This window comes from Mirounga leonina, unplaced genomic scaffold (genome assembly GCF_011800145.1).
Source record: "Mirounga leonina isolate KUSES-001 unplaced genomic scaffold, KU_Mleo_1.0 Mir_154, whole genome shotgun sequence".
NCBI classification, from domain to species: Eukaryota; Metazoa; Chordata; class Mammalia; order Carnivora; family Phocidae; genus Mirounga; species Mirounga leonina.
Genome location: NW_023270389.1, coordinates 52,788,091 through 52,860,179, shown reverse-complemented (window position 1 = coordinate 52,860,179; position 72,089 = coordinate 52,788,091). Strand labels below are relative to the sequence as shown.

Sequence of the window (72,089 nt, the reverse complement as noted above, 5' to 3'; positions counted from 1 at the left end):
GGTTACATAATTTACATAAGATCAAACGTCTAGAAAAGGCCAAGGCATTTTAACACATATGGAAAAGGAGGATTTTGACAACCCTCTAGGCCATGCTCTGTGCCTCAGAATGCTGCCTCCCTAAAAAACTGAATCTCGGGGTGCCTGGGTGGCTCAGTCGGTTAAGCGTCTGCCTTCGGCTCAGGTCATGATCCCAGGGTCCTGGGATGAACCCCATGTCGGGCTCCCTGCTCAGTGAGGAGCCTGCTTCTCCCTCTCCCCTCTGTTCATGCTCTCTCTCGCTCGCTCGCTCGCTCTCTCTCTCAAATAAATAAATAAAATCTTTTTTAAAAAAGAATTTAAAAAAAAAACTGAATCTCCTGGAACAGTGGTAGTAAAAAGTAAGCTCTCATTTAATAGTAATAATTATCACTGATTACAAAGTGCTTCCGATACGATGAATTTAAAGTCTGATACCTAAGCATAGTTGAATTGTATTTCAAAGGTGAAGAATTTAGGGGCTCCTGGGTGGCTCGGTTGTTTAAGCGACTGCCTTCGGCTCAGGTCATGATCCTGGAGTCCCGGGATGGAGTCCCGCATCGGGCTCCCTGCTCAGCGGGGAGTCTGCCTCGCCCTCTGACTCTCCCCCTCTCATGCTCTCTCTCTATCACTCTCTCTCTCAATAAATAAATAAAAATCTAAAAAAAAAAAAAAAGAATTTAATTAAAATCTTAAGCTCAAGTGTACCCTTACCCCACTTAGCAAATTTTAGATCTTTACTTTCATATGCCCGATTTAAAAAGACACACTACATTTTCTCTTTTCAAAACACAGATGGCAAAATAATTAATATAGTCTCAGAAATTGTGTGCCTTTCAGATGCTTATTTTTAGTACTTCTAGTTTTCTGATCTAGTCTCGATAACAATTAGTGCAAACTCTTGTTTTGAAGGGCAGTATTGTATTTTGGTTTTCTTGGAAACCACCACTGTCAAGGCTGTGTACATAGGGTTATCACAATGACGCATCTTCAAGAGGAAGTGAACAAGTTTTATTAGGCCTTACCTCTCCTCTTCAAAGGTTTGGAAGTTTTGGAGATACTAGCAGTCAAAAATAAGACTAGCCACTAAGAAAGGAAATCTAAATGTCTTCCCTTTCAAAAGGGCAAACTGAAAGGTCATCAAATGAAATTAAGAAAGAGTCTGAAAAAGCAAAGTGGCTAATGATACCCCTTTGTCAAGACTTGTAATTCAATAAGGATTTTCATTCTTCAGCTCAAAACTGACATCTCCTTCAGGCTGGGGTCAATTCACTCTCTCCTTTAATCCTTCATCCCTAGTGGTCTTTTTACCGAGCCGTTGGAGATATATAAGAGAAAGAGCAGTAAGCTTAAAGTCAGAAGATGTGGGTTCTTTCTTTTCCTGCCACTTGATCACCTGTGTAAAAGAGATAAAGGAACAAGTTCCTTCCTGATTCACAGATGTGATCACATAGGTGACTCTCCTTTGTAAAAAAACAAAGCCCAGGATCAGTGGCTCTCAAATGCTTCTCTTCCCCAGGGTACATTTGCCAATATCTGGAGACATTTCTGATTGTCACAACTGGGGGTGCAGGTACTACCCAGCATCTAACAGATCGAGGCTAAGGACACTGCTAAACATCTTACAATATACAGGACAGCACCTCACATCAAAGAATTATTTATCTGCCTAAATACCAATGGTGCGGAAGTTAAGAAACCCTGCTCTAGGTAGGGGTTGGATGCAGGCAAATCTCCTAGGTGTGCCAGAATGACTGTGACCTGAAAGGGAACTTCTCAGATCCATCTCTTCTCACCCAGCAAGAATGAAAAAGCAAAGCAGTTCTTGCCTTTATGCCCTAGCCCAGAGCCCCAGGGTGAGGACTAGCACTGGGCTGAGGGAAGGGTGGAGATACCCTTGTCAGTCCCAAGTTTACTAACACTCACTCTCCCCAGCTGTTTTCCTGGAATCCAAGTTATCAGAAAACATGTTCTCCAACTGGGTTGAATGTGTAGCACTAAACTATTTCCTGAGTGTCCACCTATGTGCCACTAAGAAAGATACAGAAAATATAATAGATTTATATATCTCTTGTTTAATAAATAAAATCCTTGTCATCATCATCTAGAAATTTAGAATCTAGTGGATAAATTGACACAAATAGCCAGTGAAGACTCCCAGACAATTTTGCTCCTTCAAAATTACATGTGACATTATGGAGTGCATAGGATATGGATATTGATCAGAGGAATGGAAAAGTCTTCAGGGCATAAGAGGTAATGAAGAAAATGGCAAAAATATATGTGATGGGGCACCTGTGTGGCTCAGTTGGTTGGGGAACTGCCTTCGGCTCGGGTCATGATCCTGGAGTCCCGGGATCAAGTCCCACATTGGGCTCCCTGCTCTGCGGGGAGTCTGCTTCTCCCTCTGACCCTCCCCCCTCTCGTGCTCTCTCTCTCATTCTCTTTCTCTCAGATAAATAAATAAAATCTTTAAGAAAAAAAAAAAAAGATATATGTGATGGTTAATCTTATGTGTAACGGGTTGCCCAGACAGTTAGTCACACATTATTCTGGGTGTGTCTATGAGGGTGTTTTGGATGAAATTAACATTTGAATGGATGGACTAAGTAAAGCAGATTGCTCTCCCCAATGTGGGTGGGCTTCATTCAGTCAGTTGAAGGCCTGAATAGAACAAGAAGACTGATCCTCCCATGAGTAAGAGAGAATTCCTCCGGCTTGACTGCCTTCAAGCCGGGACATCTGATCTTTCCTTGCCCTCAGACTTGAACTGAAACAGGGACTCTTCTTGGACCTTGGGACTGCAGGCTTTTGGACTAGAACCGCACGGTTGCTTCTCCCGGTTCTCTGCCTTGCTAACTGCAGATCTTGGTACTTCACAGCCACCAGAATCATATGAGCCAATCCTTATAATAAATATGTATATCCTACTGGTTCTGTTTCTCTGCAGTACCCTACCTGATGGAACAGAGTACAGGAAGCAGTACTAAGGGTGCCCATTTGAGATGCTGAGTGTGATCCTTCAAAAAAAGCTTAAACAACTTAATGGAAAGGAAGTTTGTTTTCAGAAGCCTGTAGCCCTCAGCAACACACAGGAGAGATTGGGCCATAGCTCAAGAAAACTGTATTCTTGGGGTGCCTGGGTGCTTCAGTTGGTTAAGCATCTGACTCTTGATTTCAGATCAGGTAATGATCTCAGGGTCGTGAGATCGAGGTCCATGTACATTCCACACTGGGCATGGAGCTTGCTTAAGATTCTCTCTCACCCTCTGCCCCTCCCCTGCTGCTTGTGTGTGTGTGTGTGCGCGCGTGTGTGCGCGTGCACGTGCACGCATGCACGCTCTTGCTCTCTCTCAAATAATAAATAAATAAATAATAAAATCTTTTAAAAAATGAAAAAGAAAACTGTATTATTCATTTAACAAATGAGGACACAGACACAGGAGAAAGATTTGTTTCTCTGGAGCCCTCCCCCCACCCCCAGCCATGGCCTAAGAAAGGGTTTTTGAGTGGGGAGGGGGGAGAGAAAATAGACAAGTAGACTTACCTTTTCTTCTCTTTCACTTTTCCTCCATTCCCCAGCTTTGCTAGCAGAAGGATACCAAGTGTGTTAGTGCCTCACAGCCTGGAAAACAGGAGAAAGACCTTTCCCTCTTAGCTGCATAGAGCAAAGAGGGACCACAGCAGTGGAGAAGATCAACCGAGCCAATGCTCTCTGAAAGGAGGCAGAAAGAGACAGAGAATGATGTGCAGAATCCAGAAACTTCACAACAGGTAGTGGAGCTTTGCATTTATTCAGCAGCAGACATTTAACAAATGTGCACAGCACAGGCCCCTTGCTAGAATATGACTAAAGTCTTGTCACCACCACAGTCTCCTGCCCAGGTGGGAGAGAAATTTTGGTAAGGGCTCTCCAACATCCCCTTCCTCCACCTCCTAATATCTATACTGTGACTGTGAACAATAACCAGGAAATCCATAGCTCTGCAGAAGAATCCCATGTGTTAGTCAAAGGGAAAGCCCTGCTGAGAAATATGGAAGTGACCCTTTGGTGGTGGTGAAAGGCTCAAAACATCATCTGGGAGAGAGAGGGAAAGTTAGTCATTACCACCAACCAAAATGAAATGTTTCCTTCCCTTTAGCAAAGTCGGCACCTGGCAAGAGTCTAAGGAAGGGGATGCCACACTACTGAATCCTCAACTCTAGCAGTGCAATCAGGGATCTCAGAATGAATCAGGCAAAGTTAGAGATTTGGCATTTTCTTACAATTTCTTACAGCCTTGCATTTTGTATTTCCTGTTTTCCAACCTTCCATTTATTCATTTGACCCATACTTATTAAGATTTTCTGGCTCTCTGCTCCTGTGCATAGGACAGACAACCTCATCTTCTAGCGCAGTGCCAGCCACATTCCCAGGACAGATGGTGAAGGTTGGAGTAAATGGATTTGGCCATATCGGGCACCTAGTCACCAACATCAAATGGGGTGATGCCAGTACTGAGTATGTTGTGGAGTCCATTGGGGTCTTCACCACCATGGAGAAGGCTGGGGCTAACTTCAAGAGTGGGGCCAAGAGGGTCAGAATCTTTGCCCCTTCTGCTGATGCCCCCATGTTTGTGATGGGCATGAACCATGAGAAGTACAACAACTCCCTCAAGATTGTCAGCAATGTCTCCTGTACCAACAAATGCTTGGCCCCTCTGGCCAAGGTCATCCATGACTTCAGCATCATGGAGGGACTCATGACAACAGTCCATGCCATCACTGCCACCCAAAGATTGTGGATGGCCCCCCTGGGAAGCTGTGGTGTGATGGCCAAGGGGCTGCCCAAAATATCATCCCTGCTTCTACTGGCACTACCAAAACTATAGGCAAGGTCATCCCTGAGCTGAATGGGAAGCTCACTGGCATGGCCTTCCGTGTCCCCACTCCCAATGTGTCAGTCATGGATCTGACCTGCCACCTGGAGAAAGCTGCCAAATAAGATGACAACAAGAAGGAGGTGAAGCAGGCATCAGAGGGCCCCTTCAAGGGCATCCTGGGGTATACTGAGGACCAGGTTGTCTCCCATGATTTTAACAGTGACACCCACTCTTCCACCTTTGATGCTGGGGCTGGCATGGCTCTCAGTGACCACTTTGTCAAGTTCGTTTCCTGGTAAGACAGTGGTTTTGGCTATAGCAACCAGATGGTGGACTTTATGGTCCACATGGCCTCCAAGGAGTAAGAGCCCCCTGGACCACCAGCCCCAGCAACAACAAAAGAAAGAGAAAGGCCCTCAGCTGCTGGGGAGTCCTTGCCCCAACTCATCTCCCAACACAATGAGAATCTCCCAACCCCCACAGTTTCTGTCCCAGAGCCCCTGAAGAAGGGGAGGGGTTTGGGGGTCCCTACCTTGTCATATGCCATCAATAAAGTATACTGTTCCAGGCAAAAAAAAAAAAAAAAAGAGATTTTTCTGTGTGCCAGCACTCATCTAGGTAGTGAAGTCAGAATTGACTTTAAAAGTGTCAAAAATCCCTGTTCCCATGAAGCTTACATTTTTGGGGAATAAATGAAATAAACATAAATGCATGGTATGATTGAAAGTGATAGTTTCTAAGCAAAAAAGGGTGATGTAGGGATGCCTGTATGGCTCAGTTAATTAAGCATCTGATTCTTGCTCTCAGCTCAGTTCTTGATCTCAGGGTCCTGAGTTCAAGCCTCACATTGGGTTCCACACTGGGCGTGGAGCCTACTTTAAAAAAAGGCAAATGAGGGGATAGAGAGTTCTTGTGGGGAGGTGAGTGGATATAATTACAAATAAGATAATCAGAGAAGCCCTGTGTAATAGTGTGAGCAAGTCCTGCAGGAAATGAGGGAGTTAGTCATGCAGACATCTGTAAGACCATTGCACACAGAGGGAAGGGAAGAATGGGTACAAAGACTCCAAGACAGGAGGCAGACTGATGCATTCAAGAAACAACAAGGAGCCCAGTGTGGCTGATGCAGAGTGACTGAGGAGAAAATTGGGGAGAAAAGAGGTCAGAGGGCTACCAGGAGCCACACCACGGTAGACTGGGCAGCCACTGTGATTAGTTTGGCTTTTACTGGGGGTGAGAGGGAACATCATTGGATAATTCTGATAAGAGATATGGCAGGTAAACTACGTAATATGCCAGATATTGCAAACTGCTATGGGGGAAAATTGAAACAAGGGAAAAGAAATGGTGAGGCAGCAGGGGAGGGACCCTGTGGTTCTTATTTTGCCCTCCATCCCCTTCACCTTTCTAACTCAACTGATTCTTAAAGGCTCAGCTCAGACTGACACCTCCTCCAAGAAGCTTTCTCTGAATCTCTCTCCCTGAATTGGGTAAGAGCATCCCTTTTCTGTGTTCTCATAGCACCCTAAACAATTTTTCTTAAGTGTTTCTCATACTATATTGTGATAATCTGTTTATTGTATCTTTAGTAAGTATTCACAAAATGTTTGTTGAAGAAATGAAAGGATGGATGATGGATGGACAGAAGGATGGATGGATGGATGGATGGATGAGACAGAGTAAAAGAGAGAGTGAATGGAAGAAGATAGTCCTTGAGGCTAGCTAGAATAAAGGTGGTGGCATTGGGAATAAAAAGGAGGAGACAGGTGTTAGAGACACTATAAAAGTAAAATGACATATCTGATAATTTTACGAATGTTAAAGTAGCCAAGGAGAAAAAGTTCCTCAAATGATCTCTTAGGTTCTAATAACTAGAAGGCTTAAGAGAAATAGAAATTATTAAAAGAAGAGCTCCTTTGGAAAAGGTTTTAGGATGACCAGGTCTAATTCATTCATCCATTTTAATAGCTAGATATTCATGACATATCTATCTAGTATGAAAAAGCTAGATATGTCGTGATCCCAGCTCTCAAAGGCATATAAGCATGAAACCATAAAGAAGCAAGGCCATACATAGTACCTTTGTCCTGAAGTAACATTGTAGGGTACGACTGTGTTGCTGAACATGCAGGACTTTCAACTCCTCAGGTTGGCAGTATGGTATGTGGGACCATGCAAGGGCTTCCAAGTCAAATAATCTTGGGCTCTAGCTTTGCACCTAAATATCTGGGGCCCTGAGAAAACTACTTAAACTCCCTAAGCTTGACTCTCTGCATTTTCAAGAGAGAGAGAGGAAAAAACCTACTTGGCAAGGTTGTCAAGAAAAATGTAATAAGATAAAATATGGGAAAACTTGGGGTACCCGGGTGGCTCAGTTGCTTAAGCGACTGCCTTTGGCTCAGGTCATGATCCTGGAGTCCCGAGATCGAGTCCCACATCGGGCTCCCTGCTCAGCAGGGAGTCTGCTTCTTCCTCTGACCCTCTCCCTCTCATGTGCTCTCTTTCTCTCATATTCTCTCACTCAAATGAATAAATAAAATCTTTTTTAAAAATATGGGAAAACTTCTACAATGATCCCTTGAAATACTTGGTGCTTTAACAATATCATTGGGCTTCCTTTTCTTTCAGTCCCAAGTTCAGCATGTGGCAAGGTTGCATCAGAAGTCCCAGAGATTTAAATTTGCATCAGCCTCATTTTGAGACATGCTTGGGTATCTTCCATATGCTAACCCACACTTGAAACTTTCATTTTCCAGGAAAAAAAATGCCTCACTTCAACATCTGAAGACCAAATGTATTATGAGAAGACAGGAAGGAAGAGGGTGAATATCAAATTACTTTGTATTCAGCTTACTCACAAAAAATTAAAATAATCTTGAAAGTTTTGTATGAATTTTCAGCATTCACTTAGACAGGATTTATTGCAATCACTGATGTGTTTCCATCGAATCTTTGGCAAAGCCATATATAGAAATAAAGATACCTGTTGAAAAAGTTGGTGCAATCTCTCTCACTGGAACACTTCTCTCTCACTGGAACACTAATGCAAGTATATTTTCCAATACTGAACATTTACATGATAGATGAAATTTCAACCACATCTATTACAGGAGAAATTTGGGGGTCAGAGAGAGAGAGAGACACTATTTGAGTATGGAGCCTTTGATCCAAAAAGCTAAGCAGAAGCAGTCTCAGTTAATCAAGGCACACTTTGTAATGAAAATTAGGTGAGAAGAAAGTAAAATGTGCATATAGCATAACAAAACCAGGATCTGTTTTGTTTTGTTTTGTTTTTTCATGAGAAGTAGTGTCAGAGACTATGAAGAACACACATGCCTCACACAGAATAGACCAAAAAATTTTCTGGGAAAAATTAATTACTCCAATGGAGAAGTGTGTTTGTCATCAAGCTCTTCAGGAGAAAAGTTGGCTTCAGCATTGTCAACAGAGAGAGATAGACTGAAGTTAAAGCAGCTACCGTTCCCAGTGACCCTCACCACAGGGAAGTCACCAGGAGTCTGAGCAGAAGAAGCCCCCGGTGTTAACCAGCTGGTTCCTGAGGTGCCTCTGTTGTAAGGCCTAAGAAGGGTCTGTACATGCTGTTTCATTATGCTGAGTAAAGGGCAAGAGCAGGGACTTTGGGTGGGGAGGACCTAAGTAAGGGCAGAAGAGAAAAAAGGGGTAGGACTGGAGGAAAAAGAGAGTGAAAGGAATGAGGAAGCCTATTTGTGGTTCACCTTCTTGACGACATAAGATGAAGCCATATCCACCCATCATGTCCCCCATTCCATCCCACTCACCATGAGTAAGTTAGCTCAAAAGGCACATCTCATGACCCTTTCACCTCTACCTCAACTCTGTGCAGCTGTAGGACACTTACTCAAGCCCTTCAGCAAAGGAGTTGCTTAAACATCTTAAATAAATCAGATTAGGTGTTCTATCCAGGGAAGAGAGACAAGTCTTCAGAAATGAGCAGGTTGTAGGAGAAGTACCTCCACACCCCTCTGTGGATCGCTAAACCAAGCATACCAACAAATGATGACCACATCACCTAAAAAAATAAAAATCCCTCTGATTTCTGTCCCCACTCCCGCAAAGGAGCTATCTAAAACAAATCCACTAGAGGACTGAAAGGGAAGTCCATTTGTGTGTTAAATTTTTGTTCCTTAACTTGAAACTGAGTTTGCGCATGCTATACATAAATTAGGAAAGCTCTCTAGATGGTGTGGGAGAAAGGACCTGATGGAACATAGTCTTCCTCAAACTCAGAAGCACTGATATGCTTGAAACAGATACCAAGGGAGAGAGAAAGAAAAGTGAGGGGAAGGGTGCTGGTTTTGATCAGAAAAAAATGCAGTGGAGCATCTTTTAAATTACAAACCCACCTCCCTGGCCTACCCAGAGACTATGGGTGGGGAAACAATTCAAAACAAAATCTCCTCCTCAGAAAACCTATCCACAAAAGCAGAAGAGAAAGAAAACAGCCTTCTTACTGAATAATCATTAAACCAGAATGTGATGCACATCACAGATAAGCCACTAAAGAGATCACAAGTCAGAAAAGAAATCTCATCCTTTTATAGAGTCAAGCAGATGCAATCCATTTCATGCATGTTCTCAAGATAAACAATAAGTAGTCCTCAAGTAAGAGCATTTGACAGCACCATTGTCCACACACAGTTCATCCCAAATTCATCAGATAATTGAGGTAGCCACCATGTTTACTAATTGCCTTTATCCAAAGGTAACATAAATTTCTTATTTACTTATGACGAGAGGTAGATTAGTAACTTGGAGTCACACACCTACCAAAGCTGGGCTCCTACCTATTCCCAGAGACTGGGAAATAGAGGGGCTATCTTCCTTGATTACATTTCAAAATGACGGCTGCCAAGTCCTTGAAAAAGATTTGTAGGTTATAAAACTGGCTAGAGCTTTATTTAGCTTTTAAAAAGGTTTTAGACATCTCAAATGGGCAGAGAAAGAACTCAAAATTCCCATTTTCTTTAAGTAAATGCACTAAGGAAAGGGGGAGGAGGAGTCTCCCTTCTTGTACCAGGAAAAATTCAATATTTTCTTTATTATATTTTATTTCCCCTTATATGACATCTGCCTTATTTACCACTGTACTTTCAGTGCTGTGAACTGGAAATGACTCTTATTCCAATGCAACAATGCCTTCAATCATGCAACAAATATTAACTCATTCAACCATGCAACATTGTTCTAGATATTGGGAAAAGGACAGTAAACAAAATAGACAGAACCCTTCTATTCTAGTGGAGGAGTCAAGCAAAAAGAAATAAACATTGCATATATATGTTCATATATGATATTTATAATATTTACATCATATGATAACATGCATAATGTGCAATGAAGGAAAATACAATAGAGATTATAGAGCATGATTTAGAGCTACATGTATAGGGTGATTAGGGACAGCATTTGGGAATCCAAAAGAAGGAAAGAAACAAGTCATGTGGAGGATATTATGGGGGCGTGGGTACATGTATGGTTAAAAAATAGGTCTAAGTCCACAAGGTTTCTCAACCTCAGCACTACTGACAGATACTTCTTTGTGGTGAGGAGTTGTCCTGTATATTGTAGAATTTTTAGCAACAGCCCTAACCTCTACCCACTAGATGCTATAGCTCCCCCCCTCCAAGCTGTGACAACCAAAAATGTCCCCAGACACTGCCAAACATTCCTGAGGGTAGGGAGTGGGAGCAGTAGGATCACCAAGTTGAAAATCCTTGAGAGTGAATCTAAAGCAGTGATTCTTAAATTTAGGGGATGCAACTGAAGCAGTACTGAGATTAAAACAGCTTTAAATGCATAGCAAAGGAGAAAGACAAAAGATTCATGATCTATCTATTTCAAAAAGCTAGAAAAACAAAGGCATACCAAACCCATATCAAATAAAAGAAAAAAATAGTAAAGATTAAAAACAAAGATCAACAAATATGAATAAAGGTACAATAGAGAAAAGATAAATATACACTAGAAAAAAATCAACAAAGCCAAAACTAGTTCTTTGAAAACTTTAATAAAATTTATATAACCTTATCAAGAATAATAAAGAAACAAGGCACAAATTATTAGTATCAAGCATGAAAAATGAAAAGCACTACAAATCCTACAAACATTAACGTCATAAGAAGAGGGGTCCCGGGGTGGCTCAGTCGGTTAAGCACCTGCCTTTGGCTCAGGTCATGATTTCAGGGTCCTGGAATTGAGCTCCGCATCGGGGTCCCTACTCAGCAGAGAGCTTGCTTCTCCCTCTCCTTCTGCCATTCCCCCTGCTTGTGCTCTCTCTCTCTATCTCTGTCAAATAAATAAATAAAATCTTTTAAAAAATCATAAGATGTTAGGAACAACCTTATGCCAATGAATTTGAAAATTTGGATGATAAGGACAAGTCTTCCATGAAAATCCAGAAAACAAGGGGGTTGCGGGAATGGGCAAAATGGGTAAAGGGGAGTGGAAGACACAGGCTTCCAATATGGAGTAAGTCATGAGAATAAAAGACACAGCATAGGGAATGTAGTCAATGATATTGTAAAAGCACTGTATGATGGCAGATGGTAGCAGCATAGCATAAACTTGTCAAATCATTATGTGTACACCTGAAACTAATGTAACATTGTGTGTCAACTATACTCAAAAAATTGTTTTAACAAGAAAAGGACAAGTCTTAGAAAAATGCAAAACATCAAAACTGAAACAAAATAAAATAGAAAATCTGAATAGTAACATATATTTAAATAAATTGAATCTATAATTTAAAACCTCTCCACAGGGGGAGACGAACCATGAGAGACAAATTGAGGGTTTTAGAGGGGAGAGGGGTGGGAGGAGGGGTTAGCCCGGTGATGCGTATTAAGGAGGGCACGTTCTGTACGGAGCACTGGGTGTTATGCACAAACAATGAATCATGGAACACTACATCTAAAACTAATGATGTAACGTATGGTGACTAACATAACATAATAAAATTTTAAAAATTAAAAAAAAAAACCTCTCCACAAAGAAATTTCCAGGCCTACATATCTACTCCAATAAATTCTTCCAAACATATAAGGATGAAATAATACTAACATACTCAAACTCTTCCAGAGAATAGGAAAAAATAAAAACACTTCTCAACTGATTTTATAAAGCCAGCATAATCTTATTACCAAAAACATGGTAAGGATATCACAAGGGGGAGAGGAAGAAATTAGAATATTCTCATGAATATCAATTCAAAAACTCTAAACAAAATATGACCAAATTGAATCAAGAGGCATATAAAAAATAATGCATTATCAACAAGTTACATTTATTCCAGAATGCAATGTTTAATATTCAGAACTAGCGTGGTAATATCAATGAATCCATACAAAGTATGTGATGAAATTCAACACTCATTCATAATTTTTTTTTAATTTCTAAATACTGGGGCACCTGGATGGCTCAGTCAGTTAAACATCTGCCTTCAGCTCAAGTCATGGTCCCAGAGTCCTGGGATCAAGCCCCTCATCAGGCTCCTGCTCAGCAGAGAGTCTGCTTCTCCCTTTCCCTCTGCCTGCAGCTCCCCCGGCTTGTGTTCCCCAAACCCTCTCTGTCGAATAAATGAATAAAATCTTGAAAAAAAATTTTCTAAAAACCAAAGAGAAGAGAAATTCCTCAATGTAATTAAGACTACTCAATAAAAATCCTATAGCAAACATAACTCAGAGGGAAATATTGAAAACTTTGCCCCTGAGATTGGAAATGAGGCAAAGACATGCTTCCAGCATTTCAATGCAACATTGTACTGGAGGTACTAGCCAATGAAATAAACCAACAAAAAGGAATAAAAGGTATTTTTTAAAATAGCCATCAGTCACAAATTATGTTTGGAAAAATCCTAAAGTAACTAGATGTTCAATTAGAATTCCTAGTGAAGTTAAACCAACATACAAAAAAAATTGTATTTCTACAAACTAGCAAAAATTATAAAAATTGTTTTAAAGTACCACTGGGTTGGACTTGTAGCTATGACACCATGAAATAGTCAGTAAATCCTCTCTGAAAAAAAGGGTAAAACTGGACACATCACTGACTGACCGCTAACATATAGACACAAAGGCAACTCCTAGAAAGCCATACTAATAATAAATAAAAATCAATGGCTGCACACAGCAGAGGAGTCAGATTATGAAATCAAATCCAGGGTTTCTACAAGATATTATGAAAATGCCTAATTTTCCCATCAAATTTTATAAGACATAAGTACAAAAAAAAACATAAAAATATGACCCACACTCAAATAAATAGTTGATAGATGATAGATAGATAGATAGATAGATAGATAGATAGATAGATAGATAATAGGTGATAGATAGATATAGATAGATGATAGATGATAGATCAATCAAAAGGAACTGATTCTGAATGGGCACAGATTTTGCACTTACCAAATACAGATTTCAAATCAACTATAATAAATATGTTCTAAGTGAAATAACTCAGAGAAAGACAAACACTATATGATTTCACTCATTTGTGGAATTTAAGAAACAAAACAAACAAGCAAAGGGGAAAAAAGACAGAGAGAGAGACAAACCCATAACCAGACTCTTAACTCTAGAGAACACGCTGATGGTTACTGGAGGGGAGGTGGGCAGGCAGATGGGTGAAATAGGTGATGGGGATTAAGGGGTACACTTGTGATGAGCGCCTGGTGATTAAGATAACAGCTTTAAATAATAAATGTTCAAAATGTTAAAGGAAACTACATTCGAAAGAAATTATGATGACAATCATTCAGCAAATAGGGAATCTCCACAGAGAAAGTAAAACTGCTGTGTTAGGACACTGAGATGTTAAGTCGTTATTGTAGCGCTAGCTAGCCTACCTTGACTGATCAAGTCTTCTTCCCCAGTAGGGGTCCGAACAAAAGCAAGCAATGAAAACTCTTTCCAACTCTGCATTCTAAGCTGCCCTCGTTCATTTTTGTTTGGTTGTTTGGTGTTTCATAACAGAACTCTGTCTCACATTTAACTGAAAACTTGTTGGGCTCCTGGGTGGCTCAGTCAGTTAAGCCTCTGCCTTCAGCTCAGGTCATGGTCCCAGGGTCCTGGGATCAAACCCTGCTTTGGGGTCCCTACTCAGTGGGGAGCCTGCTTCTCCCTCTCCTTCTACCCCCTACCCTGCTCGTGCTCTCTCTCTCCCTCACTCACTCTCTCTTTCCATCTCAAATAAATAAATAAAATCTTAAAAAAAATTAATTGAAAACCTGCTGAAACCCTTAAACATATTCAACAGACTTTTTGAACTATATTATAAATATGCCACAAATTTCTTCTGCTGTGATGTGTCTAGAGCCCAGCTCTAGGGTAAGCCTTCAAATACACAGGCTGTAATATTGGCTCTGTCTCTAGCTGACAAAGTGGCCTTTACCAGGCTCCTCATTTCCCAATCTCCCTTTCCTCATGGTGTGAGGATACCCTAATTAAATTCACAAGATGTGATAGGTCACAATTATAAACCTTGGGAGTAAACAATCCACATCTGCTTAAAATCTTTTAAGTACTGGACTAGTTATTCCCTTCTCCATAAGTTAAAATAGAGTTCCAGGAGAAAATATTTGTATTCTAGATCCTTGAGGACATAAAAAACAATAAGAACAAACAAATGGGCAAAAGCTCTTTTTAAATAAAGTTAAAAATATAAGTATATGCATGCATGCAAGCATTTAAATATAATCTAACCTATTGGTATATTTGCTAAGAAAAAGCAAGACACCAAGATTTTCAAGAGCTCTCCACTTGTTCCTGGGATATTCATTCAACATCGAGTACAAAGTTTCTGTGTAAACTTCCTCTGGAATGTAATCTTCAACCTAGAAGCACATAAAACACTGTATGGTACATTTACTATACAAAATTTTTGTAGGAAATGCATGTTTACCTAAGTTGTAAGTGACCCATGTGAATCACACTCATCATCATGTAAATCATGTATCTCCTGTCTTAATTAGAAACACCTCCATCTCTGAATCAAGTTCCTCTCTTTTCAGGCTTCATAAAATAAAGGTGCTTCCATAAAGCTCAGTGTTATGGGCTGAATTGTGTCCCCCAAATTCATACGTTGAAGTCCTAACCCCCAGTACCTCAGAATGTGACTGTATTTGGAGATAGAGTCTTTAAAAAGTAAAGTGGGGCCCTTAGGATAGACCTTATTCCAGTATGACTGCTGTCTTTATGAAAGGAGATAAGGACACAGGCACACCAAGAGGGAAGACCATGTGAAGATACAGGGAGAGGACACCATAAACAAGCCAAGGACAGAGACCTCAGAGGGAACGAACACCTTCACCTAGGATTTCTAGCCTCCAGAACTATGAGAAAATTAATTTCTGTTGTGCAAACCACCCAGTCTGTGGTACTCTGTTATCACATCCCTGGCAAATTAATGCACCTGGTTTCTCTGACATTCTTAAGTACACTGTTATCTCAAAAGATGTCCCCGGATCCCCAAGGCAACAATGATCATTAATGTTTCCTTTCTTTTTTTGAACAACATATGCTATACACAAGGCAGACCAGGCCACATGCCCAGTTCTGGTAATCCTGGCACAGGAAAAACTAGTAGAATCAGTAGTTCCTATGATAACACATACTGATGAATTCCCTGGCTCTTCCTGAGCCTATATCAAAACAGGCTGGGTTGAGATCCAAAATTCTTTGTTTCAACAGTTCCCCAGGTTCACTCTGATGATCAAGGAGACACTATATTAAATGACTCAACCAGTCAGGGCAAACAAGGCTATGTATGCAATAACAACACCAAAACATCAAGGGCTTAACACAGTGAGTGCTTATTTCTAGCTCGAAGTTTGCGGCAGGTCCACAAGACTTTGGGGCAGTGCCCCCCTACAGGGGCCAACAGGCCAGATTCTTGATGCCTCTGCTATCCTTCACCTGCAACATCTGAACTTGCAGCCTCCCTGGGTGACATAACAGAGAAAAAGAATCCTAGAGGGTCTCACGCTGATGATTGAATGTGTCAATCTAGAAAGAACATGTTAATTTGGCTCACAGCTTGTTGGCCAGGAGTAATCAACTGGCCCCACCTACCTGCAAAGAGATAGGGAAGTGAAACATCCTCCTGTTCCTAGAAGAAGAGAAGAGAAGAGGGTATGGATAAGCTCGAAAAATGTCTGCCAGAATGATTCTCCATTACCTGGAGACTAGACAGAAAATCTAGTTCTGTCACCTAGCAACCCTTGGAAAAACTTCCTATGGTTTTGAAAAACAGAGTCCAAAATCTTTTTTTTAAGTTTTTAATTCCAATTAGTTAAGATACAGTGTTGTATTTATTTCAGGTGCACAATATAGTGATTCACCACTTCCATACATTACTTAATCCCCATCACCTATTTCCCCCACCCCCCACCCACTTCCCCTCTGGAAACCATCAGTGTGTTCTCCAGAGTTAAGAGTGTTTCTTGGTTTGTCTTTCTCTCTCTTTCTCTTTCTCTCTCTCTCTTTTTCCCTTTCGCTCATTTGTTTTCGGTCTTAAGTTCCACATATGAGTGAAATCATACAGTATTTGTCTTTCTCTGCAAAGTCCAAAATCTGAGTGGGAGCTTAATGTGCTCACCGAAGCCTTACACTATCTGAAACTACCTCCTTCCCCAGCCTCACCTCCTGCCTCTCTTCCCCACTTCCTGAGCATGCCAGTTTCACTGGATCTTCCTTCTCCCTGAATGTACCATGTTAACTCTGGCTGGAACCATTCTGTTCCCTCTGCCTGGAACACTCTTACCTGGTCTCTTATAGCTAATTATGACCCATTGTTCAGATCTCAACAAAAGTATCCCTTTCTAGTCACCCCAAACTAAGCTATGTATCTCTTTGTTTAATGGTCTTATACACCTCAAATTTCTCTGTTGTAGGATTTCTCGCCCTTCGTTGTTCGACTGTTGTTTATAAATATTTCTTTAATATTTTCTTATCCTGCTAAAATATACTTAATGACCATGTCTACCTTTTATTTTGGGAACAGAGCACAGTTCCTGACTCACAATAGATGCTCGATAAATATGGACTTACTCTGTTAGTTTCCTATATCAAATTACCACAAGCTTAGTGCCTGAGAACAGCACAAATTTATTATCTTTTAGTTCTGAAGTTCAGAAGTCTGACATGTGACTCATGGGGCTGAAAAACAGGTGCAGACAGGGCTGCATTCCCACTGAAGGCTCTAGGGGGAAATCTGTTTCTTGCCTTTTCCAGCTTTTATGGGCCATTCGCATCCCTCGCTTATGGCCCATTCCAGCAATGGCATCAGTGACCTCTGCTTTCACCATCATATAGCCTTCCCTGACTCTGACTATTCTGCCTCCCTCTTTCCTTTATAAGGATCCTTTTGATTAGATTGGGCCCACATGAATGGTTAATCTAGCATATTCTCCCCATCTCAAGGCCCATGTCAGGTGACATATTCACAGATTTGGGGCATTGGGATGTGGATATCTTTGGAGGTGGAGGAGCATTATTTTGCTCACCATGCTGACTGATTCTTCATGACTTCATCTTTCATGGAGAGGGGCCTTACAATATTGAGACTTGTAAAGCTTTCTTCCCCATCTAAGAAGGCAGCTCCATTCTCTGCAAAAGCCTGCCTACAAGGAAGTTCCTCATCGTCTGGTGAGTATTGATCAGGGGTCTTAAAAGAATCTTAACGGGGCCTCTGCTCATTTCCCTCCCATTTCCACGTATATTAAACTACTTGATCCTCCTATAGGTGAGAAAGTGAAAGCGTGAGAAGGGTAAGACGTCCCCCCACCTTTGTCCTACAAGTTAGAAGGAGCCAAAAATAAAGCCTCTCACTTTATATCCCAGTGAACACATACTTGTTGAATGTTTGCCATTATACATGCTGGAGTATATATAAGGTCCCCACTCCATGGAGTTATAGGTCCTGTAGGAGCCCTGCTATATGGAAGCCACAGTTCCCACACTCACTTGCCTTCTTGCACAAAGCAGAGAACTCAGATGTGTGAAGAACCAAGCGTGAGACAGGAAGGAGTGGTGATTATTATGTTGAGCTGGAGAGTTTCTGCCTAAAAACATTCAGATTCAAAACTGGTGTACATGACCCTCTGTGGGCCAAAGAAAATGAGCCTGCAGTGTAGATCAGCACCCCACTCATCACCCACAAGGGAACAACCCCAAAGGGAAACAAAAAGATAAAATAATTTTAGCTATCAATTTTGTGTGGAAAATAAAACAGGCTTATGTGAGGGCAAATACCCAATGTAAGAAGAAGGATGTGTTAGCTCTTCAGGGAAGATAGCCCATTACAGAGCATCTCTCTGTGTGTCTACCAAAAATCTCCAGTGAGGAACTCAGATATCAGGAGAGGCTTCTTCTCTGACCTGTGGTTATGAAATTAAGCAATCCAAAATTCCACTTTGATGAGGCGAGCTATTAGAATAAGCAGAAAGTTTATCTCTCCTTTGGAAAATCTTACCAAAAATAGTGCTGAAAGAGTTAGGTTTCAACAAGTCTAAGCTGATTCTGAAAAGGGACAATGATCTTAATAAAACATTGGCCTTTCACTTTTCATGCATTCCAGAAATCACATATTCTAGACAACTGGACCATTTGACTATTCTGGGGTTTGTCTAGCACCCAACTTTGTTCCTGGTGAGCAAGTCTCACCATGTTGTTGTTGTTGTTGGGTTTTGGGGTTTGTTTTTGGTGGGTTTTGGGGTTTGTTTGGTTTTTTTTTTTTTTTTGGTTTTTGTTTTTTTTATTTTTTCTACATTACACTCTTTCCAGTAGGAGGGAGTTCACATCCTGTCTCACAGCTTTTTTTCATGGTCCAAGCTCTATCTTTAATGTTTTGTACCTGCTCTCGGTGAGATGTCTCACATGTCTGGTCATGACTGGTTGCCAATTGTTTTTGAGAGAATTCTTTTTTGGCTTATGAATCTGGTAATAGACAGTAAAGCTTGCTACAGTGTTCTCTGCATATCAGCAAGAGGCAACCTCTCTCTGGAAATCAGAAGGTAAAAAAAAAGAAGGACATGAGCTTTAAGATATAAGTGTAAGTATAGGAGTATGTGTTGGTGTCCACATAGGTACAGGGGCAGGTGTAGGTGTTGGGGTGGAAGTAAGCACAGGTGTGGCTCTAAGGTGCAGGTGTAGGTGTAAGTACAAATTATCAGCAGAAGCACAGGCTGGTCATGCCTGCTGTGGTTGCAGGGCAGGGATTCTGTGTGGGCAACTCTCATTTATACCTAATTGACAAAACAGATAGAAGACCTTTCAGGTCTTCTATGTCTCATTTTGCTCCTAACTGCTTCCTTCGAAGGAAAAGCATGGAAATAGGGAACACTAACTTTAGACAAGTTAATAGGTCTAGAAAAAATTGGGAGGAGAAAATATATTGAAAAGAAAGGGAATCAATTGACTTTGGGTATTCAATGATCCATGATGAGGCTAATTGAGTTTTAGCTCTGTATGTGTTTTCATAGCTTAAGTCACAGGCCTTAGAGATGATCTTGTTCAGGGAGAGAAAATAAATTTCATCTCAATATCACTTCTAGCTACCTAGCAGTGGCTGTTTGAAAAACTAGGAACAAGCTCACAAGAGAAGAAGTCATCTCTGTTATAGGTGTAGGAGGAAGGGTTGACAGTATGCTCCTCACCAGGTATTCCTTCCCTGGTGTAGTCCAATAACCTCATTTTATAAATTAAAAAGCAAGACTAGGACATCTGGGTGGCTCAGTCTGATAAGCATCTGCCTTTGGCTCAGGTCATGATCCCGGGTCCTGGGATTGAGTCCCCCATTAGGGTCCTTGTTTAGCAGGGAGCTTGCTTCTCCCTCTGCCTGCCACTCCCCCTGCTTGTACTCTCTCTCTCTCTCTTTCTCTGACAAATAAATAAATAAAATCTTTAAAAAAAAAAAAAAAAAAAACAAGAGCCAAGAGAGTTTAAATGATTTGTCCAAGGCCTCACATCTACGTAGAAGCAGCTCTGGGACTCAGGTGTGCTAACTCTGAAATATTGTTCCTTCCATCACACTGTTCTGCCTAGCACCTGACACATGTAGATAAGAATAACTCATACAGTAGATAAGCTGGGGCTATAACATGAGTAGGCCAAATAAGGGCTTCCCAAAAGATGTGCATGTCCTGATCCCAGAAATCTGTGAATATGTTACTTTGCACTTGTGATTAAGTTAAGGGTCTTGAGATGGGGAGACTATCCTGCATTATCATAAGGGTCCTTAATAAGAGGGAGGTGGGAGGTAGGAGTGAGAGAAGGAGATATGATGATAGAAGCAAAGTTGGAGAGATGTATGTCTATGAGCCAAGGAATGCAAATAGCTTCTAGAAGCTAGAAAAGCCAAGGAAATGAATTCTTTCCTAGAGCCTCCAGAAGAAACATAGGCCTACTGGCACCTTGATTTTAGCCCAGTGTAATTGATTTCAGATTTCTGCCCTCCAAAACTGTAAGACAATAAAATTGCTTTGAGGCACTATGTTGTGGTAATTTGTTACAGCAGCAATAGGAAAGTAATACAATTACTTTCTTATATTGATTAAAGCAACAGTTCAATTCAATTCAATAAAGGCTTATTTGCAGCATATCAGACTCCAGACAAACCTGATGTCTATGGTATACAGAGAACTACCAGGAAGTGCTTATACTTAAAAGCTCATGTCCTTTCTTCTCACACATGGTTTCTAGGCACAGCTTTCCTCTTCCTGATATACAGTTTTTAGTTAATATTAGATTGGGCTACATATGACAGAGAGAGAGAGATTGCATGCACGTGTGTGCAAAAAACCCTGACTTAAACAAGATAGAAATTCATTCCTCTCTCATAGAAAAAGGAATCCAGAAGTAGGAAGTCTAGGGCTGGTATGGCTGCTTTATGAAATCAGGCATTCAGGTTCTTTTTGCCATCTTTAGCATGTGGCTTCCACCTAATGGTCCACAATGGCTGCTCAGTCTCCAGCCATCACATCCCCATTTAAGCCACTAGGAAAGAAAATAGAGAAAGAAGGGTATAATTTCTCCCTAAGGACAGTATCCAGCAGTGGCATACAATATTTACATTGACATTTCATGTGGCCAGAACTTAGTTGCAAGGAGATTGAGAAATATGGTCTTTAACTGGGCAGACTGACACCTCCTCCAAAAATAAAACTGGGGGTCCTATCACTAAGAATAATAGAAGGGATTACTCATGTGGCAGACAACTAGACGACACAGCCACATTACAAAGTAGTTCGGTAGATCCCAGAAGCCCTCTGGAGGTACTACGCTGGACATCCCCTCCTTACTTCACTAGGCGAAGACATCTAATAGGTGAGTACCTACTAGAGCATCACTTTTTTATCGTTATCAGTTGTTTTTACTTGTACTTATACACAAGCCATTAATGTCTCAGAGTCTCCCATTTGGGATGCCATTTGTTTATTCCTTTCAGAGCTGCAAGCCTATAAACTGTGCTTGACTCACCAGCTGATGGCAAATTGCCTTGCTATAAAGTCTGTTTCTACTACCAACTTTACTATAAATTTCTACTACAAATGATACTTTGGGGACATATTATTTGTGTATTTGACTTACCTGCAGTTTATGTAATTAAATGAGGTTCGCACCTGAAAACTCCCACTGGCCCCCCCTCTCCTGTGTACCCTTTCTGATCCTCCCCAGAAAACCCTCTACCACTCCATTTGCCTGATAACACACAATGCATCTTTCAAAAGTCTGCTAAACTACAATGTGACTGGCCACAGGAAGGCTGAAATAAAAAGACAAAGAATATCAAGTGTTGGCAAGGAATTGGAACAACCAAAACCCTCATCTACTGCCTGTGGTGGTATAAATTAGTACAACCACTTTGGAAAACTGTTTGGAAGTGTCTACTAAAGCTGAATATACCGTAAGAACCAGCAATTGCACTCTTTAGATATATACTCAACAGAAATGCATACATATTTTCACTAAAGCACATGTACTAGAATTTCATAACCACTATTTGTAACAAAGACTGAAAATGTCCATCAAACAACAGGAAAGATAAATGAATGAATGAATGATGAATAAATGAATATTCATATCATGGAACATTACACAACAATGAGACTGAATGATCCTCACCTATACCCAAAAACGTAGATGAATCTCACAGCCATAATGTTTGGTAAAGGAAACCAGGCACACAACAGAGCACATGTATGATTTCTGTTACTTACAGCACTGGCTGTAGGCACAAATACTTTATGCTGTTTGAAGTTAAATGGGTGTTAATTTCAGGAGGAGAATAGTAAACAGGAGGGAAAATGAGATGTTTCTGGGTTACTGGTTTATATGATGCATTCAATTTGCCAAAATTCATTAAGCTGTACATTACCATACATGTATACTATGTGGGTATCATATTTAAATGAACCTTTAAAAATAAACCTAGTTAAAGCCTCACCTCAGGTTACCTACCTACCTCCAGGATAAAATTGGCCATTCCCTTCCTTTTTTTTTTTTTTTTAAGCCTCTGTTATGCCATCTATAACAACGTCCATCTCCTCTTCCAAACTGTGAACCCCGTGAAGACTGTGGTATTTCTAATTCATCTGAATGCCCAAAACTCAGCACATAATAGTGACTCCAAAATGTCTATTGAGCAGAATGAATGAATTTCTTCTTTTACAATTAGTTTGTGCATGGTTATTCCAACGAACATTTATTCAACAGGCACTGCATTTGGTGTTTGGGATAAAAAGATTTCTTAAAAAGACAGAACCTATTCTCAAGAAGTTCATGGTCTAATGAAACAGATAAACAAATTCCATTCAGTCTCAAGAGTTATTTTTTTTTTTAAGATTTTATTTATTTATTTGAGAGAGAGAACACGTGAGAGGGGATAGGGTCAGAGGACGAAGCAGACTCCCTGCAGAGCAAGGAGCCCGATGCGGGACTCGATCCCAGGACTCCAGGATCATGACCTGAGCCGAAGGCAGTCGCTTAACCAACTGAGCCACCCAGGCACCCTCAAGAGTTATTTTTAAAAAGGAAAATTCAAGAACTTCCTTTTCCCCTCTTGTAAAACACAAATCACTGTATCTGCTTCCTTCCTTAATTGCGCTCTCTCCTCACTGTTATCCTTGTAATGTAATGAGCTATACTTATAACTCATTTCCTGCACATGAGTATCCATAGCACACCAGATGGGAAAGCTTGTCAATCTGAAAACACTGGTCAAACCATTTCACCACAGAGTCACCGTCATACTGTCCACTCCACTCCAGCTATGATGAGCATACGGACCAGTGGCCATATTACCAACGACCCACCTTGGCCTCTCCCCAGTCCTATTAGCTTGGCCAATACAGCTCTGATTCTGCCCTTCAAAAGAGATATGTGTCTATTTTCTTTGTTTAGAGCCTTAAAAAAAAAAAAAAGTACCTATTGGCAGGTGAAGACCCATATATAGCCATGAAATAAACGCCTTTGCTCTAAAGTCTTTCTCAATTTCCCATTTCAAAGCCTGCGCCTTATCGCATGAGGGCCGTCCAGCTCAAAGCCGCACCTCAGACGTTGTTTGCCTGACAAGTCATTGCTGACTCTGGCAGAAAAGTCTTTCAAGTACTTAAAACTTAAACATTTCCTCCCACCACACTGCAATAGCTAAGCAGGGTGATAAAATAAATATGGTAATTTTGAAGATCAAAGATCTTCAAAAAGGGCATGTGGTTAATTCCACTTACCATGCTTGATCTGTATTTACCAAAGAAAGTTGGAAATGCTGAGCCTGGCAATGAAGTCTGCTAGCTTGTTACTTTGGTTCTCACTGTTGGATGACAAAAGATGGATAGCTGGGGATAGTAGATCCAGCTGTGGTCCCACCAGGGACAGAAACAGGAAGATATCCAAAGAAATAAGGAAGTATTTAAACAAGGCGCTAGACTGAGACGCCACCTGTGGAAAAGAAACTTCAGAGCAGGACTCACTGGTGGGTCAGGAACTCAGCTGTGAGAAATTGGGGGGTGCAGGGACAATAACAATCCACAGAAATTATTAAAGTCATGTGAGCAAGAAGGTGGCTGCAAGGAAAGCTGTGAGGCAACACTTGACGCTGTGGCTCAAGCAGAGGGGGCTCTCCACACAGTTGCTGTGATGGGCAATGGGCAAGGGACAAAGAACTCCCTGCAGGACAGCAACCCTGGGACTACAAGGACATGAGAAAGTTAGGTGTATTAGAACCCATCTCAGAGAGCTTACTGAACGTAGTTACAAGGAATAATTTAATCACTTCTCGCAAAGGCGGAAATGGGAGGTGAAATCCCTTCAAAAGCACGCTTGAATAACATCAGATGTGCATCAAACAGCCTTTTAAGAAAGGTGAATCCAGTTAACTGCAGAGTTTTGATCTGTTGATTGGATCTGCCCGTTTGCACCAGAGCAGAATTGCTCAGGACAATGGCGAAGAAACAGAGCTCTGCTGCAGGGGCCCCACCTCTCTGCCCCTTCCCCCCACATCGTTGAACCTCCCCTCTTCCTCGAGAAGAGAACAAAAGTCTTACAGAATGCTGGGCACCACATTCTTAGCCTGTTGGGGACAACCACATATCAGTCTGGCCCTATTCAGAACAAGAGTTTGTAACTACTCTGAAAGGATGATTTGGTAATAAATAATGGACATATTCAAGTCCATAGCCTTTAATTCAGAAATTTAATTTCTAGGAATCAGACCCCAGAAACACTCATAAATATGTACAAAGATGTCTGTATGAGTTTTAGTGCAGCATTGTGTATAATAAGGAAAGAATAAGAATAATCTAAATGTCCATCTATAGAGGATTAGTTAAATTATACTAGATCTATATTTTACGTCTAAGAAGAATAAGGTAGATATATATCCTACTGACATGGAAGGAAGTGCATACCACATTGCTCAGAGAAATGAAAAGATAGAAAAAAAACATAAATTTTATCATCTCATTTTTGTTATAATTTTTTTCCATTTTTAAATAGATTTATAAATGTACATATATGCTGCGGTATAGATAGATGTAGATAGATATACACACACATTTATATATACACACCTATATTTGTACATTCAAACATATGTATACATATTATTTATATATACATACATGGAAAAACTGTGAAAAGAAACTCACACCAAACAATAAACAGCAGTTAGCTCTAGGGGACTGGGATGGGGGAAAAGGGACTTTTATTTATTTATTTTTGCTGTATTACCTCTGTATTATCGGAATTTTTTAAATAGTTTGAGTTGTGTTTTTCTAATTTTAGAAAACAATAAAGATATTTTAAAGAAGTTAAAAACCACGTTACTTTTATGTTGGTATCAATCAGGATTGCATTATAACCAAATTAATTATATCACATTAAAGTACAACAAAAGAGCATAAAGCATTCTTTGTTCTCTCCCACCCTACAACAATTATAGGGAAATGGAAGCACTATCACTACTCATATCACAACCTTTTCAAAGGGATCCACATTTCATATCAGACAAACAGGGCTGGAGCCAGGTTTGCAGGGCTCAAAGCTTACTCAATGGAGGCCTCTTTGAAGATAAAGAAAGCATATGAAAATATGAAGATAAAATCAGGTAAAAGGGTGACTATTTTGGAAAAGAAAAGAAATCAAGAAAAATAAGTTAAAAAAAGCTGACAAATGCAATCACATAATCCAGAAATAAAACTTTTTGTTTATTAGGACATGTCTATAATACTATTTTCTTACACTCTCTTAATGTATTCTCCTACCTTTTCTAAGTGGTTACTCTTTTTATTTAGGACTTTCTTTTTTCTTAATTTTTTAATTGAAATATAATTGACATACGACATTATATTTGTTTCAGGTGTACAACATAATAATTTGATATATACTGCAAAATGATCACCACAATAACTCTAGTTAACATCTATCACCACACATTGGTAATTTTTTTTCTTGTGATGAAAACTTTTTTTAAGATTTTATTTAAATTCCAGTTCATTAACATAATTGTACTATTAGTTTCAAGTGTACAATATAGTGATTCAACAATTCTGTACATTACTCAGTGCTCATCAAGACAAGTGCAATCCTTAATCCCCATCACCCATTTCACCCATCCCCCCATCCATCTCCCATCTGGTGCCCATCAGTCTGTTCTCTATAGTAAAGAGTCTGTTTCTTGGTTGGCTTCTCTCTCCGCACCCTCTTCCCTTTGTTTATTTGTTTTGTTTCTTAAATTCCACATATGAGTGAAATCATATGGTATTTGTCTTTCTCTGACTAACTTATTTTGTGATGAGAATTTTTAAGATCTATTCCCTCAGCAAGTTCCAAATATACAATACAGTATTATTAACTATAGTCACCATGCTGTACATTACGTCCCAGGACTTATTTATTTTATAACTGGAAGTTTGTACCTTTTGACCACCTTCACCTATTTCACCCAAACCCCAACTGCCATCTCTGGCAACCGTCAATCTGTTCTCTGTATTTATGAGTTCAGAGGAGTTTTTGTTTGTTTTTGTTTTTTATCCTATATATAAGTAAGATCCTACAGTATTTGTCTTTGACTTATTTTACTTGGCATAATGCTGTCAAGGTCCATTTATGTTATTACAAATGGCAGGATTTCGTTCTTTTTTATGGCTGAATAATATTCCTCTGTGTGTGTGTGTGTGTGTGTGTGTATTACATTTTCTTTATTCATCCATCAATGGACACTTAGGGTACTTCCATGTCTTAGCTATTGTACATAATGCTGCAAAGAACATGGGAGTACAGGTATCTTTTGAATAAGTGTTTTTGTTTTCTTTGAAAAAATACCCAGAAGTGGAATAACTGGATCATATGGTGATTCTATTTTTAATTTTTTGAGGAGCCTCCATACTTTTTTCTACAGTGGCTGCACCAATTTACAATCCCATCAACAGTGCACAAGGGTTCCCTTTTCTCCACATCCTCACCAACACTTGATATTTCTTATCTTTTTTGGTAATAGCAATTCTAACAGATGTGAGATGATATCTCCTTGTGATTTTGATTTGTGTTTTCCTAATGATTTGTGATGTTGTGCACCTTTTAATGTACCTGTTGGCCACCTGCAAATCTTCCTTGGAAAATGGCTTATTCAAATCCTCTGCCCAACAACTCTACTGAGTTGTATTATTTCTTTATATATTTTGGATATTAACTCCCTATTAGATATATGATTTGCAAACATTTTCTCCCATTAGGTAGGTTGCCTTTTCATTTTGTTAATGGTTTCCTTTACTGTGCCTTTTAGTTTGGTGTGGTCCCACTTGTTTATTTTTGCTTCTGTTGCCTTTCCTTTGGTGTCAAATTAAAAAAAAAAAATCAAGGACCAAGACCAACACTTGTTATCTTTTGTTATGCAGTTCTAACAGGTGTGAAGTGATATCTCATTGTAGGTTTTTTTTCTCATTAAGCTTCTGTTTTAATGGGTCTCAAATTTTGTGACAGATTTTTGGTCAAGCTGTTTCCATTAAAAAGTATTAACTAAAAACTAATAACTTAAAACTCACACACACAGGTCCACAAAACATTCTCTTCTCCTTCTGAAGGTTTTATGATGCATTGTTATCATTAACCAGTCTTTTACTATTGAACTTAAATGGCCAATTGACACAAACAATTCTGAGACTGTTCTTCCACCACTGATTAAGACTGGGGTGGCAGGTATTGGGGATAATATCATTTAGCCTTCTGAACTTTCTGGGCAGACCTGGTGCTTTCTTGTCCATTGCTCTGATGACATCCACAGCAACTGTCTGTCTCATGTCACAAACAGCAAAATGGCTCTGGATACAGATAGGCTTGCCAGAAGCTATCTCAATGATGGCAGCATCACCGGATTTCAAGAATGTGGGGCCACCTTCCAGCTTTTTTCCAGAATGATGATCAATCTCCTTCAGCTCAGCAAACTTGAAGCAATGTGAGCTGTGTGACAATCCAGCACAGGGGCATATTCAGCACTGATTTGGCCTGGATGGTTCAGGATAATCACCTGAGCCGTGAAGCCAGCTGCTTCCACTGGTGGGTCATTTTTGCTGTCACCAGCCACATTGCCCACGACGAACATCTCTGACAGATACGTTCTTGACATTGAAGCCCACATGGTCCCCAGGAAGAGCCTCACTCAAAGCTTCATGGTGCATTTCAACAGACTTTACTTCAGTTGTAACACTGACTAGAGCAAAGATGACTGCCATGTCAGATCTAAGAACACCAGTCTCCACTCAGCCCACAGGGACAGTACCAATACCACCAATTCTGTAGATGTCCTGGAGAGGCAGATGCAAGGGCTTGTCAGTTGAATGAGTTGTTAACAGAATGCAATCCAGAATTTCCAGGAGCAGGGTTACATTGGCATTGCCATCTTTACAGGTGACTTTCCATCCCTTGAACCAAGGCATGTTAAGCACTTGGCTCCAGCATGTTGTCATCATTCCAGTCAGAAATTGGCACAAATGCTACTGTGTCAGGGTTGTAGCCAATTTTCTTAATGTAGGTGCTGACTTCCTTAATGATTTCCTCATATCTCTTCTGGCTATAGCATGGCTCAGTGGAATCCATTTTGTTAACACCAACAATTAGTTGTTTCTCACTGTGGTTTTGATTTGCATTTCCTTGATGGTTAGTGAGGTTGAGCATTTTTTCATATATCTGTTGGCAATTTGTAGGTCTTCTTTGAAGAAATGTCTAGTCAGTTACTCTGCCCATTTTTTAATTGGATTGTTCTTTTTTTTCCTATTGAGTTGTGTGAGTTCTTCATAGTTTTGGATAGTAACTCCTTATCAGATATTTGATATACAAATATTTTCTACTATTCCATAGGTTGCCTTTTCATTTTGCTGATTGTTTCTTTTGTTATGCAGAAGCTTCTCAGTTTAATATAGTCCCACTCATTTATTTTGTGTTTGTTTGTGCTTTGGATGTCAAATCAAAAAAAAAGAAATATTGTCAAGATCAATGTCAAGGAGATTTGTCTTTATGTTTTCTTCTAAGAGTTTATGGTTTCAGGCTATGCTTAAGTTTTTGGTCCATTTTGAATTAATTTTTGTGGGTGGTATAAGATAAGTGTCCAATTTCATTCTTCTGTGTATGGCTATCGAGTTCTCCCAGCACCACTTATTAAAGAGACTGTTCTTTCTCCATTGCATATCTTGACTCCTTTGTTGTAAATTAATTGACCATTATATGTGTGGGTTTATTTCTGGGCTCTCTATTTTTTTCACTGAATAAAATCTATGTGTCTGTTTTATGCTAATACCATACTGTTTTGATTACTATCACCTTATAGTGCAGTTTGAAATCAGGAAGTGTAATGCCCCCAAATTTGTTTTCCTTTCTCAGAATTGCTTTGGTTAACTAGGGTCTTGTGATTCCATACACACTGAGAATGGCCATTATTAAAAAGACAAGAGATAGGGTGCCTGGGTGGCTCAGTTGGTTAAGTGACTGCCTTCGGCTCAGGTCATGGTCCTGGAGTCCCGGAATCGGGTCCTGCATCAGGCTTCCTGCTCAGCGGGGAGTCTGCTTCTCCCTCTGACCCTCCCCCCTCTCATGCTCCCTCTCTCTCCATCTCATTCTCTCTCTCAAATAAATAAATAAAATCTTTAAAAAAAAAGACAAGAGATAACAAGTATTGGTGAGAATGTAGAATATTTGTGCACTACTGGAAGAAATGTAAATTGGTGCAGCCACTATGGAAAACAGTATGGAGATTCCTCAAAAAAAACTAAAAATAAAACTGCCATATGATCCAGAAATCCCACTTCCAGGAATTTATATGAAAGAAATGAAAATACTAACTCAAAAAGGTATCTGCACTCCCATGTTCTTTGCTGCAATATTCACAATAGCCAAGACATGAAAACAACCCAAGTGTTCATCAATGGGTGAATGGATAAAGAAAATGTGGTATATATACAATGGAATACTTTCATTAATACATTCAATAATTCAGCCACTTAGAAAAGAAGGAAATCCTGATATTTGTGACAACATGGATAGAACTTGAGGGTGTTATGCTAAGTGAAATAAGTTAAAGAAAAACAAATACTGTATGATTTCATTTATATGTGGAATCTAAAATTATCAAATTCATGGAAACAGCATAGGATGGTGATTACTAGGGGGTGGGGGTGAGGAAAACGGAGATGTGGTCAAAGGGAACAACTTTCAGTTATAAGATGATAAGTTCTGGGGATCTAACATACAGCATGGGGCTTATAACAATAATACTGTATTATATACTTGAAAGTTGTTAAGAGAGTAAATCTTAAATGTTCTCACTACAAAAAAAAATGGTCACTAGATGATGCAATGGAAGTATTAGCTAACACTAGGGTGGTAATCATTTTGCAAAATATAAGTGTATCAAATCAACACATTGTATACCTTAAATTTACATAATGTTCTATGTCAATTATATCTCAATAAAGTTAAAAAATAAAGCCAATCATAATGATTGTCAGGTGGCTGTGCCTATGTGACTTTAAGACAATATTGCCAGAGAATACGACCAAATAGCTATAAAGGGATTAAAACTGAACCATAAATCTGAGTTGATTAAATAATATGAATTATTTAAAATGCAAAGGTATGTGAAAAGCTGTTATAATTCTCAAAATTTAAGTCATGAAAGAATATTTTTTATGGCTGGTAAAGAGCAGAGGTTCTTAATGACTAAGAGGAAATGGATAAAAATAGCAATATGTACTTATACTGAAATAGAAAAAGATTACATATGAGAAGAATCTTCCTAAAGGTATATTTATCACTGGCCAAGTATTAAAAGCTTGTAATTCACTATTTAAAGATACCTTTATTTTATAATAATTTGCAATTTACAGAAAAATTGCAGAAGTGTACAGAGAGTTCTGTTCACCCAGGGAACTCTCTTGCCCCACTATTAACATATCTATGGTCCATTTGTCAAAATTAAGAACATGGGTACAATAATATTAACTAAACTACAGGCTTTATTCAGATTTCACTCAAAAAATTTGAAAGCAGGGTCTCAAAGAGATATTTGTACATCTATGTTCACAGCAGCATTATTGACAGTAGCTAAAATGTGGAAGCCACCAAAGTGTTTATCCATGAAGTGATATGCAAAGTAGAGTATGTCCATAATGTATTATTATTATTTACCTTTTAAAAGGAAGAAATTCTGATATATTCTACAACATGGATGAATCTTGAAGACATTTTACTGTGTGAAAAAAACTAATACTATATAATTCCACTTATATGAGATACTTAAGTACTTTAAGATACTTAAGTAGTCAAAATCATAGAGACAAAGTAGAAGGGTGGTTACCAGGGACTGGAGGAAGGATGGAAAGAATAGTAATTTTTCAGTGGGTATAGCGTTTCAGTTTTACAAGATGAAAAGAATTATGGAAATGGATAGTGGTGATAGTTGCCCAAGAGCATGAAAGTATTTAATATAACTAAATGGTACACTTAAAAAGGGTTAAGATGGGGGCGCCTGGGTGGCTCAGTCAGTTAAACATCTGCTTTTGGCTCAGGTCATGATCCCAGGTCCTGGGATTGAGTCCCACATCAAGCTCCCTGCTCAGTGGAGAGTCTGCTTCTCCCTCTACCCTCTGCCCTTGCCCCACCCCCACTTGTGCTCTCTCTACCAAATAAATAAATAAAATCTTTTTTTAAAAAAGGGTTAAGATGGTAAATTTTATGTTATGTGTATTTTTTTTAAAGATTTTATTTATTTATTTGACAGAGAAGAGACACAGCAAGAGAGGGAACACAAGCAGAGGGAGTAGGAGGGGGAGAAGCAGGCTTCTCACGGAGCAGGGAGCCCAATGCGGGACTCGATCCCAGGACCCTGGGATCATGACCTGAGCCAAAGGCAGATGCTTAACCATCTGAGCCACCCAGGTGCCCCTGTTATGTGTATTTTAACACAATTTTAAAAATTGAACAAAGGAAAAAGACAACCATTTTTCTTCCAGTTTCTGAGAGTGCTATGTGCTTTGGAGTTGGACATAGCAAAATTTTAATGGCTGCATGATCTTGGACACATGACTGAACTTCTCTAAGTCTCAGTTTCTCCTTAATAAAGTGAAGAAAGGTAAAATTCTTGGCACACTGCCCAGTACATAATAAGCACCCAGTAAATACTGGACGTCAGGGTACAGGGGTGGCTCAGTCAGCTAAGCATCAGACTCTTGATTTCCAATGAGGTCATGATCTCAGGGTTATGGGATTGAGCCCCCAGTCGGGCTTTGCGCTCAACTTGGGTCAGCTTGAGATTCTCATCCTCTCCCTCTGCCCCTCCCCCTGCTCACACATGTGCTCTAAATAAATAAATAAATAAATAAATAAAATCTTCTTAAGAAATACTAGACATAATAATCAGCTATATATTAGCCTCTCCTTTCTAAAGGTAGAGATAGTAACATTGATATCAAAACTGTGATGCACTTGTTTCACAGAAATCCTCAATTACCTTTCTTTTTGCCTTCCAGAAAGATCAGAAAATAGTCTTTTAAAGGTATACATTCATATATGCATATGCACGTATGGATGTTTGTATGGATGTAACTTTAGATGTATTTTGACATGCTGATCCATGCACATGGTATAGAATTCAAACATTTTATACAGAAGCAATTCTGAAAGTGTAGTCTAGGGAACCTCTTAGGGTCCCTGAGATCCTTTTCATAGGTCTGTGAGATGAAAACTATATATTTTATTTTATTTTATTTTATTTATTTATTTGACAGAGAGAGAGACAGCGAGAGAGGGAACACAAGCAGGGGGAGTGGGAGAGGGAGAAGCAGGCTTCCCGCCGAGCAGGGAGCCCGATGTGGGGCTCGATCCCAGTACTGGGATCATGACTTGAGCCGAAGGCAAACGTTTAACGACTGAGCCACCCAGGCACCCCGAAAACTATTTTCATAATAATACTAAGATACTGCTTGCCTTTTTCACTCAGACTCTCTCAAGTGTACAGTGGTTTTCTCCAGATACTTCAAGATGTGTGATATCACAAACACTGAATACAGCCACAAATACAAGAATTCAGATGTCTCTTAAGTCAGACACTAAAAAGATTTGCAAAAAAAAAAAAAAAGTCAAACCATACCATTTTTCTCACTAAATTTTGTTTTAGAATATGCAGTTATTTTTCATTTAACAATATTTTATGCTAACACATAATGGGTTTATTGGGGGCTTTTTCAAGATTTATTTATTTATTTGAGAGAGAGAGAGTGTGTGCGTGCACACACACAATGGGGGAGGGGCAGAGAGAGAGGGAGAGAGAGAATCTCAAGCAGACTCTGAGCTGAGCTCAGAGTCCCAAGGGGGCTCGATCTCACAACCCTGAGATCCCGACCTCAGCCGAAATCAAGAGTTGGACACTTAACCAAATGAGCCACCCGGGTGCCCCCATTGTTATTTTTAGGTGAATTATTAAATAAGTATTTTTAAGATTCATTTTAATTTCTAGTACAGTAAATATTGATAGATATATTACTCACATAAACAAAAACTCTTTGGGAACTTCATTAATTTTTAGCACCTAAAAGGGAGCTAACACTAAAAAAGTTTGAGAACTACTGATGTACGGTGAGAAATAAGTATCTCTCCCATACCCATCCGTCCCCCTGGGCACAGAGTTCCCTTCATGAGAGGCAGCCTCGGTTACTAGTTTCCTGTATATTGCATGCATATATATATATGTATTACATATTATTTTTATTTTTACAAGTGGTAATATATTGTGCACATTGAGAATTTTGAAATAAGAAAAAAAAAGTAAAGTTATCCTTATTTCACCACACTTTCCGACTCTTCCTTCTAGAAGAGCCCTTGGAAGCATGCTGTGTTTTCTCTTCCAAATTTTCCTGAGACATTTAAGGACACCCACTTTTCTGCAACTAAAACCCTTCCACTGAGTTTCTAATGTCAATTACTATAATTGTTCTAGAAGTTCTATCTGATTCTTTTTTTTCAAATACCTAATATCTTCTATTTGTAAGGTTTTGTTTCTCTGTTATGATTTTTGTTCCCTTGCTGATTTATTTATTCACTTGAATATATTTAAAGACGATTAATTCCAATATCTGAAGATCCTGGGGATTAATTCTGTGGTTTGTTTGTAAGGGCCTGGATTAAGGGTATACTCCCCCAGATGTGTCACTTGCTTCCTTTATGATAAGAGAAGATATTCTCTTTTATGATAAATTGTTGGTTTGAATGTTATGAGAGCATGTGGACAATATAAATTTGAACCCCTAGACCATGTGAGAATAGTCTTATAGTTACCATTCATCAGGAAACACTTTTTTCAGTCAGTGGCCAAAAGTAGTTATCTTCTAGTCCACCTTGTTCACTGTTGTTACTGCACCCGTATGTCTCTGCTTTATCCACACAGATAGCAATTTCATCTCCAGTGAACCTAAAACCTGTCTCCAGTCCTTGTGAGGCCATCAAAATCCAAGCATATTGGTTACTGAGACCTACAAACCCTTCTAATTTTTCATTTTACTCTCAAGTTTCGGCCCTGGACTTTCCCCTTCTTTCTTATAAATTCAACTATGTGCTGAAAAGGATGCCGTTGTGATCTGTCTAGCATTTTTAAGTGTTTTGCCTTGGAAGAGGTAACAGACTTTCTAGTCTGCCATATTGCTAAAAACAGAAGTCCTCATTGTTCTCTATTGTTCAGGTTTAGGTAACCTAAAGGAAAACCAAATTTATCCTCCAAATTATTTCTCTTCTCAAACCTAAATCTCTGCACTTTTCCAACTTCATAAGAGAATGGAAAGGCAGAATCCCTTGGCGATGTTATTATTACCAACATAATTTTGACATTCTTCTGTCATAAGAAACTATAAATTATAGAACTGGTCATGTCTTCCCCTTACTTTGACTACTAAAGAGTACACAAACAGCAAACATGTTAAAAATCTACACTTAATATTTCTTTTATCAGCCTTCCAGGCAGTTTTGCTAACCGAGGATTTTTGCTCTAGCCCTTCCTATGCAGCACCTGGTCTCATGGGCTCCTTTTCCTCCCGCCCTGTTGATGTATCCCCAACCTCAGTTTCAAATTTCTCTCTCTCTCTCTCTCCAGCACATACCAGATTTGCTCTCTCTCTGGTTCCTTTCCCAAATGAACATATACCAACTCATCAAAATGTTTGACACACATAAGGCTTTCCCACTAGCATAGTCCATCTTCTTTAGAAAGAAACGAAAAGAAAAAAAAATTGTCCTATATCATCTCAGCCTTATATGTGCAGAACTGCTTCCTACCCCCTTAAATCTCTTAGGGGGTCTTAGACCAAGATTGAATCTCCTATGACCCTGTTCCTACTTGGACTTGAGCTGGTGGCTCATCACCTTCCCTTCCCACCACCGCAGAAATCCGGTTAGACCTCCCTCTCCCCACGTTTCTTTTTTTTTTTTTAAAGATTTTGTTTATTTATTTGACAGAGAGAGACACAGTGAGAGAGGGAACACAAGCAGGGGGAGTTGGAGAGGGAGAAGCAGGCTTCCCGTGGAGCAGGGAGCCCGATGCGGGGCTCGATCCCAGGACCCTGTGATCATGACCCGAGCCGAAGGCAGACGCTTAACGACTGAGCCACCCAGGCGCCCCCCCACATTTCTGATAGCTCCTTCTTCTCAGTCTATGTCAGTCTAACCTAAACCACACTGGTGACTCAACCAAACAGTTTAAACAAACCTCTAAATGGAGTGAGGATGATAAGCAATCACCAGGAAATATTTGTAGTAACCAGTGGCCTGACACTCAGAGATGTCTAACTCTGGTTCGTAGGGCATGGAGCCTCCAAGAATAAAAACTGAGAGGTTTTGAATGACTTCTGTTACAAAAATACAATAAAAGCAGGACTTTGCAAACAAATATCATAATAAGCCAGAATGTTCTAACCTCAGGACCTTGAAATTTCATAACTTTGTCCAAATGGGCCTGTAGCCATTTACCTAAAAAAAAGGCCCTCCCAATCTTTGGGAAATGTTGGCTACAAACCCTGAGTAAATGCTAATTCCCAGGCCCGTAATACTCTAAAATCGACCAGTCTGAGCAAGGGTGTATGGGAATCAGGTGATAAATGCAATCCAGTGTTACCTCACAGAAGTCCACGGAAGTTCACATACCCTTAACTATTTCTCCAATTTAAGAGAACAAAATTAAAATGCTCTCATTGGCCCTGACCTGCCGAATAAGAACTATCATTGTAGAAAGAATCCTGAGAAGATCTTGAGCAGCTCTTCCTCCCAAGCCAAACAGAACAAGGACAGCACCTCGAGATGCTAATGTTAGACCGGTGCACCCTGGAGAGTAAGAATAGATTTCCATAATTGTAACCCATTACAGCTGATATTACAGCCATGACCTTCTTAATGGACCAGATGCATAAAGCCCCTGGAATTCTACACACACCCCTGTTGATTTGGGTTTATTTTTTTTCCTTCATTCTTGCCCCTATGCTGACAGATCCTAGAAAATAGGATACAGGATGTAGCAAACGCCTTAAATGCTTCACTTAAATGTCATGGTGGGAACCACAGGTAATAAATCCTGAGCAACCAGAATGCCTATGCACTGTTCAGTGAAGAAATTATTCATCTAGTGCATATAAAAGACAAAGCAGTGGGAAAAGAGCCAGTTTTGTAGTCAGAAGCCCTGAGCTCTATTATCAACTCCACGGCTAACTTGTTTATCCTGTGGGTCTCAATTTCCTCCTCTTTCAAATAAAGATTACTATTTATCTCATAGGCTTAAGTATTAGATATTTTACATGAAAGCATTTCCAAATTTGAACAAGTATTAATAAACACAGTACTGTTCCTGCATAACCAAACCAAGTTTTACTATGTCATTTTCCAGAAAAAACTCAGAAAGGGAAAGGAAACAGAAGCAATTTGTAGACCCCATTACTACTCTCCCAAGCAACTATCTGCATTACAGTATTATTTTTATGATTAGAAATGATAGGTATAAATTATATTATGCTGCCTGGCATTCATCGACTGGTAATTAATATTTGTATTATTATTAGCTTAAGTCCCAAAAGCTTATTCTTCTTTCATTGTTGCTAACTGAATACACATCTATTGAGAAGTGATGCTAAAATATTTAGATAAGTTCTCAGAGTAGGAAGAAGAAATATCTTTCACACAAGAAACTTATTCTATGGCTTTTTAGGAAGCAAAGAAATCAGACTTTCCTCAGATTAGACAAGCAATATAAGAAAAGCCCATCCTTAATTGCTAAATCAATTTGGATGGAAAAGAAACTTTGGGCAAAATTAGGAGGAAAAGCCTTATATTTAGTGTAATATTTAAAAATTATAACTATACCATCCATAATTCTTAACTATAAACACACTGATGAGGGAACAGAAGGCTTGCTGAGGACAAAGCACAAGCTGACACCGTGCAACCTCCCCCCCAACCCCCCCACTCCTGGGTGGGATATATGTGATATTCTTCCAGGAAGCTCCCAACTATCTTAATGTTATTGCTTTGCTAGAGGGAAAAACAACCTTAACTTGACAACGCCAAGGCCTCTGGTATCCTGTGAGCCTTCTCTAACATAGGAAAATCCTTTTGAAACCTCCCTTTTCCTTACCTCCCCCACCTCCCAAGTATATAATCTGTCACCCCTCACAACCCCGGGAGGCAGCAGCTCTTTCTGCCCACAGGTCCTGTCCCTGTGCCTCAATAAAACCACCATTTTGCACCAAAGATGTCTCAAGAATTCCTTCTTGGTCATTGGCTCTGGACCTCACCCCACCAAACCTCACCTATATCCTAAAACTACATCAACACCTCTCATAAAACTTATGAAATACCATTAAAACTCTTAAAGAAATTTCACTCCAAATATAACAGTTGAACTGCAAACATAAGCTCATAAATTTGGGGGTTTCTCTCCTGCGGTCAGGCCGTTTTACTTCCCCAGCCCAGAGCCCAGATGTGGGAGGTTACCCGGATGTGGGAGATTACCTGGATGTGGGAGGATACCTGGATAGGGGGCACGTTGTGACAGCGAAATGTAAGAAGGGAGCCAAGGAGCTAACATCCACTGAAAGCTCAGCTTACCTCCTGTGTCTGTTCCCAAAAATCTATTCCAAATGTTCTCGCTTCCTGACTCACTGCCAGAAACCTGGGAGTCATTCCTGACATCTGTCACCCTCACTCAACATTCTGAGTCATCCCCCATACCCCTAATTCGGGATGTCATCATCTGTCCTTCCAGCACATCTGCCCTGCTTTCCAACTGTCCCTGCCTCCAACTTGGCTCCTTCTGGGCCCTCTGCCATCTCCAGCCTCTGACCATCCAATATCACAAATCTGATCCATTTTCCCCCAGGATACAGTCCAAGCCTCGAGCAGAGTACACATGCCGATTTCTTGGCCCTGGGATTCTTCTTGCACTGTGGTTGGCAGTGTGACAGAAGAAAAGGGTGAGAGTGACATTTCTGAAAACTCACCCAAAGAAGATAGTTTAAAAGTACAGAAAAGCTACGTAGTCCAGCGTTTTCCCCACAGAACAATGTTTTCAATAAATCATATACAGTTGAGAAATCTGTATTTATTTCCCTTGGTAATATATTCAGAAATGTGGTTCTTCCCTAATTCCACTACTGAAACAAAACCTAGCACTTACTTAGCTGAGACATGTGAGAAACATCTGCACTTTCATCCATTTGTGTCACAAGCATCCCGCAGGGAACAATTTGTCAACAAAATTCTCCATGTGGTATTTTTGTATATTTTCCAGTAGTATTTCCTGACAAAGAATGAAATTTAATTTCATGCCATTTTTCCTTTGAATTATTTCAGACATGTCTACTTCAGCAGGAAGCATACAATTTTCCCCCATGGTACATCATGTCTTTTGACGTTACAGGCAAGAAACTTCAAAATAACTTCTAAAAATGTGTGAGTGAGATTGGTGAAATGTTGTAAAATACTGACCTGAGGCAGACAGCACTGAAATGGTTGTTTTCTGTCTGTTTTCAAAGATCTTGCTAATCAAGCTGGCCTCATGCTATTGTTTGTATCCCTGAAGGTTTACTATATGTTTAGGCAAGTCCTCCTAACGTGGCAGGAAGAGATTTTTTTTAAATAAATCCATTTTTCAAAAAAATATTGATAATGTCAGATTTTATGGTCAACCATTTGTCAGACCTGATTAGATCATCTTTATTTTTGCCTTGTAATGTTGCTGATGTAAAGCTTGTGCTAGGTAGAACTCTCTGTCATCTTCTCACTGTTCGTTTGTATTTGCCTTGTTAATATTGTCTTGAAAATCCATGTCTTCTTTACAAAGATATTTTTAACTATTTGTCTCAAATTCTAAGTTTCATTTCCTGTGCTCAGATATTTTATATATATGGGGGAGCAGGGAGGATTTTTCAGAGTCTTTTATCCTAGGTCAAAGATGCATTCCTAGGTTATTCTTCCCATACCTCAGCCAAAGGTACACCACATCTGCAATCCTGCAAGGCTGGAATGATTAATACGTGTGCTTCCTACAGGCTGATCTGCCGTAGGACTCTGGAAAAGTCACTTACTATTAATTGACCTCCTGCTTTTTTGCAAGAGAATGTTTCAAGTGGCCTGCCTAAATCAGAGCAGAGCTTCCAGATTCCATACTGTTCCCAAAGCCAAAGGCCAACCAGAGTTAAAATTTTAGGAATTTAAAAGCTTCCTTTATTTCAACACCTAATCTAGGTTATTCTTCATGCCAATGTGTTTCCCACCTTCACCGATCAGAGGAAATATGTTAAACCTCCTGGAAATGTGATACAATCTCAACTTCCCCCAGAGAGATTTTCCTGCCTTTGGGTTATTACCAAGTTTTATAAAAGAAGCTCCTTTCTCACCCAACACATAGCTTAGGCACTTGGCAGAGCAGGGTGAGTCCTGGCCAGAGATCCATAAAGACAAAAGAGAGGCCAGGGACTCTCAAACTTTAGCATGCCTCAGAATCACCTGGAGTGTTATTCCAGCATAGATTGCTGGGCCCCACACCCGGAGTTTCAAATTCAGTCAGTTCAAGTTGAGGCCCGAGAGTTTGCATTTCTAACAAGCATCAGGTGATGCTGCTGCTGCTGCTGGTTCATAAACCACACTTTGAGAACCACCCAGACTAAGACAAAGGATAACAAAGTGTTTGTTCTGCATCATCTGCCCAATTTTTTTGCCCTAGAAATGCCGTCTCTTATCTATCAGCCTAGCTAGCCTTATAGAGCTCATCAAGTTCAGGTACCGAGTATTCTTTCAACGGTTTTGGTTTTTTGTTTGTTTGGTGCCTGATTCTGAAGGGGAAAACAAATGAGTAAGACATGGTCCCTGCACAAACACACCTGAAAATTTACTGGAAAAAATAAGCTGCATAAAAATAGATTTTGCGTAGGACGAAGAGTGCAGACCAGGAACAGAACACTAGACTTGGAAGCATAAGACCCCATGCCTATCGAAGCTCTGCTGCTGACTAATTGTGTGATGGTGGGGCAAGTCCCTTTGCCAGTGTGTGATGACAAACTCTGGAATCTGTATTTTATAATTATGCAGACCACAAATATGATACCTCCTGAGCCCATGATTCTCCAAGACCGCTCTGTCCCTGAAAGCTAAGCTGCAGGGATGAAAGCTAATCCTGGGACAGATAAAGCTACGGTATCAAGATTCCCTGTACTCAGGAGAGCCTTTCTCTGCTATAGTGATTGCCTACCGAGAGTCACGCAGGGCAGCAGACCCCTGCAAAGAGGAAAGTAGCATCTACAGCCAGCTGGTACTAAAAAAAAAAGAACTGTTTTTTGAGAATTTAACATTTGCCAGGCACTATTTTTAGTTAAATACATTACTCACTTAATCTACACAACAACCCTGTGAGGAGCTGCCATAATCTGCCTAGAATGCTTTTCCCCCCAGACACCCACATTGGCTCACTTCCTCACCCGTTTCAAGTCTTTGCTCAAGTACTATCTTTTTAATGAGGTTCTACCCTGATTGTTCTCTTCGAAATTGTAACATCCTGGGCGCCTGGGTGGCTCAGTCGTTAAGCGTCTGCCTTCGGCTTGAACCCCACATCGGGCTCCCTGCCCCGCGGGAAGCCTGCTTCTCCCTCTCCCACTCCCCCTGCTTGTGTTCCTCTCTCGCTGTGTCTGTCTCTGGCAAATAAATAAATAAAATCTTTTAAAAAAAAAAACATTGTAACATCCTCCTCCCCCCAACAATATCTTCATTCCTGTTACCTTACTCTACTTTTTTTTTCCCATCACATTGATCACCTTTTAATATATTATATATAATGTTTACTGTCTTTCCCTACTTAAATGTAAGTTTCCTGAGAGCAGGGTGTTGGTTTGCAACCTTGGGAGTTCTCTGGGTGAAATTCAAACCTGGATCCCATACAAGGAGGGCAGGGAGAGACAAAAGAAAGAGACAGGCCACTTGGGATTGGTAGGTGGCAGGTTTAACAAGCAAGGGAGTTTACATACAAGGCTTGTCTTGGGCGACAACAAGATGAGTAGGTCTTCATCCCCACCTGCCAGAATCTTAAAAGTTTATATAGAGGCCTTAACAGGGTTCTGTCACATACATAGTCCAAATGGTCTCAATAACACATTACCTTTTTTTTTTTTTAAACAACACATTACTGGGGCGCCTGGGTGGCTCAGTTGGTTAAGCGACTGCCTTCAGCTCAGGTCATGATCCTGGAGTCCCAGGATCGAGTCCCGCATCGGGCTCCCTGCTCGGCGGGGAGTCTGCTTCTCCCTCTGACCCTCCCCCCTCTCGTGCTCTATCTCATTCTCTCTCTCTCAAATAAATAAATAAAATCTTTAAAAAAAATAAAAAATAAAAAAAAAATAAACAACACATTACTTTTTTAAAGTTGTGTCCCTGAAACAGCTCCAACGATGGGAATGGCCCTTGGAAAAGTACATTCCAAGGACAGGGAGGGACTAAGAAGCCTCCCATTGCCTGGCTCTAGCTCACAGTCAGCTGGAAGTCATGCCCTCTTGATGACCTCCTCCAACACAGGGATCTCTGTTTTGTTCACTGCTGTGTCTCAAGGACCTCACACCGGGGAAGGCAAACTCTTCTGTTCAGTTTCAGATGGCAAATATTTCTGGCTTTGAGAACCATATAGTGTCTGCTGCAACTAAACTCTGCCATTCATCATTCAAAGGTAGCCACAGATAATACATAAGCAAATGTAGCTGAGTAGAATAAAACCTTACTTACGGACATTGAAACTTGAATTTTAATATAATCTTCACATATCACAGAATATACTTCTTTTTATTTTTTTCAACCACTTCAAAACATTTTTTAAAAAATACTTAGTTTACAGGCCATAAAAAAAAGGGAGAGTATGCTGGATGTGGCCTCCAGGCCACAGTTTGCCAACAGCTGACCTAGAATATAGTAAAGGTTTGAATGGAAGATTTTATGCCAAAGTACTTGAGGGTACTTGAAAGTTATGTGTTATTTTAAGTATATTGAGTATTCCTTATACAATCATGTCTATGTTATTATTGTGTTTGTCAAGTACTTTTCATAGTCAGCACAGAGGAAAATTTAACTTCATCCACTTTCTGAATTATGATTCATTTAATTTAGTTAGATTAGAATAAGAAAGTTTTCAACAAAAATGGTAGATGGTAAACAATTCTGGCCCCAAATATCTCATCCATCTCACATTGTACAACACCAATAAAACCAAGTTCTCAACATGAGCCTTAGACTTGATTTTATTATTGTTTAAAAAGCAACTGACAGCACTAGGAACTAAACCAGTTTGGACGGTGTGAACATTTTTAACAGTGGCTCATACTGAGAAAAGATGAAGTTGGCTCGTGTCAACATTATAGAAAAGGCTGCATGGAGTAAGGACATGTATTGCTGGAGCTGGAGGATTATCTCAGCACATTTCTGACCTGCTCGAGCCCCGTGTTTTGGAGGGCTCTCCCAGGGAGGTGGAGTCAGTTCAATTCCCACACTGGCTGATTAGTTCAGGACTTTGTTCTTATAGATACACCTTGTTCTCCTAAGACTAAAGTAGACATTCCACAATTCCATCCTGACGCACAAAGGGAGCAGAGCCATGTGCATAATAGGTAGTCTGTAAAGATTTGAATTAATGGATAAATATATAGATAGCTTTGAACTACTGGGGGAAAGCAAACACTCATTCTGGTAAACAGGCCATCAACAAATATGAATTTTTTTTTCTGCTCTATTCTTGTCTGCCATGGGAAAAACAAGAAATACAAGCCCCAATGCTTGGCCACTTAATCATTCATTTATTTCACATTTATTGAGTATATACTATGTTCCAGAAACCCTACAAGGAGCTGGACCTACGAAACTAATCAAGGCAGCAAGGCTGCATTGTAACTTTCATAAGGCCTTGCTACTTCCCTTCTTCCATAAAAATTAATTTGGGTCATGAGGGCAGTGAGATGGCACCTGCCAGCAGGGTCATTCAGGTCGTCGAGTCACATACTCCATTAATAAGATCCCCTGACAAATTCTTAATCGCAGGAAACAAACTAAGTGTTGTTGGAGTGGGGGGTGGGGTGGGAGGGATGGGGGGACTGGGTGATAGACACTGGGGAGGGTATGTGCTCTGGTAAGCGCTGTGAATTGTGCAAGACTGTTGAATCTCAGATCTGTACCTCTGAAACAAATAATGCAATATATGTTAAGAAAAAAAAAAAAGAAGAAGAAGAAGAAGGTAGCGGGAGGGGAAGAATGAAGCGGGGGAAATCGGAGGGGTAGACGAACCATGAGAGACGATGGACTCTGAAAAACAAACAGGGTTCTAGAGGGGAGGGGGGTGGGAGGATGGGTTAGCCTGGTGGTGGGTATTGAGGAGGGCACATTCTTCATGGAGCACTGGGTGTTGTGCACAAACAATGAATCATGGAACACTTCATCTAAAACTAATGTTGTAATGTATGGGGATTAACATAAGAATAAAAAATAATAATAAATAAGATCCCCTGACAGAAGAGACAACCCTAAACCCAATGTATCAGAAGTTTTGAGATCAACAGGACTACCACCTCACTCCTCTTCAACTTCACAGCATTCTGATGGAAGTAAATCACCAGCGTGGCTGGTGCATCAGGGTCCACCAGACACTGCAGAAATAATAAAAACAGTACCTCAGGACAGAAATACAGAAGGAAACTTGTGTCCCAAAAAGAAATTGAATTTATCCACCGTGGAGGTCCAGAATAATCACTGACACTGTGGCTGCTGTTGGTCATCAGACAAAAGAAGAGTCTTTACAATAAAGGACTTCCAAAATGGCACATGAGAAATTACACATTAAACAACTTGAATAAATATTCTCTTAAAAAAATGAAATACAGAAAATTTAGATGGACACTGGCATTTCCTAATATATGTAGCTTGGTCAGCTTCTCTACACGCTTACCTAATTGTTCATATACTTATTAAAGTATACATTTTCCAATGTTAGCCTATTACTTTACTCTTGATTATCAAGTATTACCAGTGTTGAGCTGTTAAAAGCACACAATATCTAGTAAACTATCATAGATTCCCATAATTTCACTTTTCGTTCAGTTTCTGTTTAGACACAGGAAGATTTATCATACAGAACTGCTGCTTTTGGGAAGTGGTTTTCCTGAAACTGGATGAGACCCAGTGAAAGAATGACTCCATTATTTGTTCTTAGCTTTCTTAAAATTTTTTCATTCACAAAGTTACTAGAGTGTAACTAGTTTAAAAAGTGTATCCTACACTAAATGATAAAAAGATAGCCAAGGTAAACCAGGTGACTTTGTGGTATTAAAAGTGGGAGTTAACACAAAAGATTATTTGTACCTATATTCAGAAGAAAACACCAGAGTATAAAATGGAAAATAAGATATCAAAATGAATATAACACAGGAATAGATGTTGACTAGAAATTGCAATTTACTATGTTATTAGGGGTGTTAAGTCTTAGTCTTTGATTTTATTTACTGTTTTGATTGTCATCATCTGTGCAAATTCTGATAACCATTAACTTTCTCAAACTTAATGTCTGAAAGCCTCATAAAATCAACCTGAATATTTACCTTATTAGGGAAATTTATGAAACTGTAATAGGGTCTTACAGTGCCAAGGGTATGTCTTATTGTGAAAGTAAAACCTCACAAAGCTAAATAAATTCTCTTCCATACCTTTAAAAAAATTAAACATTTTATTTTGCATTGATATAAAAATAAATTTAATTCAGGTTGGGTTCATTAGTATGTTCATTATTTCTTCTGAATTTAAAAGAAATTAAAGTTGCGACATTGTTGTGGGCCCCTAAAATATCATGGGCCCTGAGAACTGTGTCTACTGTACCTGATGGAGAGGTTGGCCCTGTGACCATCTCTGCTTTCCTGCCTTCCATCCTGCATAATCAAAAGTTATTCAAAGGGGCTGAGCATGGTAGGTGGAATTCCAGGGTATGGAAGCCTTGAAGGGGAATTGGAGAAGAGTGGGCCATGGTAATGGGGAAGGAGGGTGACTGTGTGGAGAGACAGTGACAGCAGCCTGGTGAAGGATATTAGGTTCTGAGCAGGGTGACGAGAGGATCTAGCTGTAGGTTGGGCAGATGGCAAGAGCAGGAAGGCAGGATAGTAGAGCAGGAGCAGATGAGGAGAGTGACCTCACAGCTTAGTGCAGGTTGTCGAAGCCTGAGTAGAGTATGTGTGTATGTGCTCCTTAGCTCTAGCCATTGAGAGAAGCTGGGAGCAGTGACATTCCAATAACACTAAACATACCTAGCATCCACATTTTGATTTCTAAACACCATTCTCCTTTAAAAGGAAGTAGGGCCCTCAGAAGAAATGGCAGGAGAGTTACAAGACGCTCTTAGAATACCTTATTCCAGAAAGTAAGGAAGTACTAAAAGAATGATAGGGACACTGCCAAATTGGGAACAATTTGATGACAGGTTTGATAAATAATGATGATAAGAGATTAGAACCCAGTGAATAACATAGGTATCCATGAGTCCATACTGATGCAAATGAATAAATTAGTTAATTAATTAATTTTGATAAGAAGAGAAATTTTTTCCTTACAGGAGAATGCCAACTAATAAATATAGAATGAATGATTAGATTAAGTTAGAAAATAACTATCTGGCAACCATCATAATAACATTGGTTCAGACAAGAATAATCACTAGATTGCACAAAGGACAGGAATAGACATTATTTTAAAGAAGACATAATAGCCAACAGACACATGAAAAGATGCTCAACATTACTCACCATCAGGGAAATGCAAATCAAAACTATAATGAGATATCACCTCACACCTGTCAGAATGGCTAAAATGAAAAAACACAAGAAATAACAAATGTTGGTGAGAACGTGGAGAAAAAGGAACCTTTATACACTATTGGTGGGAATGCAAACTGGTGTAGTTACTGTGGAAAACAGTATGGAGGGTCCTCAAAAAAAATAAAAATAGAATTACCATATGATCCAGTAATTGCACTACTGGGTATTTACCTAAACAAAATGAAAAAACTAATTTGAAAAGATACATGCACCCCTATACGTTTACTGCAGCATTATTTACAGTAGTCAAGATATGGAAGCAACCCAAATGTCCATCCATAGATGAATGGATAAAGAAGATGTGAGATATATATATATCTGTTATATATATATAACAGAATATTACTCAACCATAAAAAAGAATGAAATCTTGCCATTTGCAACAACATGGATGGATCTAGAGGGTATAAAACTAAGTGAAATAAGTCAGTAAGAGAAAAACAAATACCATGTGATTTCATTCATATGTGGAATTTAAGAAACAAAACAAAGAAAAAAAGAAACAAATAAAAAGAAAAAACACACCAGACTTTTAACTATAGAGAACAAACTTGTGGTTGCCAGAGGGCAGGTGGATGGGAGGATGGATAAAATAGGTGAAGGGAATTAAGAGTACAGTTATCATGGTGAGCATTGAGTAATGTACAGAATTATTGAATCTGAGCATTGAGTAATGTACAGAATTATTGAATCACTGTATTATACACCCAAAACTAACATAACACTATGTTCATTATACCTGAATAAAAAAAATAATAATCAATGGATGCTAAAACTAATGGGTGAATGTTTGATATAGAATGGGATATATAAATGGTCTCAAAACACCTCCCATAAAATACTAAGTAAAAAGGGGGAAAGAATACTTTTACAATAAAGGAACCTAGCAGATACTCTTAGTCAAGTGATCAAGGTAAATATTACCTTTAATAAGACAAATTAAAATTGGGCACCACCTATTGGAGGCAATGAGAAGACCATCACTTCTGTGATCTTCCTGCCTAAAATAAAAAAGCATTACCTAACTCTAATTATGAAAAAATATCCGATAAAATCAAATTGAGGTACACTTAACAAAATAACTGCCCTGTAATTTTGTAAAGTGTGGAGGTTCTGAAAGTCAAGGGAAGAGTGAGCAACTCTCCCACTTTGAATACCAAGGAGACACGGCAACTAAATGCAGTATGTGATCTCAGACTTGTTGGCGAAACTTGAATGGTGTCCTCACATTAAGCGGTGATAATGTATGCATGTTATTTTGCTGATTTTGATGGTTGTATTATCATTATGTAGAAGGACGTCCTGTGTGAAAGAACTATACACTAAAATATTGGGGGGAGGGGGCGGGGACAGAGCATCAGTGCCAGCAAATTCCCCTCAGTTGATTCAAGAGAAAAATTACTACTCTCTTCTTACAAGTTTTCTCTAAGTTTGAAATTATTACAATATAAGAAGACAAAATTAAATTGAAAATCCAACTTTTACGAGTAAAGCCAAGGACTACAGAACTTGTAACCCAAGTGTTGTGTATTTCCTGAAGAACATATGCTTCTAGAATTTTATAATATGTCATAAATGAAGTATTTTTTTTTCTGACATAAAAATATGGTTCCCGCATACAAAGCAAATGTATGTTGGAGAAGCGAGGACTCTGGTCCCCCTGGTGGGAGGAGAAAGAGGAAGTAGTGACTTTAAGAGAGCGGTGAGGAGTTTTTGCAGTTTTAGCATTCTGTTTCCTGACTGAGGTGCTGGGTGCAGGAGGGTGCATCCTTATGCATTCCCTCAAGCTCTATGCTTAAGCTTTGTGCTCTTTTCTGTATTCATGTTATACTTCAATAAAATTTAAATTTAAGTGAAAAAAAAAAAAGACATAGTCCCTAATCTTAAAAAAAAAAAAAATCCACAAACCACCATAAACACTAGACGATGACAACTTCGGGGGAGCTGCACATGTCACACTCGCGAATCAACAGTGAAAATCTGTGGTTCAAAGAAATTCAAGGAAGAAGATCCCTGGAACCCAGAACAGTTAAAACAACAACAACAACAAAAACATACTCATCAGCAACCGTGTCATCTTGACTCGCAGATGTGGGAGACGCCTATCCGAATCCAATTTTACTACTACACTGTTCCCGCCTTCCTCAATCATGTGAGGAAAGGTTCAAGCATTCGAAGACGCCCACTGGAAAGGGACTTGGTCACTATGAAGACTCCGATGATGCTTCCACAGTCATGAGCATGTCTCAGTGAGGCCCCACGGGGCTGCTATCGGAATGACACTGGTGACGGGAAGCACAGGGATGTGGGTAAGAATAAGAAGGAACGCTTCTACTGTGTGACCTGCCACGAGCGAAGTGTCCTCCTCACCAATGGTGTCGCTCTCCCCTGGAAATCCCAACTCCCTCAATCGGGAAAGTACTGCTCCGTGCAAGCGCTTGGACCCCTTTACCCCACCTGGGGGGTCCTGCCTCCTCTTACTGCTTCTCAGACGTCAACCTCGTGACCTGGTTGAAACGTGGGTTCAAATGCGGGGCAGCAACTCCGCGTTTCTAACGTGGCTCGGTGGCCTCGCCTGGTCAGCCAGGCGTTAAGGATGAACCTTCATTTCATCTGTTCGCTTCCCCTTTGTGGCAAAGAGTTGATCTGTTAAAACTGAGCGGGCGATGAATTGAGCTTCTTTGCAATGACGCACACGCTCAAGACATAGAACCTGAAGCCGAGCAGGTGTGAGTAGACGGTGTCTCCTCCCGCAGCTGTGCAGCATTTTTTTCTTTTTCTTTTTCTTTTTTAAGATTTTATTTATTTATTTGACAGAGAGAGACACAGCGAGAGAGGGAACACAAGCAGGGGGAGTGGGAGAAGGAGAAGCAGGCAGGGAGCCTGATGTGGGGCTCGACCCCAGGACTCTGGGACCATGACCTGAGCCAAAGGCAGACGCCCAAGGACTGAGCCATCCAGGCACCCCTTTGCAGCATTTCTCTCCAATTCATCCTTCTTGGCTGCAGAACCCACAGTCTGGGCTTGAGACCACAGATCTGACACTTACAAGTTAGGGGATATGGGTCAAATCATGTCACTTTCTCTGTCCTCTTTTTTCACCGATAAGAACAAAATAATAATGTGTTCTTTGTTCTCTTTGTATTAAATAAAATGTAGTGTGGGCAGTTGGTTTTATGTAACTAAGCAATGTGAATATGCAGTTAGGGCATAAAAAGGAACCGTGAGAACGGAGAGAGGAGAGGAGAGAGACGTGTCAGACTGATAATAATAATGACGGTAACACATGTGATTGTGACTCACTGAGCGACAAGCTCTGGGCTTCAGCTCTAAGAGCTTCACATTACCTCACTCACTCGGAGAAACAAAGTCATGAGGTACATATTGCTATTATTCCACATTTTGCAGACAAGAAAACTGAGGGCTCAAAAGGCTATTTGTGGGCAAGAAAGTACAATTGTTAAGGGGTAAAGCAGAGGCAGAATTGAAACCCTGGTCTGTCAGAGCCCAAGCACTAAGTAGCAAAATGATTTCCAGAATCATCTGTTACTGTGCTCACCTGGACCGGCTTAAAAAAGATGCCAGGGTCCCAGGCCCAAGCCAAGACCCACAAGGATAATTCTTACACAGCCTGGCATCAGTCCACACATCTGATTTTAGGAACCACTCTGAAATGTGCTGCATTCCTCTAATCGTGTGAGGGGACATTCAAAATATGTCTATTGTCGGTATAGAGACTCCAGTGACACTTTGAGAGTCGTGAGCATGTCTAAGGGAACCCGTGTGGTGCTGGTTGTTGCAGTCAGGTGGTGAGAGTCAGAGGCCGGAAGAGGAGGTCAGAAAAGGCCTTGTGGAGTCATCATCCCATCGCTGATCTTCCACTCATTGGTGAACACCAACGCATCCAAATGTCCATCACCTCCCTCTGGCTGCCAATGAGAAAACCCTGCTGCTCCCTGGAACTGAGCCATCCCCTAGGACTTGCTTGAAGCATCCGGATTTCAATCCCAGATTCCTGCAACTGGCCACAGTGGGATGGAGCCCAGTGTCCTAAAAACCAAGGCGTAGCAGCCCCACCAAGGAGACATTACCCAGTCTGGAATAGTCCTTGAGGTGTTTTTCTCTTCACAAAGATCTCTAATGTTTCTTTCTTTGACAGGAAGGACCTCGGGGAAGTCCCTCTGAATTCTACCTGTTGACACCCATCTACTTTGGCCCTTTGACTTGTGTGGACTTCCTGAAGTCTCTGCCACTGCAGACCAGACGGGATCTCACTTTCTATTTGCCCAGGGTCAAAGCAAGAGAGGAAAACCTCCATCTACCTTAGCCTACCGTAGGCCTGAACCGAAAGTGATGTCATTCATCACCACCCTTCTGGTCTTTCTTTGACAGACTACAGGTAGCGGGTGAGGGTTCAATCCAGGAGACCTGGGTTTTAGCTTGGGTTCTGGTTTACCAGTGGTTTTGCCCCAGTTAGGATGACAAGAATATTATTTACCATATCCTTACCCTGGTTTCTGAATCCAGAATATAAGAGAGTGTTTTCAAGTAATTTCCAAAATCCTGTGGTATATAAACTCCATGACAGTGTTTTAAACAGAACAAGTTAAAAAGCAATAACTGTGGAAAATATTAATACATTAAGCTTATGTCCCTCAAAGTACATCATCAAGGAACTGAAAATGCAAACCATTGGGTAGGTGAACATGTTTGCAATACATTTTATCAAGCAAATATCTGTATCTGGACTCAAAGGATACATGCATTGAGAATACATAAAGAATTGCTGGAAGTCAATTAAAAAAAAAAAAAAAAAAGACTAACAACCAGTGTTTTTCAGAAACAGCTACTTGACCAAACAGGATATCCAAATGGCCAATATGCATATGAAAGTGTTCAGCACCATTAGTCATCATGGAAATACAAATTAAAACTACAATGTGATACTGTGATATCCAATCAAAATGGCCACAACTTCTAAGGCCAACAGTAAGTATAGGCAAGCATGTGGAGTAACTGTAGTTCTCATATATTGCTGGCAAATGTGTAAATTGGTACAGTCACTTGGGAAACTATTTGGTAATACCTACTAAAATTATGTATTTTTTTCTATGACCTAGAAATTCCACTCTTGATATATACCCGAAGAAATGAGTGCTTGTATCTGCCAAGATATATACAGTAAAGTACGTAGCAACATTATTTAATAATGTCAAACCAGAAACAGCCCAAACGTCCATCAATGGTAAAATGGATAAATTGTGGTAAAAGTCATATAATAGAATACCATGTAGGTGTGAAACTGAGTAAGCCAACACTGTAAAAACAACTTGGATGAATCTCATAGACATAATGTTGAGCAAAAAAGCCAGATACCAAAGATTATATATACGGTATGATTCCATCTAAATGGCATTCAAAAAAGGTAAGATTTCTATCTATGGTAATGAAAGTCAGACTAGTGATTATCTTTGGATGGAGTATTGACAGAGTGTAAGGGAGCCTTTGGGGCTGCTGGAGATGTCCTCCATCTTGGTGGTGGTTCCACAGGTGTATAAATATGTAAAATTCATTGAGTCATACACTTAAAATTCATGCATTTTACATGTAAGTTATAGTTCAATTTTTTTAAAGATTTTATTTATTTATTTGACAGAGAAAGAGAAAGGGAGAGAGAGAGTACACACATGCAGGGGTAGCTGCAGAGGGAGAGGGAGAAGCAGGCTCCCCACTAGCAGGGAGCCCGACATGGGGCTCAATCCCAGGACCCTAGGATCATGACCTGAGCCGAAGACAGACGCTTAGCTGACTGAGCCACCCAGGCATCCCAGTTATAGTTCAATTTTTTAAAGTGCCAGGCTGTCTTAGGTCACATGTCCATCCCTGGATCATTTGCTGTGGCCAGGCAATACAATGATTAGCTTGGACCTGGGTCATGTGGTTCTTTCCTAGAGCTGGTGCTGGAGCTACCCAGAGCATAAATGGACAGAGAAGGGACCCTCAAAAGGGAATAGGGAAGGATTTCTGGAAGAAGAAGAAACAGAAGTCCCAGAGGAGACAGGCAACTAATTTCCCACAGTCAGGAAGGAAGTGACCCTCACCATGAGCAAGCGGATCAGGAAACCCAGTCCTCAGGAAGACAGAGAGAAAGAAAGACTACAGAGAGACACAGGCAGGGTAACCCAGCTCCTGGCTTTCCAATTTCTGGTTCTTGGTGCTATGAGTGAAGCTATACTCTCTATTTTGGGGCTCTTTAAGATTCCCTATCTGTGGAGAAACTTTTCGTTCCTGTTGGCCAACTGGCATTTTTGAATCTCCCTTTATTGTTTGGGAAAGCTCCCCCACCTTATGAATCTCGATGGGAGCACTGTCAATGCTGAAAATGCCCCATGCTCAGTTTTCCAGGCTTCCTTGCAGCTAGAAGGTAGCAGTTGGGTAATTTAGGCGCTACCAAGGAGATAGTGCTGCTCCTGAACTACGGGGACCGCAGGCATGTTCATTCTGCAAGATGGTCCCCCATCTTGCTGGCTCAGTCCAGGGCTGGAGATGTCAGAGCCGCCGGCAGCACCCAGTGTCCTGTAGTGTGTCTCTGTGGTCCTCACACACCCTTCTACACATGTGCCTAATGAGACCCCACACTGCGGCTCCAGTCTTCCTGACTGGATTCAGTATCCTTTTAGTAGTTCGTTTTCAGTCTCAGTCAACCAGACTTAGTTTATGCTACTTGGCCCTGGGTGGCTTACACAAGAGAAATTGATTTTCTCACAGTTCTGGAAGCAAGAAGTCCAAGATCAAGGTGCTGAAACTTCAGTTTCAGGTGAGCGTCTCTTCCTGGCTTCCAGCCAACTCCCACCTGCCGGTGTCTCCACAGCCTTTCCTCTGTGGAGTCCCTTCCTCTTCTTAGAAGGATCAGTCCTATCAGATTACAGCTCTGCCCTTAGGACTTCATTCAACCTTACTTACCTCCTTAGAGTTCCCGATCTCCAAACAGTCACAATGGGGGTTAGGGATTCAATATATGAATGGGCGGGGGGACACAACTCAGTCAATAAAAGGTATCGCTCCTTTGTGAAGAGGTTAAAACCCTTGTGCAAGGTAAATAAAACCTTTGTGCTCTCCAGTCTCAATGAGGGTAGAAAGTATGAAATCCTGGAAATGCAAGCTTGCAAAGCACTGGATGAAACTATGTGGATGCAGTAAGACATAAACAAAAATGGGAGGAAGCCTGTGTGACTGTCCAAAGGTCAGCCCTTCAGTGGCTGTAGGAGCCCTGAGACACCCACTGGTGCCTAGCTGAGCTCCAGCTGTGCCCATGGCTGCCACACCCTTCCTGACTCGCATCTTTCTGAGTCCTATGTCTAGGTCCTGCCTCTTGCACAGCTTCCGGAATGCTAACAAGAACGCCTTCGTTGAACAAACTTTAGTCAAGCTCTGACCCCTCTTCTCCAGCAGGCTCCCTTGGCCGGCTGAGCCCCATTTTAGCGTGCAGAGCTTTGCCCCCCCCAGGACTGGGGTTTGGGGGGGTCTCTGTACCTAGTAGCCACCGGCATCTTCATTGTCATTCCAGGCAAAACGCTGCTTCATTTCTTCAATGACATTACAAATGTTCTTTTTAAGACACACACATCCCTGGTGGGAGGTAAGTATCCTCAGCACCCATTTTGTGAAACATCAACTGAGCACTGAGATTGTGCTATTATCTCTGTCGGGTGGGGCAAAGTGTTTCCCTGGGGCACCATTTCCCACATTGTGACCCATGGAATGGTAATAATAATGCCCAGAGATGAGGGTCATGTAATTAAAAACACTTCTGGGGCCAAATATGCTTGAGAAAGATTGCAGGGGAGGATCATGTTCACGAGCGTAGACTCAGGAGTCATGCAGACCTGGGTTTGAGGCCAGGCTCTGCCAACTCTTAGCCATGCGTTCTGAGCAAGGAATAGCCTTACTTGCCTCATCTGTGAAATGGGAGTGATGAAACACCTGCTTCAGAAGGTTCTTGTGAGCATTAATGTTATGAAGGAATAAAGCTCTCAGCCCAGAAAGTCCTCAGTAAATGCGAGCTCTTCCTGGCATTGTGGCAGGTTACAAACTGACATCTCAAACCAGGTCTTATCATTCTTTTCAGGGAGAGATCCTTTTCACATAGAAAAACACCCTGATATACTGTTTGGAGAGTGGGCACAGACGAGACTCTGAAGTTACTGGACAGGAAGAGCCAAGACCCAAACCTGGAAAATCAGGTCAGAAAAACAAGAGTCCCATAGCAGGTGGGTACTGAGTAAGTGGCTGGCTGATTTCTCACTCGGGCTGGTTGTGGCCACAGGGACAAGGCCTTCCCTAGAGTCTTCACCTCCCTCTTTAGGACACTACTCCACCCCCTTACACACGCACACCTGCGCAACACTCACACACACACACACACACACACACACACACACATACAACTTTTCAGGAAGAAAGCCACAGCACCAACTGAGTAGAAATCCTACAAATCAAGTTTTCTTTCTTCTTCTTCTTCATTCCCCCAACTTTTTCTAAAGGAACATATTTCTATGAGGTTTAAATTAATTTCAATTGAATGTATTACCTTTATAACTAGATTTTCTTATTTTTAAGAAAAAAAGACTTTTTTTAAAAAATGTCGAAGACAGCCCAGTCATGACAAACCCCAGGAAGCCTCCCCTGGTCACTGCTAAGTTAGGCACCCCTCAAATGAACTCCCAGAATGCCCCCTTTTTACCCGTGTTATGGATTGAACTTATCAGAGTGTTTGGGTCTCATGCCTTAGCCAGGCACCAAGCTCCGGGTGTCCAGGGGCCCCAAATTCCTCCTGCTGGTATTCCCAGCACCTCAGTACTTGGCAAGCAGGCACGGTCCTGCCACCGATGGGCCGGTGACTGAACTGGGCATCTCCCCAGGAGAAGAGCCTGGTGAGGGAGGGGTGGGGTCCGAAATGCTACCCCGCCTTCCCTGCAGGACGAGTGCTCAGACAGTGCACCTTCCAAGGCCCCGAGCGACGTTCTTATTACATCCCGGAAATCCCCTGGTCGGGGGCTTTTGGGGTGACATCCAGTATGTAAATACGCGGGGTCGGGTCCTGGTGAGCACCAGCAACAGTGCCCGATGTGAAAGTTCCACCAGCGGCAGAAGGTGCTTTCATTAGTCATTTCAACGGCACACAGCTGTAAGGAATCTGGCGGAGTTTGATTTGGCTGGGGGGAGTACAGTTTCCACTCGTGGGCGTCTTGAAAACTTTCACACACACACACCAAAAAAAAAAAAAAAAAAAAAGTCAAAAATATGGTCATAGTCCAAAACGGAAAGCCAGAAAAAGAGGGCAGAGACGTTAGGGCAGTAAATATAAAGGAGAGAGGCCCAGAGTTGGCCTCCCACTGGCCCTGCCGCTTACAGGTGTGTGATGGCCTCGGGCATGTCAGCCCCTGCCCTGGGGACCCTCCCATGTAAATGGAGATAGAATGCCTTGGGGGGGGGGGGCGGGCAGAAAGGACTTACTAAGCCAGTGGGTGTGAACACTGGCTGACTGCTACGCCATGTACAAAGGGTAGGCATTATTTGGGGGAACAGAAGCAGAAGACCGAGGGCGCATAGAAAAGAAAGGAGGATGACGGCTAGGGAAGAACCAGGCTCCATGCCTGCCTGCAGTGCCTGCAAAAGACCCACGGGGAGGGGAAGAGAGATCAAAAAGAAATAGCTCTTCTAACCATGGTTGGGTCAGGGTCAGTAGGCCAGAACTAGATTCCACTTGAGTCCTGGCTATAATGGACTTGAGAATTTTTTCAGATTTTTTTTAAAAATTGATTTACTGGGGCACCTGGGTAGCTCAGTCGGTGAAGCATCTGCCTTTGGCTCAGGTCATGATCCAGGTATCCTGGGATCAAGCCCCACATCGGGCTCCCTGCTCAGTGGGGAGTGTGCTTGCCTCTCCCTCTGCCCCTCCCCCTGCTCATTCTCTCTCTATCTCTCTCCATCCCTCTCAAATAAATAAATAAAATCTTTTTAAAAAAAATAGTTTACTATGAATCCTGGAGCAGACTCTACTGATAACTTTACCTTGGGCTCCTGCATCCCCTGATTTTAAGCTTGGTTTGTTCATGAGTGAGATGAGAAGCCAGAATCCAAATGTAATTCAGTTTTCCTGTTCTTTGGCAGAATCATGTGCTTCTTTTCCCACTGATTTTTTCCTCACATTTATGCATTTTTTTTCCTTTCACATTTATGCATTTGAAACATGTTTACTGAATGAGCTATACACAACAGGATGCAAGTGAAACCCACAATTTTTTTCTTTTTTTTTTTGTCCCTTCAATGCCACCATTTGGATTTGCACTTTGCCTGCCCTTTGGGTGAAAGCTGAGCAACAACAAAGATTGTCTAGCCACTTTTAGCCATGAAATAAAGAGGCCTTCATCATGGCCTTTAAAAGACCGGTCCAACATAATAATCAGTACTCCAATCAACACAAAGCTTCCTTCTCTGGCTTTTCACTTCAGGCTCAGAAACCCACAGTATCAAGGGGCGGGGGGGGGGAGGGTATGGACTTCAGCATTTTCACTACTCTGCTTCCCTTGGCAAGCTGCTACTTCTCAACCTCAAGGCTTGGGAAAGAGGGAAGTGGGGGAAAGAGTACAGTTGTTCGTGTCTCTGGCTGTCATGACACATCCTTAGTGCTCTCCGGGTTTGGTAAAGTTCAAATGCCAATTTCCTCTAGGGCTGCTCTTGGGAACTTTGCAGTAAGAAGACATGGCCACCAGGTGGCACTAAATGCCTTTATCCTTGCCAGAAGAGCCTACCAGCAGTTTTAACTCCATCTCATAATTTCCATAAGATAAAGCTAAATACACTTTCTTTCGGCTTAAAAACAAAACAAAGAAAATAAATATCTAAAACCACAAACAGATCAACTTAACTAGCATAAACTAAATATAATTTTTAAAATGATACTGACAACGAGTCTTTGCTTGACCAAACTTTATTCTAAGCCCATCTGAAAACTTCCTTGTAAAACCCAGTTTTAGCAAAAACCCTGCGAAGTCAGTTTAACCGGAACTCTCCCTCCCCATTCTCAATATTTGATCATCATGAGTATCTGACCATGTTACTCATCCTTCAGCATCCCCAAGGTAATAATGTCTGATCACCCGGGCATGCCTTCAGCAAGAATACCTTTAGGTCAATTTAGCGTGAATCCCCCTTATCTGTGATGTTTCCTCGTAGTAATTTTCCATCCACTAAACCTCACTCAGATCCTTGGCTTAAATTCCTCCCTGCTCATGCTATATTTGGAATTGATGCCAATCTCTCTCCCCCTGTAAAACCCCATTGCCATAATCCCTATACCTATTGCAATGGTCCTGAATAAAGTCTGTCTCGCCATTTTTACCAAGTGTCATTGAATATTTTTTTCTTTACCAATACCCTACAGAACAAACTCTTATGAAAAATCTCCCAAGTATTAAATGACATAATTTACTAATTCCCTTCCCTCCCCCAATTATCATTGTGTAATTTTAAGTCCTTGATTATAATTCACCTTCCCCAAAATTACAGTAGGAAACTTTTCACCAAGGGCTACCTGTAGGGGTGCTGGAGTGCCTTTCTGGACGGTGTCTCTGCTGAAGGGGCAAATATTTCTTAAGCACTTTCCTTTGAAAGTAGTGTGCTCAGTACAATAGAATCAAACTAAGATGCATGATGCACCAAGACGTTGCTGCCACAGTCTGGGGGATTCAGGAAAGGCTTTCATGGAGGAGCTGAATGAGAAAAGGATCTTGAAAGCGTACTAATCAAAGACGGTGATGCAGGAGTTTCCTGAACTCACCTCCTCCCACAGACACACCAAATCTACAGCTACACTTGAAGCAATTCCCTCTGAAAGAAACCTAGAAACTAGCTAAGTGACTCCTACACATTGGGTGACCAAGAAAATACCCACATGATTGACACACCTTCAACTCCTGGGACCCACTAAAAACAAAGAAGGTGCTTAGACAATCACAAAGGTTTAAGAAACCCAAGAGCTTGGATAAGGCTGAATGATAAAGTTCATTTTCTGCACAAGACCACTCCATCAACACTGGGAGGGGTGGCTGTTTTATCTAATGCACAGAAACCAACACAGGGAGTGAAGGAAAATGAAGAAACAGAGGACTATGTTCCAAACAAAAGAACAAGAAAAAACGCAAGAAACAGACCTTAATGAAAGAAACATAAGTGATTTACTAGGTAGGGAGTTCAAAATAATAGTCATAAAGGTGCTCACTAAGGTCAAGAGAACATGAACAAAGTGAAAATTTCAACAAAGAAATAGAATATATTTTTAAAGTACTAAACAGAAATCACAGAGCTGAGGAATATAATAACTGAATTAAAATATTCAATAGAGGGAGGGGTTGGACCGCAGACTAGATCAGCTGGAAAGAAGGATCAGTGAACCCAAGAAGAAGGCAGTGGAATTCATCCAAACAAAGGAGCAGAAAGAAAAAATGACTTAAGAGAATTAAGACAGCTTAAAGACTTATGGAACACTGTGAAGCAGACCAATATACACATTATAGAGGTCCCAGAAGGGAAAATAGTGGGGGGTGGGGAGGATAGAGTAAAGGGGGTGGCATGGGGTAGAAAACTTATTCAAATAAATAATGGCTGAAAACTTCCCTAACATCGGGAAAGAGAAATCCAGATCCAGGAAACCCAGAAAGTTCCAAATAAGATGAATCTAAATAAAGCCACACACTGAGCCACATTATAATTAAATTGTCAAAAGTTAAAGAAAAGGACAGAATCTCAAAAGCAGCAAGAGAAAAACAACTCATTCTATACCAGGGAAACCCCAAAAGACTACTTGCAGATTCTTCAGCAGAAACCTTACAGGCCAGAAGGGAGTGGCATAATACACTGAAAGTGCTGAAAGACAAAAACTAGCAACCAAGAATACTCTATTCAGCAAAGTTGTGCTTCAGAATTGAGAGAGAGACAAAGAATTTTTCAGATAAGCAAAAGCTGAAGGATTTCATCACCACTAGACTGGACTTACAAGAAATGTTAAGGGGACTTCCTCAGGTTGAAACAAAAGGATGCCAATTAGTAACAGGAAAACATATGAAAGTAATAAATCTCACTGACAAGGGTAAATATATAGTTAAATTGAGACTATTCTAATATTGTAATGGTGATGGGTAAATCACTTATAACTCTAGTATGAAGATTAGCAGACAAAAGTAGTAAAAAAAAAAAACTATAACTAATAATTTGTTATTTGAAAAACAAGACTAGAAGATGTAAATTGTGAGATCAAAAACATAAAATATGTGAAAGTAAAAATGCAGTTTAGGTGACGCCTGGGTGGCTCAGTCGTTAAGCGTCTGCCTTCAACTCAGGTCATGATCCCAGGGTCCTGGGATTGAGCCCTGCATCAGGCTCCCTGCTCCATGGGAAGCCTGCTTCTCCCTCTCCCACTCCCCCTGCTTGTGTTCCTTCTCTCACTGTGTCTCTCTGTCAAATAAATAAATAAAATCTTTTAAAAAAAAATGCAGTTTAGTATGCATTTTAAGTTAAGTTGTTACCAGCTTAAAATAGATTATTATAAATATAAGATGTTTTGGGGCACCTGGGTAGCTCAGTCGTTAAGCATCTGCCTTCGGTTCAGGTCATGATCCCAAGGTCCTGGGATCGAGCCCCACATCGGGCTCCCTGCTCCGCGGGAAGCCTGCTTCTCCCTCTCCCACTCCCCCTGCTTGTATTCCTACTCTCGCTATCTCTTTCTCTGTCAAATAAATAAATAAAATCTTTAAAATATATATATACATATATATATAAGATGTTTCATGTAGGCCTCATGGTACCACAAAGCAAATTCCATAGTAGATATGCAAAAGAGAAAGAGAAAGGAAACTAAGTATTCCACTAAAGAAAATCATCAAATCACAAAGGAGAGCAAGAAAAGAAGAAACAAAGGAACTGCAAAGCCAGAAAACAATTAGAAAATATCAATAGTCATACTTATGAATAATCACTTTAAATATAAATGGATTAAAGCTACCTAGAAAGGACTTGCTTCAGCTTTAAGCACACACACACAGACTGAAGGTGAAAGAATGGAAAAAGATATTCTTTTTTTTTTTTAAAGATTTTATTTATTTATTTGAGACAGAGAGAATGAGATACAGAGAGCATGAGAGGGAGGAGGGTCAGAGGGAGAAGCAGACTCCCCGCTGAGCAGGGAGCCCGATGTGGGACTCGATCCCAGGACTCCAGAATCATGACCTGAGCCGAAGGCAGTCGCTTAACCAACTGAGCCACCCAGGCACCCAAGAATGGAAAAAGATATTCTATACAAGTGGACACCAAAGGAAAGCAGGGGTAGCTATACTTATATCAGACAAAATAGACTTTAAGACAAAGATTTTTACTAGAGAAAATAGGGTCATCATATAATGATAAAGGAATCAATCCCAAGAAGATATAACATCTGTCAACATTTATGTACCCAACCTAGGAGTACCTAAATATTTAAAGCAAATACTGACAGACCTGAAGGGAGAAATAGACAGCAACACCATAATAGTAGGGACTCCAATACCCCCACTTTCCCCAATGGATAGATCATATTCAATAATGAAAAGCTAAAAGAGCTTTCTCTAAAATCAGGAGCAAAGCAAGGATACCCACTCACACCACTTTTACTTAACATAGCACTAGAAGTCGTAGCCAGAGCAATCAGGCAAGAAAAAATAAAAGGCATCCAAATTGGAAAGGAAGAACTAAAACTCTACTGTTTGCAGATTACACGATATTATATATAGAAACCTCTAAAGAATCCACCATAAATCTATAAGAATAAATTAATTCAGCAAAGTTCCAGAATACAAAATCAATATATAAAATTAGTTACATTTCTATACACTATTAACAAACTATCAAAAGGAAAAATTAAGAAAACAATGCCATTTACAATTGCATTAAAAAAACTAGTAACACATTTAACCAAGGGTTACAAAAGAAATTAAAGACACAAATAAATGGGAAAAATGTTCTGTGCTCATGGATTGGAAGAATTAACATTGTTAAAATGTTCGTACTACCCAAAGTGATCTACAGATCCAGTGCAATCCCTATCAAAATTCCAATGACATTTTTCATAGAAATTTAAAAGAAATCCTAAAGTGTGTATGAAAACACAAAAGACCCTGAATAGCCAAAGCAATCTTGAGAAAGAACAAAGCTGAAGATATCACACTTTCCAACTGCAAAATATACTACAGAGTTATAGTAATCAAAATAGTGTGGTATTGGGCGCCTGGGTGGCTCAGTTGGTTAAGCGACTGCCTTCAGCTCAGGTCATGATCCCGGGGTCCTGGGATTGAGTCCCACATCGGGCTCCCGGCTCAGCGGGGAGCCTGCTTCTCCCTCTGACCCTCTCCTCTCTCATGCTGTTTCTCTCTTGCTCGCTCTCTAATAAATAAATAAATAAAATCTTTAAAAAAAAATAGTGTGGTATTTGCATAAAACAGGAACATAGATCAATGGGTCAGAATAGAGAGCCCAGAAATATACCCATGCATATAGGGTCAATTAATTTACAACAACAGAGCCAATAATATACAATGGGGAAAAGGTGGTCTCTTCAATAAATGCTGTTGGGAAAACTGAACAGCTATATGCAAAAGAATGAAACCGGACCACTATCTTACACTATACACAAAAGCTAACTCAAAATGGATTAAAGAATTGAAGGTAAGACCTGAAACTATAAAACTCCTAGAAGAAAGTTTAAGGGTAAGCTCCTCGACTTTGGTCTTGGCAATGATTTTTTGGAGTTGACACCAAAAGCAAATGAAGCAAAAACAAAATCAAACAAGTGGAACTACCTCAAACTAAAAAGCTTCTGGACAGCAAAGGAAACCATCAACTAAAGGAAAACTTATGAAATGGGAGAAAATGTTTGCAAATCATAATATCTGATAAGGGGTTAATATCCAAAATATATAAAGAAATCCTACAACTCAAAAAAAAGCCAATTTAAAAATGGGCAGACAACCTAAATAGGCATCTTTCCAAAGAGGACATATGAATGACCAAAGGTTCAAGAAAAGGTGCTCAACATCATTAATCATCAAGGAAATGCAAATTAAAACCACAGGGAGATGTCACTTCATACCTGTTAGAATGGTTATCATCAAAAAGACAAGAAATAACAAGTGTTGGTGAAGATGCAGAGAAAGGAACCCCTTGTGCACTGTTGGTGGGAATGTAAATTGATACAGGTACTATGGAAACAGTATGGAAGTTCCTCCAAAAATTAAAACTAGAACTACCATATGATCCAGCAATCCCACTTCTGGGATATACCCAAAGTAAATGAAAACAGGGTATCAAAATAATATTTGCACTTCCATGTTATGGCAGCATTTTTCACACTTGCAAAGTTATGGAAACAACCTAAGTGTCCACCAATGGATGACTACATAATAAGATGTGATGTGTATATGCCATGAAATGTTATCTAGCCATAAAAAAGAACCATTTGCAACAACGTGGATGGATCTTGAGGGCACATGACAAGTGAAATAAGCCAGACACAGACACAAATACTGCTGGTATCACTTATATGTAGAATCTTAAAAAACAAACAAACGAAAGTAAAATCATAGAAACAGAGAGTAGAAAGTGGTTGCCAGGGGCTGGGGGCGGGGAAAACAGGGAGGGGTTGGTAAACGGGTACAAATTGTCAGTTATAAGATGAATAAGGTCTGAGGAGTTCATGTAAAGCATGGTGACTATAGTCGATAACACCATATTGTATAACCGAAATTTCCTAAGAAAGTAAAACTCAAATGTTCTCACAAGAAGAAAAAATAAATAAATATGTGAGGTGATGGCCATGTTAATTAACGAGATGAGGGAATCCTTTCCAATGCATATGTATATCAATCCACCAGCATGAACATTTTAAATATCTTACAATTTTATTTAATTATACCTCAATCAAGCAGAAATTTAAAAATAAAGACCTTTATTAAAGACCATCCATTTGTTCAGATTTTGACTATATACCAATTACTGTTGTAAGACTTCAGTGTGGTATTATTTTATCCTTACAACACCCTTACAAGAAAATCATTTGCATCACACCCCATTTAGGACTGGCAAATAGAGGATGCCCAGTTGTGATACTGTGATTTATATCACAGTTCTCAAAACCCTTGCAATTTCCTAAGTGTGGAGAGCGAGAAAGGTGTCTTTTGTTGTGTGAATGAGGTGACTTTTGTACTGCTCCTCAGGATGGGGGGCTGGTTGCAGTGGAGCCAACCATGTGATTGGAGGGTGAGAACTCTCAGTCCCACCCCCCTGACGTCTGGCAAGGGAAGAGGGGCTGGAGGTTGAATTCATGGCCAATGGCCAGTGATTTAATCAATTTTGTCTATGTCATAAAACCCCCATAAAACCCCAAAGGACTGGGTTTGGAGAACCTCCAGGTCCGTGAACACATGGAGATCCTGGGAGATAGCATGCCTGGAGAGGGCACTGGAAGCTCAGTGCCTTTTCCCCATGCCTTGCCCTATGTATCTCTTTCAGCTGGATGTTCATCTGTGTCCTATTTCATTTCCTTTTATGATCAACTGGATGGTAATCCAGAAAGTAAAATGTTTCTCTGAGTTCTGTGAGCTGCTCTAGCAAATTAGTCAAACCCAAGGAGGGGATGATGGGAACCTCTGATTTATAGCCATCAGAAGCACTTCCAACTGGTGTCTGAAGTGGAGGGTGCTTGAGACAGTCTTGTGGGACTGAGCCCCCAACCTGTGGAATCTGGTGCTATCTCTGGGTTGATAGTATCAGAATTGAGTCAAATTGTAGGATACCCAACTGGTGTCCAAAGAATTGCTTGAAGGTGAGGAGAGTACACCCAGGCCCCCATATACATGTTGGAACTGAGTCCAGGAACCCAAAGACCAGTTAAACTTGAATCCAATAAACAATGAATAATGTTTTAGTATAACTATGCCCCATGTAATACTAAAGACATACTTACTGCATGGGACACAAATATTTCATGGGATTAAAAAAAAAAATGTTGTATATCTGAAATTCAAATTTAACTAGGCATCCTGTATTTTTATTTGGTAAAATTGGCAACCCGACCCTATTTTTATGGATAAGAAAACTGAGCCTTTCAGGAAGATAAGAAACTTGACCGAAGCTAACACCTGGTAAGCGGTGTCGCCGAGGAACTCCAGACTCACTGAACCCCATCTCTTCCGTATTATATTGCCCCTTATTTGTCCAGGGAGTTCTCTTCATCTGCCAGCTTCTTCCATCTTCTGGTAAAATAACCCCATCACCGTTCCCAGCTAACTAGAAGAAAAGCTTTCCTTCCCAGCCAAGAAGGATTCACTGAAAGGTGAATTCTCATGACTAATTTTCCCAAATCTATCTTCCTTGCTAGCTTACCTCTTTTGAAAAAGACAATGAATACCTCCCCTCACGTTTTTCATGCTGATACACTTCCGTAACTTTCTCGAGGCTACGTCTGTAAACTGAAATTTAAATACAACCATCCATCCCCCAACTTGTCCTTCTGGCTTACATTACCTGAAACATAATATAGTAATTTAAACCCAAACACAAAGAGGAAACAAACTGTAGTGTTATTCATCGTGAGGTGAGGCCATCCCGTTCTTAGCTTCCTTTTGTTGTTGTTGCTCCTAGTCATAGCTTCCAACATTTGAATGATAGTACATCCAGCCGGCTTGTCTCATTGTAACATTTGTTGTGCTGTGATGGGACTACAGTAGCAAGACAGTGTACCTCCACAAGGTCATTAACTCTGGCAGAAAAATTAGGCAACAAAGAATGTGTAAAAGAGTTTATCCGTGCAAAATGCTTGAAGCAGTGCCAGGCAAATAGCATTCTCAGCAGATGTGAGCTAATGTTATCATTCATTTTAAAATGGGGGGGAGGGTGGGGAACAATAGTGATGGTCAGAAGAGGAAGCGGTCTTGTAACTAATAAGCCATAAACAATGCAGAAAGATAGAGAATAAATGGTGGTGCCCAGAGGGAAAGAAGTTAGGACTGGGAGAGAATGGAGGAAGTCCACTCTTTCATCTAGTAGCTATTACTAAGTGAGTGCTATGTACCAGCCTTGCGGGGCTGAGGGTTCCTGTGAGAGAAGCAGGTCTTTGTAGCACAGTGTGATCATTGTGCAATGAGAGAGTGGTGCCCAGAGACAAGGGGAACCTGAGACACACAACGTGGCCAAAAAGGGCCAAGGTGCCTTCCTAGTGTGATGCCTCCATTGCCCCTTACTGGGGTCATGAGAGCTGGCCAGGCTAAGCTTGGAAAGACTGTGCATTCCAGGTAGAAGAGGTAACACTAAGCAAAGGCACAGACTTAAAACAGCAAAATGTGTGCAGGGGAGGTGGAAATAATTCAGTTCTCCTCCCCGTTGGGACACCAGCCAATTACTGACCCATTTGTAGTGACTGGGACAGCAGACACTCAAATGTTCTCCCCTGCAGAAGGGAGCCCAAATGGAAGACTGCTCCCATCCTCAGCCAACCTAAGCAAGGTAGAGACTACAAGTTGAGAGATTTGGTGACATGAAGAAAAGAGTATGTCCCCATCATAAACTGACAGGTTTTTTCAGTGCCATATGCTAACCACCGAAAATGTTGTTACATGTAGCACCTTAATTAACTGCACTAATATTGCTTGTAACCAAAAGAGTTCTAACCAATACATGAGCCTTCCACATTAATTCTCATAACCACCCGAGCATAGATTTTATTATCCCCATCTTACATAAGAGGAAATTTATCCCTGATGGGATTAAATAGTTTTTCTCAAGCTTGCTAGTAACAGGAAGAGTAGGAATTAAAACTTTCAATATCACACATAATTTTATTTCCCCTTTCTTTCCACCTCTTTAACTAAAACACAGCCTTCAAGTCCCTGCTTAGATCTCACCTCCCCTGCAAAGCTTTCCCTGACCTCCCAGGACACAGCACAGCCTTTCATAGACCAACTACTCAGTAACAGTTTGATGATTGACAATGATAATCAATGATTCGATTATTTGGCAAGTATAGATCTGTGTGGGTAAAAAGCGATGACAGGGGCGCCTGGGGGGCTCAGTCGTTAAGCATCTGCCTTCGGCTCAGGTCATGATCCCAGGGTTCTGGGATCGAGCCCCACATCAGGCTCCCTGCTCCTCAGGAAGCCTGCTTCTCCCTCTCCCACTCCCCCTGCTTGTGTTCCCTCTCTCACTGTGTGTCTCTCTCTATCAAATAAATAAATAAAATCTTTAAAAAAAAAAAAAAAGCGATGACAGTGGCCTGGACTCAGTAGAGAAGTCCTGTAGGACCAGTCGGCTTTGAGCCAGGTCTTGAAGACAGTGGTAGCTATGAACTGGCAAAAGCATGTGGTATAGGAAGGAGAGAAGAAACAATTTATACAAAGGCACAGAATGGAAGCAAAACAAAACTACACCCACCTTCCATGTCTCTGGCTTTAATATTATGTTTTACCAAATCCTTGATAATTAGAGAGAAATGGACAATTCCAGTTGAAGTATCTCTGCACCTGCTCCTTTAAGCCATACATATTTTTTGAGTGCCTCCGATGGGCAAGGCTCTGTGGGAGGCACAAAATTGAGTTAGACACAGACCTGCCCTCATAGACATGTCCACTAAGAGAATGACCCATATATAAATATCCATAATAAAATGTACAAAGTGGAAACAGCCATAAACAAGGTATGGGCTGCTATGGGAGGGGTCTTTAGAAGAACCCATTACTTCCAGGTGGGAATCTTGTGATGGTTTGCTAGAGGCAATGTGTTGCTGCTAGGCGTGCAAGGAGGATAGTCTTGGCAAAGATGAAGATGGGACTCTGGGCACCAGCATCCTGAAGCTCCGTGTGTGATTAAAGTTTTCTGCCCTGGGGTGACCACCTGGCAGGGAGGAGCTGGTGAAGATACTGTTCTTGATTAGGAAAACCTATATCCCTACCTTGTATCCATGTCTAGTTTTTGTCTCCTAAGTTGACCTTTGTTGTTTTCCACACTTTTGTGGAAAATAATTTCCCAGTAGGCACTGGCTGTCTTTAAACAGCTATCTAAGCCATGTACATAAAATACATCATATGTGCACTTACAAATGTATATATATTGTGTATCCTTAAAATAAAATCATTCTGAATGATTAAAAAAAAAAAAGGCCATTCTAGGAGGCAGAGGAAACCACATACAAAAAAATGCAAAGGTGGGAAAACTCAAAGTCTACCAAAGAGGACTGAGGGGTTTGGTTTTACTGCAACATTGGAGAAAAGAGTGGGAAATTAAGTTGCAAATGCAATGGAAGCCAGATCATAGGGTGGAAAGAACATGGAATTTTGGAGTCCTAAGATAAAATTCCAAATCTGTCATTTACAGCCTATGTGAACTCAGGCAAGTTACTTAAATCTTCTGAAGCTCATTTGCCTCATCTATAAAATGGGACCAGATAAGTGAGGCCCCAAGTATGCAATAATGTAGTGTTCCTTCTATAAGAGATTCTTTAAATATTGTTTCAACTTCTATTTATTTTTTTTTATTTAAGGAAAGGCCAAGCACTGATTTAGGTAGAGACCCTCTGCCTTTCCTCTACTGTCCCAAGCAACTTCAGTGTTCCATCCAGCCAAACAGTTAACTTTGTAGTTAATCTGAGTCTTCTCCTTTCTTTCAACTAGGTACCAGCCCTCCAACAGGAATTCCTGGTGAATTTGATTTCTAATGATGTCTTTGCACCCCTTACCGGTTGTGATTTTGAACTTCCCCTCTGGTCTGTCCCTTGGCTCAACTCTGCTCATGGAAAGGTTATAAGGATTAAAGAGATTACATATAGAGAGTGCTGCATAAGAATAGCTATTATTATCACTGATGGACAAACTGGGAGGAGAAGAAACTGGAGCCGTGGAGACTGGTTAGGGGGTAATTTAGGAAGACTATTTCATAATCGAAGAAAAGAATCTGAGAGTCTGAAATAAGAGAATGGTAGTGAGGACAGGGAAGAAAGGATAAATTTTAAAACTCTCATGGAAATGAAATACCTCGGACTTAGCAAACAACTGATGTGTAAGATGAGGTAAAGGAAGAGGTTGAATTCTGGGCTCTAGAAGGACATAGATAGCATCATTAATACAACTAGAGGGAAAAGGAGATACTTTGGAAGGGAAATCGGTGACTCTGGGATACATTCAGTCTGAGGAGTCAGTACTACAACCAGACAGAAAAGTGCACAGGTCAGGGACAGGTTCTCTCCTTGACAAAACTCTGCTCAGCCTCCCCTGAACTCTCTTCTCAAACAGACCCTTTCTTTTGAGCTTCTGTGTTCATCTCTGCATTGTTCCACTTTAGCAAGAATCCTGCTAAGTCAGTTTAGCCAGAATCCCACACCCCCCTCATCCCTGATGTTTCCTCTTAGTAATTTTCCATCCACCAACCTCCATTCTGTTCCTTAGCTATAAATCTCCACTCGTCCTTGTTGTGGTCAGCCTTTCTCCTACTGAAATCGTTTTTCTAAATAAAATCTTTTTTTACCACTCTGTGTCCAACTCTGGTTTTTCCTCTAGCAGTTAGCAATTCAGTCCTGTTGAAGGGGGTGGTGAACGATAAATACACACACAGCCTTTCGTGTGTCCGTGAAGATTCTATGAACCAGCAAAAAGGAAGCCAAGCCTGGGGGCTATGACCAAATCATGACTGCTTCTTCTTTCTACACCCTTTTGTTCTCTTCTCTGTTAGGAGCACTCTTTAAATCTATTGATGTATTTTCCACTCCTTTGGATTCTCAGTCATATGGATATGAAAGGCAGAATAATGGCTCCCAAAAGATGTCCAGTCCTAATCCTCAGAACTGTGACTATATTACCTTACATGACAAAGGGGACTTTGTATTTTTAAATGGAGGGGGCTTGTTCTGGATTATTCCAGTGGGTTATTATCCCAAGGATTCTTATAAAGGGAACCCAAGAGAGTCATAGACAGAGCGAAAGAGGGCTGATACTGCTACCTTGCTGGCTTTGAAGATGGAGGAAGTGGCCTGAGCCAAGGCATGATGGCAGCTTCTAACAGCTAGAAGACGCAAGGAAACAGATTCTGTCCTAGAGCCTCCAGAAGGAATCCAGCCTTGCCGACACCTTGATTTTAGCCAAATGAAACCCAATTCAGACTTCTGGTCCTCAGAACTATAAGACAGTAAATTTGCATTGTTTAAACTACCATGTTCGTGGTAATTTGTCATCACAGCAATAGGAAACTCATACGACAGGTGTAGTGAATGGCCAAGGCCTTATGGTCAACCAATTGACACTTGAACATTTAAATGTTGTGGACTGATAACCTCTAAGACCTGATGGTTCTTCATAGCTGTGGTTCTCTACAAGGGTGGCTTTGCCTCACCCTCCCTAGGGGACATTTGGAACATCTAGATATCTTCTAGTGTCACAACTGGGGGATGGGTACTACTGGCATCTAGTGAGTAGAGGCCGGGATGCTGCTCAACATCCTATGTTGAGCACTAGAGAGCCCCCACAACAAAGAATTATCCAGCCCAAAATTTCAATAGTGCCAAGGTTGAGAAACACTGCAACCAAGTTCAGAAACCAATGAAATGATAAAGAACGCCATTTTTAAAGAGAGAAATTATTTCACTACTTACAAAGTCATGTTGACAGAAAATGAATCTGATCAACCCTCTAGATCCAACTACTAATTTACAGGGAACAGAGGATGGAGGACCCTATAAAATAGCACCACTTATCAGCAAAATCTGTAGGATGAATTTCTCAGTTTTTCAACACATTACAAGCATAATAAAAGACAGAGGGATATGGATGGGGGAAATCTATGAAATAAAAGAGATTTAAGAGATTTACCAAGGGGGCACCTGGCTGGGTCAGTCGGTGCAGTGTGCAACTCTTGATCTCAGGGTTGTGAGTTCGAGCCCCACGTTGGGTGTAGAAATTACTTAAAAAATAAAATCTTTTTTAAAAAGAGAGAGAGAGGTACCAGGTACAATAGGTAGAGATCATTTGGATCCTAATTCAAACAGATAAACTGTAAGATATGCACATATACACTTACGAGACAATTAGAAACTTAAAACTGACTAGATGGTACACCATATTAAAGAATTACTGCTAATGTAGGTGAATTACTTGTGATTACTTTTTTTAAAGGAGTCTTTATCTATTAGAACTACATGTTAAAATGTTTACAGGTGAAATAATATATCAAATTTACTTCAAAATAAGGCAGATGAGGAGCTGTGTGTGAAACCAGATCAGGCCATGAGTTGGTAATTATTGAAGCAGAGCAGAGGGCACATGTTGGTTGTATTCTCTCTACTTTTCTGCACGTTTAAATTTTTCCATTCTAAAACCTTTTTTCATTCTAAAACATTTTTAAAGAAAATTATGAAAATGTCTGTTTCTATGAAAAATTTCTATTTTTCAGCAACAGAGAGAATGGTCTTCTCCCCTTTCCTGCATTTCCTCATCTCTCCAGATGATCTGCTCGCATTTGTCATGCTTAGACTCGTAGCTCTCAACCAAAACAGAAAAGAAAAAATATCCAGAATTCTCTTACCATTCGTTAGGTCCTAAATAAATAGAAAGCATTCCGGTTTAAAGTGTGTGGCATTCACTTGCAAAGAGAGAGAGGCTAACTCTCTGTGGCTCTTGGAAACATGAGCCCAAGGAGGAATTGATCCTCAAAAGGCTGGAGTCAGCCCTGAACACAGGCTAAGCATCACCTCCAGTGTCTGCTGGGAAAAAGCCCGCGGGGCTGGGTCACCTGTGAATCCCCAGCACTGGCAGGTGCCTGGCACATAGTCGGTACCCTACAAATGTGTCCTGAGGGAAGGAGGCAGGAAGTCAATTCAACGGGTTGAGTTCTTAAGTGAGCATAAATGCAATATCTTAAGGAGCTTTAGCAGCATCTTCAACCCTCCTCCAACCACCACGACCATCATGCGACCTCACGACAGATGTCGGGACTGTCTTAACAAAAACTTTCAGGGAAATGCTGGGCTCAAGCTGTCAGCCTCTGCTTTGTCAAATAAATCCTGCACTGAAGTAGCCCCTGCTCAGGAAGCCCACTCTAGTGCTGCGCGCTATGTTCACCTTTACCACAGTCCTCAAGGTAGCGTGAGGCGAGCCCGGCCCCCAGCGGCGGAGTCAACCCCCAGCAGGCTCCACCCCTCGTGCTCCCGCCTGGAGTTGACAGCACCGCATCATCAGATGCTTAGAAAACCGCTGAGAGGGGAGGCCTTACGCTGTGTTCTTATCACAAAAATAATAAATACAGACGGACAGGCAGAAAGGAGAGACGGAGGGAGGGAAGGAAGAAAACAGGAAACTTCAGGAGGAGATGGATATGTTTATGGCATATATGATGGTGATGGCTTCACAGGTGTGTACTTATCCCCAAACTCATTAAGTTGTATTCAATTATGTACAGGTTTTCTTTAAGACTTATGTATTTATTCATGAGAGACAGAGAGCGCACTGGTGAGCAGGAGGAAGGGGCAGAGGGAAAGACTCCCAAGCAGACACCCCAATGAGTGCAGAGTCCCTTGCGGGGCTCCATCCAGCGACTCTGAGATCATGACCTCAGCCGAAATCAAGAGTTGGACACTTAACTGACTGAGCCACCCAGGCGCCCCAAAATGGTAGTATATTCTTTTTTTTTTTTAATTTTTTTTTTTAATTCTCATG

The 72,089-nt window shown here is 40.6% G+C and overlaps 3 pseudogenes; 2 read left to right on the top strand and 1 right to left on the bottom strand.

Moving 5' to 3' along the window:
* The first annotated feature begins 4,361 nt into the window (after nucleotides 1-4,361).
* On the top strand, nucleotides 4,362-5,267 carry LOC118013725 (annotated as a pseudogene).
* A 22,249-nt stretch (nucleotides 5,268-27,516) lies between these two features.
* LOC118014490 lies at nucleotides 27,517-38,341 on the bottom strand (annotated as a pseudogene).
* On the top strand, nucleotides 38,340-44,200 carry LOC118014486 (annotated as a pseudogene).
* Nucleotides 44,201-72,089: the final 27,889 nt, after the last annotated feature.